The 55,484-nt window shown below is 39.3% G+C and overlaps 11 protein-coding genes across 14 annotated transcripts; 7 read left to right on the forward strand and 4 right to left on the reverse strand.

Annotated features, from left to right (window-relative positions):
• Positions 1-1,886: 1,886 nt before the first annotated feature.
• On the reverse strand, positions 1,887-2,905 carry LOC121869458 (pro-resilin-like). The gene is made up of 3 exons (XM_042370809.1): positions 2,859-2,905; positions 2,651-2,725; positions 1,887-2,364 (listed from the first exon to the last, which is right to left on the reverse strand). The coding sequence occupies exons 1-3, from the start codon at positions 2,868-2,870 to the stop codon at positions 2,053-2,055; spliced, it is 399 nt and encodes a 132-aa protein (XP_042226743.1). The 5' UTR covers positions 2,871-2,905; the 3' UTR covers positions 1,887-2,052.
• Positions 2,906-4,952: 2,047 nt separating this feature from the next.
• Positions 4,953-6,056, reverse strand: LOC121869459 (pro-resilin-like). The gene is made up of 3 exons (XM_042370810.1): positions 6,025-6,056; positions 5,798-5,878; positions 4,953-5,430 (listed from the first exon to the last, which is right to left on the reverse strand). The coding sequence occupies exons 1-3, from the start codon at positions 6,034-6,036 to the stop codon at positions 5,119-5,121; spliced, it is 405 nt and encodes a 134-aa protein (XP_042226744.1). The 5' UTR covers positions 6,037-6,056; the 3' UTR covers positions 4,953-5,118.
• A 2,234-nt stretch (positions 6,057-8,290) lies between these two features.
• Positions 8,291-9,271, reverse strand: LOC121869460 (pro-resilin-like). The gene is made up of 3 exons (XM_042370811.1): positions 9,211-9,271; positions 9,013-9,093; positions 8,291-8,768 (listed from the first exon to the last, which is right to left on the reverse strand). Exons 1-3 carry the CDS (start codon positions 9,220-9,222, stop codon positions 8,457-8,459), a joined length of 405 nt encoding a protein of 134 aa, XP_042226745.1. The 5' UTR covers positions 9,223-9,271; the 3' UTR covers positions 8,291-8,456.
• Positions 9,272-27,477: 18,206 nt separating this feature from the next.
• On the forward strand, positions 27,478-29,849 carry LOC121869509. Its single transcript, XM_042370863.1, has 5 exons — positions 27,478-27,561; positions 28,149-28,292; positions 28,968-29,084; positions 29,195-29,275; positions 29,419-29,849. Exons 1-5 carry the CDS (start codon positions 27,478-27,480, stop codon positions 29,722-29,724), a joined length of 732 nt encoding a protein of 243 aa, XP_042226797.1. The 3' UTR covers positions 29,725-29,849.
• Positions 29,850-31,430: 1,581 nt separating this feature from the next.
• Positions 31,431-32,247, forward strand: LOC121869510 (cuticle protein 21-like). Its single transcript, XM_042370864.1, has 3 exons — positions 31,431-31,496; positions 31,604-31,684; positions 31,829-32,247. Exons 1-3 carry the CDS (start codon positions 31,431-31,433, stop codon positions 32,132-32,134), a joined length of 453 nt encoding a protein of 150 aa, XP_042226798.1. The 3' UTR covers positions 32,135-32,247.
• A 2,027-nt stretch (positions 32,248-34,274) lies between these two features.
• Positions 34,275-37,424, forward strand: LOC121869709 (cuticle protein 21-like). Its single transcript, XM_042371263.1, has 3 exons — positions 34,275-34,299; positions 36,773-36,853; positions 37,011-37,424. The coding sequence occupies exons 1-3, from the start codon at positions 34,288-34,290 to the stop codon at positions 37,314-37,316; spliced, it is 399 nt and encodes a 132-aa protein (XP_042227197.1). The 5' UTR covers positions 34,275-34,287; the 3' UTR covers positions 37,317-37,424.
• A 1,578-nt stretch (positions 37,425-39,002) lies between these two features.
• On the forward strand, positions 39,003-39,819 carry LOC121869727 (cuticle protein 21-like). Its single transcript, XM_042371290.1, has 3 exons — positions 39,003-39,056; positions 39,168-39,248; positions 39,406-39,819. The coding sequence occupies exons 1-3, from the start codon at positions 39,045-39,047 to the stop codon at positions 39,709-39,711; spliced, it is 399 nt and encodes a 132-aa protein (XP_042227224.1). The 5' UTR covers positions 39,003-39,044; the 3' UTR covers positions 39,712-39,819.
• A 1,639-nt stretch (positions 39,820-41,458) lies between these two features.
• On the forward strand, positions 41,459-42,254 carry LOC121869728 (cuticle protein 21-like). Its single transcript, XM_042371291.1, has 3 exons — positions 41,459-41,504; positions 41,615-41,695; positions 41,841-42,254. Exons 1-3 carry the CDS (start codon positions 41,493-41,495, stop codon positions 42,144-42,146), a joined length of 399 nt encoding a protein of 132 aa, XP_042227225.1. The 5' UTR covers positions 41,459-41,492; the 3' UTR covers positions 42,147-42,254.
• Positions 42,255-44,326: 2,072 nt separating this feature from the next.
• Positions 44,327-44,948, forward strand: LOC121869511 (cuticle protein 21-like). The gene is made up of 2 exons (XM_042370865.1): positions 44,327-44,410; positions 44,583-44,948. The coding sequence occupies exons 1-2, from the start codon at positions 44,327-44,329 to the stop codon at positions 44,946-44,948; spliced, it is 450 nt and encodes a 149-aa protein (XP_042226799.1).
• Positions 44,949-46,784: 1,836 nt separating this feature from the next.
• Positions 46,785-49,835, reverse strand: LOC121869710 (extensin-like). Of its 4 annotated transcripts, none has more exons than XM_042371267.1 (4): positions 49,805-49,835; positions 49,612-49,686; positions 48,559-49,412; positions 46,785-48,273 (listed from the first exon to the last, which is right to left on the reverse strand). In XM_042371267.1, exons 1-4 carry the CDS (start codon positions 49,814-49,816, stop codon positions 47,481-47,483), a joined length of 1,734 nt encoding a protein of 577 aa, XP_042227201.1. In that variant the 5' UTR covers positions 49,817-49,835; the 3' UTR covers positions 46,785-47,480. The 4 variants fall into 4 exon arrangements, with proteins under 4 accessions (XP_042227201.1, XP_042227200.1, XP_042227202.1 ...); XM_042371266.1 differs by having other exon boundaries at positions 46,785-48,376; positions 48,524-49,412; XM_042371268.1 differs by having other exon boundaries at positions 46,785-47,956; positions 48,377-49,412.
• A 2,544-nt stretch (positions 49,836-52,379) lies between these two features.
• Positions 52,380-53,591, forward strand: LOC121869726 (pro-resilin-like). Its single transcript, XM_042371288.1, has 3 exons — positions 52,380-52,488; positions 52,595-52,675; positions 53,134-53,591. The coding sequence occupies exons 1-3, from the start codon at positions 52,477-52,479 to the stop codon at positions 53,443-53,445; spliced, it is 405 nt and encodes a 134-aa protein (XP_042227222.1). The 5' UTR covers positions 52,380-52,476; the 3' UTR covers positions 53,446-53,591.
• The last annotated feature ends 1,893 nt before the right edge of the window (positions 53,592-55,484 follow it).

Below are 55,484 nucleotides of genomic sequence, written 5' to 3' on the forward strand. Positions count from 1 at the left end.
ATGTGTATCTCTCTCTGAAGTGTTCAGCTTTTGAGGTGTTTGGTGCAGTGTGGCACCAAACAACCACTCTCTAAACACTTTCCTAATATTCTTGGGAAGGAAAACAAAATATGAGTCAATCACTTTATGGGCGCAATTGAAAGTTGTTTATCTAATAAAACATAAACAAGTTATTTAAGCATAATTAAAAAGGATCTTGTTTAATATGTTAGTGATATGAAATCTTACTTTATTGAATTACAATGAATTACTAAAGAGTTTTTCCATGTTATTTTTTACTAAACATCAATGAATCTGAAAAAAAAAAAATATTTGACTAATTTGATCGTCCTTAGATCATAGATTTCGTAATTTATATCTCTGGCAAGTGATATTAACAACAAAGTCATTTTATTTTTATTAGAGGAGAACACTAAACACGGCGACATGTTGCATATATCCGTTCCAAAAGAGTAAACAGACCAGGCTTCAAGTTAACTTTTTGAACAGTAGCCTCTTCTGAATCATCGTTGACGGAGGGTATTCAGCTGGTCATTTCAGTGAGGGTAGAATATTCTCATCACTAGGGATAACAAAATCCATAATGATTTCCTAAATTAATATAAAGTATTGCAGAGGACAGCTCACTGTTACTATGTAATGTTAGTGTCTTCAGTTTTTCTACTTCATGACTTTAATGGTGTTGGACGTGGCAGCCTTGGTTGAGGTAAGACAGGTGATGCAGCATTAGTAATAAACATCTTTACGGCAGCAGGATGTTCCAGTTATATACTATTTGTTACATGACTTTAGATATTATTTAGTCTATTTTTTATACCAGTTGATATCAATTTCTGTAAGTTAATACCCCATTGACCAGGTTCTGTATCCTCTTAGCGTTTCCAATCTGTAATTATAAATCGGCTTTTTTGTCGATAGTTATAACTCGGTTTTTTCTTTAGAGAGGAAAAGATGGTGCTGTATACATTGAACTTTTGCCCCGAGGTGACACAGCGATCATGGACTTGGATAAACATTAATTCTTCCTTAACACTATGTAGTTGTCGTCTATAATAAGAAGAGTTACTGTTTCTAGGAATTAAGGTTCTGGATATATTCCGCCTGTCTATGATGTTCATTTACAAGCCAGAAGATGTAACTCACTGGGGTCTGGTCTTGATTGGCAGCCTCTCAGTATACCAGTACAGACTCACCCTTGAGGCCTGGGGATGGACGTTAGATGGAGAGAATCATTCTTGACTTTCCACCTGGAGTAGAAACCTGAACTACAAATCCTATGGCGAAGTATTTGAGTGTTGGGTTAAAGTTTGAATGTTTATATTATTAAGTATTGTTTTTGTGTTAATAGTCCACTAAGTCACAACCCCTTAATAAAACACGTCTAAGTTATATAATCTACCGTGGTATTGATAAATTAAAATATTTTAATATTGGACAACTTTAATCTGTAACACCTATACCAAATCAAGGCAAATATTGGTTAGGATTGAAAACGAACGTAACAGAATCCGATATCTCTTGACGTACAACTTCTTAGGTTACTGAAGTCAACACAACAGTTATTGGTAAGAAGTAAAATGCTATTAAGGACACCCGCTACTGGACCCTACGGTAAGATAAGACCAAGAAGAAACCCTTTAATAGGTTTATAGATGGAAGGAGGAACATTGCTGGTACTTATTGTCCTGTGCACTTACTGTAGCATCTGAAGGGTCTATCACACACTAGTGGATGAATATTGGCAATGATGGAGATAAAAATATGTATTCATATACTGTATACAGTAAAGGTTTTGTTTGCTCACGAGTGGTAGTTAATCCATTTTGTGTCAACAGTATCAGCTATACATAAAGTACTCAAAAGGAATCCATAAGAATATTGCTGTGTTTCCATCAGTAATAATTTATTAGTTATTTTTGTAAATAAATAAAGGCCTTGATAATTTATGGCTGGGTATACAATACAACATGTATGATGTATGAAACATTTCAGGTAGGAGTAGACTTGGTCGAGGGAGAATGATCCGTCAGGTAACTGGTCAGGTAGATTTATCTACTTGGACTCGTTGGAGTCATAGTAACGGGGAGTCTCCCGGGACTCGAAGGACTCGAAGGACTCGTATGAGTCAGGGTAGCGAGCCTCTCCGTCGTACTTGACATCAGCCAGGTAGCCTGAGTCACCTTCCACGTTGTAAGTCACAGTCTGACGACGGCCGTCGGGAAGCTGCACGTAGTACAACCCCTGGGTGTCGTCATGGTCGCGGGTCTCCTGGTGACCGAAGTCGTTGCCAGAGGGCTCGTGGTCCACGGCATAGTTGAAGTTGTACTGAGCCTCACTAGACTCATACGACTCCTCAGAGGAATCCTTTGGTAAAATATATTTCTGAATTAATAGCTCATGTAAGCGAGTACATTTTTTGCCCGAAATTATTCTCAGAACATAATTATCTCATTTTTCGGACACTAAAAAAGGCATTATCCTCAAATGAAAAAAATATATTATTCTGCTTATCTCTACTGTCATTTATACTATACACAAACACGATTATTTAATACTTAGTTAAAAACAATATGAAAGAAGTAAATTACTTAACCGTAGTGAAGGGGTTAAGGGTAGTTTTTATTGTCACTTAAGAGCGTCTTTAACTTACACGAGGGGCAGCATAGGAGAAGGTTTCCCGGCTGTCTGCTGCTGCCAGGGCGGCCACGGCCAAGACGATCAAGAGCTGTGTAAGACAAAGAGGAAACTAAAGTAAGAATGTAATTTATATGATAATTTTAGTCTTGTTTATGTATATACGTGCAGACTTTAACATACAGTTATATATACACACTGTATATGTATAAGGTTATATTCACCTTAGTGTTCATGTTGTGGGTTGTGTTGTCACGAGGAACTGACTGCCCATCCCTCTGCCTCAGATCATTATATACCACTCCGCCGCACCAGACCAGGGTGACTGCAAGACAAGTTCTTATACATGTTAGCTAACGTGTTGAACCTGAAAGTTGGATGGCGTAAAGTGATGAAAAACTGATGCAGGACAATCTATGTGTATATGTGTGCCTGGGCCAATAGATCTCATGCAGGAAGATGTCACCGTAGTGTATCTCTGAAGTGTTCGGCTTTTGAGGTGTTTGGTGTAGTGTGGCACCAAACAACACTTTATACTAAACACTTTTTCCTATTCTTGGGAGAAGGAAAACAAAATATGAGTCAATCACTTTATAGACGCAATTGAAAGTTGTTTATCTAATATAACATAAACAAGTTATCTAAGCATAATTAAAGGATTTTGTTTAATATGTTAGTGATGTAAATCTTACTTTATTGGAGTACAATGGTCTACTAAAGTTTTTATGTTATTTTTACTAATTTATCAATGAATCTGAAAAAAAAAAATATTTGTTAATTTGATCGTCCTTAGATCATAGATTTCGTAATTTATATCTCTGGCTTAAGTGATATTAACAACAAGTCATTTGTTTTATCAGAGGAGAACATTGAACACGGCGACATGTTACATATAGCGTTCAAAAAGAGTAAACAGACCAGAGCTTCAAGTTAACTTTTTTGAACAGTAAATCTCTTGAATCATCGTTGACGGAGGTACTCAACTGGTCATTTCAGTGAGGTAGAATATTCTCATCACTAGGGATATCGTCCATAATGATTTCTAAGTGTATAAAGTATTACCAGATGACGCTCATTGTTACTATGTAATGTTAGTGTCTTAGTTTTCTACTTCATGACTTTAATGGTGTTGGACGTGGCAGCCTTGGTTGAGGTAAGACGGGTGATACAGCATTAAGTAATAAACATCTTTACGGCGGCAGGATGTTCAGTTATATACTATTTGTTACATGACTTTAGATATTATTTAGTCTATTTTTATACCAGTTCATATTAATTTCTGTAAGTTAATATTATCCCCATTGACCAGGTTCTGTATCCTCTTAGCGTTTCCAATCTGTAATTATAAATCGGCTTTTTTGTCGATAGTTATAACTCGGTTTTTTCTTTAGAGAGGAAAAGATGGTGCTGTATACATTGAACTTTTGCCCCGAGGTGACACAGCGATCATGGACTTGGATAAACATTAATTCTTCCTTAACACTATGTAGTTGTCGTCTATAATAAGAAGAGTTACTGTTTCCAGGAATTAAGGTTCTGGATATATTCCGCCTGTCTATGATGTTCATTTACAAGCCAGAAGATGTAACTCACTGGGGTCTGGTCTTGACTGGCAGCCTCTCAGTATACCAGTACAGACTCACCCTTGAGGCCTGGGGATGGACGTTAGATGGAGAGAATCATTCTTGTCTTCCCACCTGGAGTAGAAACCTGAACTACAAATCCTATGGCGAAGTATTTGAGTGTTGGGTTAAAGTTTGAATGTTTATATTATTAAGTATTGTTTTTGTGTTAATAGTCCACTAAGTCACAACACCTTAATAAAACACGTCTAAGTTATATAATCTACCGTGTCATTGATAAATTAAAATATTTTAATATTGGACAACTTAATCTGTAACACCTATACCAAATCAAGGCAAATATTGGTTTGGATTGAAGACGAACGTAACAGAATCCGATATCTCTTGACGTACATCTTCTTAGGTAACTGAAGTCAACACAACAGTTATTGGTAAGAAGTAAAACGCTATTAAGGACACCCGCTACTGGACCCTACGGTAAGATAAGACCAAGAAGAAACCCTTTAATAGGTTTATAGATGGAAGGAGGAACAATGCTGGTACTTATTGTCCTGTGCACTTACTGTAGCATCTGAAGGGTCTATCACACACTAGTGGATGAATATTGGCAATGATGGAGATAAAATTATGTATTCATATACTGTATACAGTAAAGATTTTGTTTGCTCCATTTTGTGTCAACAGTATCAGCTATACATAAAGTACTCAAAAGGAATCCATAAGAATATTGCTGTGTTTCCATCAGTAATAATTTATTAGTTATCTTTGTAAATAAATAAAGGCCTTGATAATTTATGGCTGGGTATACAATACAACATGTATGATGTATGAAACATTTCAGGTAGGAGTAGACTTGGTCGAGGGAGAATGATCCGTCAGGTAACTGGTCAGGTAGATTTATCTACTTGGACTCGTTGGAGTCATAGTAACGGGGAGTCTCCCGGGACTCGAAGGACTCGAAGGACTCGTATGAGTCAGGGTAGCGAGCCTCTCCGTCGTACTTGACCTCAGCCAGGTAGCCTGAGTCACCTTCCACGTTGTAAGCCACAGTCTGACGACGGCCGTCGGGAAGCTGCACGTAGTACAACCCCTGGGTGTCGTCATGGTCGCGGGTCTCCTGGTGACCGAAGTCGTTGCCAGAGGGCTCGTGGTCCACGGCATAGTTGAAGTTGTACTGAGCCTCACTAGACTCATACGACTCCTCAGAGGAATCCTTTAGTAAGAAAAAATCATAATAAATACAAAACCCTGTACTGTACACGTTCACCTCTAGCACAATATTACTGCAACAAAATGTAAGTACAAGAATAATTTTGTAGTAATTCTCTGAAACTTAAGTTCTAACCACCATAACAATATTTTCCTCATTTCTGTCGTTTATTGTAAATACAATAATTCAGTATTGAAAACAAAGATACAGAAGAAAATTCATGTATCTAATGATGTATTTCCTGAAGCAGAGAATCCTTAAACTTTTTGTGTTTCTTTTTATAGATTTTTTTACCCTTATACGTTTGAATTCAGTGAAGATTTATTATGGATAAATTATGAGTGTGACTCGGTGAACGTGCTCGACTCACACGAGGGGCAGCGTAAGAGAAGGTTTCCCGGCTGCGGCTGTCTGCTGCTGCCAGAGCTGCCACGGCCAAGACGATCAAGATCTTGAAGGGCAAACAAAATTAATTTTGAAAATGAAAGAAAAATTAATTTGTATCTGATAATGAAATTGTTATTTATAAACACACACACACACAAACAAAATCCTCAGACACACACACACACACATTAAACATAAGGTTATAATGACCTTAGTGTTCATGTTGAGAGTTGTGTTGTCACAAGGAACTGACTGCCCATCCCTCTGCTGCGTTCATTATATACCACAGCGCCAGACCTGGATCACTGAGAGCTAAGTTTTTACACATGTTAGCTCACTTATTGAACCTTCAAGCTGGATAGTGTAAGGGGTGAAAATTTCATTGTTTATTTTAATGTAGGACAGTTTATGTTGGTAATCTGTGAATGAATAACACTGTATATTATTGAGGAGGATGTCACCATAATAACATAATATGTGTGATAACAGGTGACGGATGACAACATATGTGTACTGTTCTACAACCGAAGAACAGAGGGATGTGGGTGGCCGTGTCTCTCGTCATACTGAGCCAACTTATCCTGTTAATTTAGGAAGGAAAACAATGTATAACTTTTCCCTTAAAGGAAACAATCGAAAGAGAACTTTATATCGTAGACAACCGCTGCGTACGATGTTCATTTATATGATATTGATACATTTCTAATATTTTTCTATAACAATTTTCTTCTTTTCAACACCATTTTGATGCTGTTTCTCCTCATTTATAGTTAAATCTGAAATCGTTCCAGGTAAGTTATTGTTTTTATTGTGTATAAAACATATTGCCTGATGAAAATATGAGTGATTTGAATTAGGGATTTCTAGCATTTCTTGGCTTAAGACGAGTTAACAATAAATAATGTGTATGCGTTACAAAGGAGTTTTCTGAAAGCGTAAGACAGATCGATGGTCAATGGTCTTTACCACGAATGAAAGAACTGTAAGTGTGTTGAAGGGCCCTCAGTTTAAGAAGGTTTGTTTTTAGTGAATATTTCTTGCGATTCTACATATCGGGATTTTTTTTTTTTAATTTTGAAGGGTTAGTCAGTGGAGTCTTATGAGTCGAGTGAGGCTCATCACAACTCCTCTGGCAACGATTTCGGTCACCAGGAGACTCGTGATGGTGACAACACCAAGGGGTTGTACTACGTGCAGCTTCCCGACGGTCGTCTCCAGACTGTGACTTACTACTTGGAGGGTGACTCAAGCTACGTGGCCGAGGTCAAATCCGAAGATGAGGCTCAGTATCTTGACTCACACGAGTGCTCCCAGCCACACCTGCATACTACAGCGACTGCAGTACTAGTGTGTGTGACACCAACTGTACAGGTGAGCCCAACAGTGTCTAATGTGTTTTACTTTTATGGGCTCATATAACATGTCAATATTGTCTGTTATTGCTTATGTAGCTAAGTTATTCTACATTCAATATACTTTTATGAAGTCTTCCTTCTCGAATGACCCAAAACTTTTTCCCACTTTATACATGTAAATTAGATTTACAACTGATATAATAGTGAGCTTATATGTAAATTTGATTTACAACTGACATAATAGTGGACTTTAATTTTATATACTTACGATGCTACTATGTCTCAGATATAAGATTTACATAAACAACAAATTTTGAAGTTGTTACTTTTCTCTTCATTTAGGTTAAAGGTGAATTTTTTGCTACAAGAGTTTTGTTCACTCAACTTCCTAAGTGGGTCAGTTTTAATATTCCCCGAAGACTATATCCTCCCAAACAATACATTACCTTTACACACAACACTATGAAGATGATTTGATAACGTATTGTTCCCAGTAGTAACGTCACCTTTACATATCTGTCTTTCTTGTTTATTTATTGTTAACTGATTGAGTTATTTTCCTCTCGAATGTTATCCCTTGAAACAGTTATATCAAAATAACTTCACAACATTACGTATTTCAGTGTATAATGTTCACCTATTATGTAATTTGCCTGAATGTCATCCTTATTTACTTTTTGTATATGTATTTTCGTCGCGCTAAAGAAACTGATGGAATTGTAATCTTCTTCAGCAAGTTCAGAGACACACATGCATGCTTGTGACCTGTTGGGTATGTGAGGTAATATGAGGAGAAGCAGATAAACAGAGTCTTGGAACACCCTTTGTTGAACCCCACGAAGAAGAATAAAAAAATAAGAGGAAAACAATCTACTAAATGCACAGGTGAGATAAGGAACATGACAGGTGTTTGTTATAACCAGGTAGGCGTGTAGACTTAAGGAAACAAGTGAGGGAATCTTCCATTTAGTGCTTTATCAATATTTCCTCCTGGTGAAGGTAATTATACCTTCCCAAAGGTAAATCATATGCATGTATATGAAGAGTAAATTAAAGCATTTTTTTTCATGTGATACCTCTATATACAGTAAACCAAAGGAATCCATAAGAATATTGCTGTGTTTCCATCAGTAATAATTTATTAGTTATCTTTGTAAATAAATAAAGGCCTTGATAATTTATGGCTGGGTATACAATACAACATGTATGATGTATGAAACATTTCAAGTAGGAGTAGACTTGGTCGAGGGAGAATGATCCGTCAGGTAACTGGTCAGGTAGATTTATCTACTTGGACTCGTTGGAGTCGTAGTAGCGTGGAGCCTCCCGGGACTCGAAGGACTCGAAGGACTCGTATGAGTCAGGGTAGCGAGCCTCTCCGTCGTACTTGACATCAGCCAGGTAGCCTGAGTCACCTTCCACGTTGTAATTCACAGTCTGACGACGGCCGTCGGGAAGCTGCACGTAGTACAACCCCTGGGTGTCGTCATGGTCGCGGGTCTCCTGGTGACCGAAGTCGTTGCCAGAGGGCTCGTGGTCCACGGCATAGTTGAAGTTGTACTGAGCCTCACTAGACTCATAAGACTCCTCGGAAGAATCCTTCAGTAAGAAAAAATTACAAAATGAATCACCGTATTACAAACATACTGTACACACTTCTGCCTTAATTAAATTTTAATACTTCTCTGTAAAGTCTTGTATTGTAACCTTCATAAATATCTTCTTCCTATTATATTACCAAAACTGAAATAGCACCAGACTGTACTGTTTAGTGTTACGTGTTGGATCAAAGTTGTGTAATAGATAAGTTAACACTGTGACTCATTGAACGAGCATGACTCACATAAGGGGCAGCGTAAGAGAAGGTTTCCCGGCTGTGGCTGTCTGCTGCTGCCAGGGCTGCCACGGCCAAGACGATCAAGATCTTGAAAAAAAAGTTTTGTAAGTATCAAAAAACATTAATTAGTGACTCGCAATCAAATATTTCAATATATATATATATATATATATATATACTGTATATATATATATATTTATATACCTTAGTGTTCATGTTGTGTGTTGTGTTGTCACAAGGAACTGACTGCCCATCCCTTGGCCACTGTTCATTATATACCACAGCGCCAGACCTGGATCACTGTAAGACAAGTTCTTATACACGTTAGCTAACACTTTGAACCTGAAAGTTGGGTGGCGGAGATAAGGTAAACAACGTAATATCCGAAAAGATGTAAAACACTTTGTATTGACAACAGTTCTTGAAGTAATGTGATTCACGAAGAGAATGTCAACAAAATATGAAGTAATGACATAACTGAGAAATTTTCGAAACATTATAATTGTTTCATATAGATCAGGTGACGCCCCGTGAAGTTGGCGAAGAACAGAGAGAAATTATTAAGACGTAATTATTTGTATGTTATATATTTTTCTCTTGTCTTAATTCATTTGGGTTGTTATTGTTACTTATAAGTTGATCAATCTTAAATCTTTCTGGTAAACATACACGAATTTTACTGTACCTTGTAAATGAAATGTTTGTGGTAATATATTTGTATAATCCAGATAGTTTCAAGACATGGAAGAAGGAACATTAAGGATCGACTATGTACCACAGACCAAGAGTTATGTGAAGGGTTGTGACATAAAGTAACTTGAGATGTTGGCTTATTTACGTGTGTCTTGGATTCATGTACAGTAAACAGGCTGGAGTCATCGTAATAATTCAGCCACACGTACAAGGACGTGTTAAAGGTAAAGTTTGTTATTGGTGTAAATTTGTTCGTACTCTCTCTCTCTCTCTCTCTCTCTCTCTCTCTCTCTCTCTCACCGACGCATGTTTATATATCCTCACATGTCGTCCATCAACACAGTTTACATTAGTTAATCTTGGAAAAACATTTGGTTATATTTATATGGACACATTTTGGTTCGTGTTAGGTCCTCTTTCGGGGTCGTTTCCAGTTGTTCCATGATGTTCTCAAAGCTGTGTATAATATTTCCACACCGACAAGTGTTCACTGTCTTGAAATATAACTTGAAAAGTAGCTCTGACTTTTAAGGCATAAATAAACTTGGTAAATACAAGAGAAAATGTTGGCTCTGGAGGTGTAAGAGTGACAGCGTCAGGAACCTTCACTACAACACTAAAGGGTCGTACACCGTGCAGTTTCCCGACGGTCGTCTGCAGACTGACTTACTACGTGGACTGTGACTCAGGCTAAGTGTCCGAGGTCAAGTACGAGGGTGAGGCTCGTGTATACTAACTCATACGAGTCTTTTGAGTTAGAGGAAGCTACCTGAGCTGTTACCTGAGTGATGACTGTAAACGAGGTATGGCTTTCTATGAATGTTTCGTTATAAATAATTTTACATTATTTCTTATCATATCCACATTCAAATTATGATACTACCTCGTGTAATTTCTTATAAGCATAAAGGGTCATGGTTTGATTATCTTAATTTTACATGAGCAATCATTATCGATCTTTAATTTGCAGTACGTCGACCAGTTTCTGTGGTTATCCGTGAATTACTGCCCGTCATTCTGGTGCTGGCTACTGTACACGTATAATCAGTATGACGTCTGGATATCATTCAACAAGGGGAACCAAATTGTCAAAGGTCAGCAACGCCCAAGTATTACGTTACTGCCAAGAAAGTTTCACAGGTTACCAAATACTGACCAACTGAAGGGGAGATAGAGAGAGAGAGAAAGTTACGTTACATAAATCAACACGAACCTTACTCACTTACTTTCAACCTTACTTAAAGGTGGCACTGGAAGGTTACTTTGACCTGAACTAACATATTTTACCCAAGTTATTATGTCATCCATTACAACTGAATATCTTTTCATGGTTCACTTGAAGATCGGGCATCCTAGCTTATTTCACCTGATTAAACACCCTCACCCTATCCTAATCCAACCCAAAGTAATCTAACCAAACTTAACCTATCCTAATCTAACTAAACTCCAGGTAGAATTCGGGAGTTTAATCGTCAGGTGAAATATGCTTGGGTGTCTAATCTCTACATTACAGGTGAACCAGGTGTGTGTGTGTGTGCGTGTGGCATAGAACATAACTCAGTGTAAAAACCTTCAGAGCACACAATAAGCTACTGACCCTCTCGACTCAACATGTAAATACCACGAAAAATCTCGACCTTCAATTTCCAGTCAACGATGAAATTCTTAAAGCATATTTTAGGTAACTCAACATAGTACTAATATGTGGGGGGGGGGGGGTCGCTGGGGGGGTCGCTAGAGGCAAGGATGTTCGTACAGCCACCACGCACTTCCGTATCATTTCCTGGCCTGCTTTGGGATTGCCCATGTTGAGATAATTAAGATAGTTTATAAAATTCTTTGGTTTCTTATTCAATTTATATAGGGACACTGAAAATATCTCTTCTGTAATATTATAAAATTCATATATAAGAAGATTTATCATATATAAATATTCTTTCGGTATAGGAGGTATAATATAAAGCCCCTCCCACTTTCAACACTGGACGAATCAGATGACTGGGATGAGTAGCTCCGCCCACTTGGCCCTCAAGGACGTGGAGTCAGCAAAAAGTGACCTGTAAGTAAGCTGATCAAGTAACTGGAGCACGGAGCAATAACCTACAACACAGAAAACGTTCTTTGTGCAACGTTTAAAGGGGGAGCTGAACGAAGGATCACATTGCAAGTATATTTCAATTGCAATATGTAGATCATAGGGTAGCTCTTTTAATGTATTCTCTCTCTTTCTCTTTCTCTCTCTCTCTCTCTCCTAACTACCCTAACTCTCCTAACTACAGTATATGATCGTTTCCCAATACATCATATTATCAAATCTGCCATGATTACAATACCTCAGTTTCATATCATTACGTTAAGGTAAATTTGCACCTGAATAATTCACGTAAGGAAGTTATTATTATTATTATTATTATTATTATTATTATTAGTAGTAGTAGTAGTAGTAGTAGTAGTAGTCGATGCTGGGCATAGGAGGAACGAGAACGACAAGAGAAGGGCATACGGGGAGAGAATACAAAATGTTGATCAAGGCAGCTTCACTCCTCTAGTGTTCACAACCTCGGGTGGGATGGGCCCAAGTGCAAGATGTTTCTACGCCAGACTCGCGGAGCTGATCTCCGAACAGAAGCAGCAGCCCAGAAGTTATGTTACAGCCTGGATGAGATGCCGACTGTCCTTCTCTCTCCTTCGGTCGGCTTTGCTCTGCCTCAGGGGAACGAGAGCTTCCGCCCCTACTCAAACAACTGCTGCAGATATTGACTATGAGGCTACAGTCACTGAATGCCACATAGATCTGCGGCTCAACTAATTTAACACAGATAGGATAGCTTCTTATGTATTAGGATATTTAATATTAAGGTAAATAAATGGTGGCGAAGGTGTGGCTATTGGGGGAGGCTGGAGGCCACTTAGTAGAAAAAAAAAAAAAAGTAGTAGTAGTAGCAGTAGTAGTAGTGTAAAGCTCTAGTCTACAAACAAGTGATCGCGGGCACGTTCGTGCTCTTGTGAGAGTTTGAACGCTCGTGACAGCGTACAGCGAATGAGGGTGTGCCAAGTCCGTAGACTTGCATGGTTAATTATGGTGCGCCAAGTCCTTAGACTTGCATCGTTTTCCATCGTAAATAAAATTGTTAACTAATGCCTTCCTAAAGAAACCATCGACATGGGACCAGGTTTGTTCCACTCTACGAATTTCTTTGCGATTTTTCCACCAAGTTTGATGAAAAATGATTGTGCCGTTTCGGCTGCCCAGAACAGACACACACACACACACACACACACACACACACACACACACACACACACGGCTATTCCTATAGTATATTAGATAGTTAATATATACCTGTGTGCATTAATTAGCTGTTCACTTTCAATCTAACAACCAAAACAACTATTTATTACAGAACTGCAAGATTTAAGTTGAGCTCTGCAACATTTTGGGTTATTGTTGACCACTGCAAGGTGGGCGTGGCAGGGAGAGTGACCTTTCCTTCCCTCTGGGGCAAATTCTTGATACCCTTATAGGGAAGATTGCTTTAGTTGTTTTTTTCCTAGTCTTGTTCATCGAAATACACAATTAGGGTTTTGATCTCTCTCTCGTTGATGTACATATGAGTACTTCCCCCACACCTACACACACACACACACAGTAACGCCCAGTAACAAGGTGGAGCAGTCAACACAAGGTAAGGCGCATGGGGGGCGTCTCCCTCACCTTGACGCTTAGCATTTGATCTATTTCCTAAGTTGTTGAGGTATTCGAAATCACTCTAGTTCAATTTCTCTTTGCCATAAAAAAAGGCCTATACCAGTATCTGGCCAATGGCTAAACCAGGTTACAAGCAGAAGGTGGTGAGACGAAGGTGTGTACGTGTTATCGTGATCTGGGAAGGCGAGAGGTATTGGGTAGGGAAGGAATGTTAGAAGCCTTGGGATTAATTTTTGATAACGTTGACTACTACTACTACTATTACTTTTTTTAACGTGCCCTCCAGCCTCCCCTAATAGCCACACTTCTCCAGTCATTCTACTGCTACTACTACTACTACTACTACTACTAGATAGAATTAGGAGGCATAATTACACTGAAACTTCCATAACATCTTGTTAATTAGGCTTTCACCACATAGCCACCAGTCAGCCTAAAAATATCACATCTACTCTCCTTTCTGAGCTTATAACCTTGTGCAGTTCGCAGAGATGACCTTTAAACATACGATGAAAAAAAGTAAGACGGTGTTCACTTTTCACACCTTCTCAGCCTCACATTCCATTCTTCCTAAACTTGCCATTTTTTGGGAGGGGTGGGGGGCACCTGATTAGCCCCCACCCGTTACCTAGGGAGCATTAAGTTAAGTTAGGGTAGATTGTTTAGGTTAAGTTAGGTTAGATTAAGAGAGCATTAGGATGGTTAATCATAAGGTCAAAATAATCTAGGGTGCCTAATCTTCACGTGAGCCATTTCTTTAACTAATAATACCTCCAATTACATTCCTCACAATCATTAAATCTCTAATTAAATTATTCTATTTATTTACATTACCTTGAATTTACTCTATTATTCATCTAATTTATTTCACCTTCATCAGCTGATCTTGTTTACATGAGCTGTGGAGGTGTCCTTCCTCCTGCATATCCTTCGCTCTCTCCTACAAACATCCTATCTAAACATCTGATCCTTTTAAAGCGTCTATCCTTGTCTCTGTGCAACCTTTACCTCTTCCTCTTCTTTCTCTCCCTCCTCTTCGTTATCTTCCTTATCTTCCTTCTCTTCGTTATCTTCCTTATCTTCCTCCTCTTTCTCCCCCTTTTTACCTCCTTCCTCTTCCACTGTTCCTCCTCTACCTTCTCTTCCTCCCTTTTCTCCTGTTTTTTACCTCCCTCGTCTTCCACTTCTTTCTTCATTTCCTTCTCATTATCCTCCTCTTCTCTTCCTTTTATTCATCTTCTTCCCCTTCTACTGTGTCCACCTACCCATACATGTAACCCTGTATCCCTGTATCCTTGTGTCTGAATATATATCCGTCTCCGCGTGTCCATCCCGAAGTGTAGCCAACACGCTCTTAACACCTCCAAACAGCAATGAATATCAACTTAACATATTACAGATACACTCACAGAATCTCAGACCAGTTTGGTAACTTTATCTCGTGTTGTCATCTAGAATTATGATGTCTGTGACTTTGCTGTGACTGGCTGGGGAGTTAACGCATATACGCATCATTTAGTGTATTTTTCTGTGATATAATGGGGAAATTAATACATATACGCATTTTATACTGGTTATTCTATCCTTCTAACTAACTTCTTAATAATATACAACTGCTTCGCCTTGTCTATATCAATTTGAGAAGCAAGGCAATAACTATGATCATAAAGATACCATGTGTGTGGGTATATGTGTATATGTGTGTGTGTGTGTGTGTGTGTGTGTGTGTTGTGGTCAAGGTTGTGAAGGTCACCACCACCACCACCGTCACCGTCACCGCCTTCTGCTGCTGCTTGTTACTGTGTTATTGCCTCACACTCACACATACATATAAAAACTTGCCCTGCCTCGCCCTTCCTTGCCCTGCCTCGCCCTTCCTCGCCCCAATCACCTCCAGGTATTTTATAAGGATTCCATTGTTTTTAATATACCTCCTCTAGTTAATAAGATACGACATATGGTAAAGTCTTAGTATAGTTATGACGCCATTTTGGATAGTTTCTTATAGCTTAAGTCATTAATTACCTGTTATGGTAAAATTTAACGTAAGAACCCTTGAACATATAATACAGATTCAGGAATACAATAAAGGCTTATGTAGTACAAAATTAGGTATAAAGTGCATGTACGATACAGGTGATATTTAGAGTCATTAACACAGGTAAGGAGGTACAGGTGTAGTACTTACCTGGTGTGGAGGCCTCAGTGTGGGGAGGAGCTGAGGAAGGATGTGAGGAAGGAAGGAGAACTGTGAAGGGCAGAGGAAAGTAGTTTTAGTGTCTTGTTTAATGTGTCTGTCTGTCTGTCTGTCTGTCTGTCTCTATCTTTCTCTGTCTCTCTTTGTCTGTTTCTCTCTCCTTTTCTCTCTCACTCTCTCTCTCTGTGATTACGTTTAATATGACATAGGATAACCTGAGATAAAATACTACATACTGACCACTTCGAAATCCTTATGAGATATGCCTTAAGGGAATCCTACACCATAAAAATAATATTCTTCTATCTTATAATCCTACAACAACAATATCCTTCCCTCCTATAGTCCTACACCACCACAACATCCTTCTCTACTCCAATCCTACAACACCACGCCACCAACATCCTTCCCTCATACAATACAACAACAACATCCTTCCCTCTCACAATCCTACTCCAACATCCTTCCATCGTACAATCCTACACCAACATCCTTCCCTCCTACAATCCTACACCAACATCCTTCCCTCCCACAATCCTACACCACCATCCTTCCCTCCTACAATCCTACACCAACATCCTTCCCTCCTACAATCCTACACCAACATCCTTCCCTCCTACAATCCTACACCACCATCCTTCCCCCTACAATCCTACCCAACATCCTTCCCTCCTACAATCCTACACCACAACATCCTTCCATCCTTACAATCCTACACCACAACATCCTCCCACCTACAATCCCCACACCACAACACCAACATCCTTCCATCCTACAATCCTACACCAAACATCCTTCCTCCCACAATCCTACACCACAACATCCTTCCATCCTACAATCCCACCACAACACCAACATCCTTCCATCCTACAATCCTACACCACAACATCCCCTCCTACAATCCTACACCACAACATCCTTCCTCCCTACAATCCTACACCACAACATCCTTCCATCCTACAATCCTACACCACAACATCCTTCCTTCCTACAACTTACACCACAACATCCTTTCCTCCTACAATCCTACACCACAACATCCTTCCATCCTACAATCCTACACCACAACATCATTTCCTCCTACAATCCTACACCACAACATCCTTCCATCCTACAATCCCACCCACAACATCCTTTCCTCCTACAATCCTACACCACAACATCCTCCTCCTACAATCCTACACCACAACATCCTTCCATCCTACAATCCTACACCACAACATCATTTCCTACAATCCTAACAACATCCTTCCCTCCTACAATCCTACACCACAACATCCTCCTCCTAAAATCCTACACCATAACACCAACATCCTTCCCCCCACAACCTACAACCCAACATCCTTCCCTCCTACAATCCTACACCACAACATCCTTCCCTCCTACAATCCCACACCACAACATCCTTCCCTCCTACAATCCTACACCACAACATCCTTCCATCCTACAATCCTACACCACAACATCCTTCCCTCCTACAATCCTACACCACAACATCCTTCCATCCTACAATCCTACACCACAACATCCTTCCATCCTACAATCCTACACCACAACATCCTTCCCTCCTACAATCCTACACCACAACATCCTTTCCTCCAACAATCCTACACCACAACTTCAATTCTCAACACTGATTTCTCTCCCCCTCCCCCTAATGTCAGGGTTGAGCAGTAAGGCCGGACACTGTTTATTATTGCTGCTCTATGAACGTCGTTATTAGAGCACTGAGTCTGCACGTCGGGTAGTCATCTAGAATTGCATTGAATGTCAAGGTTACGAAATGATGAAGTTAGGAAACACTTAATTTCTTTGAGTTAATTAGGTTAAAGGTATGTGATGAATTGCGAGTTGGTTTAATTTTATTTGGGTGTGGTTGTGGTGGTTGTGGTGGGTAGGGGTGTAGTAGTGGTAGTGTGGTGGTTGTGAGTGATGTGGTGGTAGTAGGTGTAGTGGTTTTGTGTGAAGTGGTGGTGTGGTAGTATGGTATGGCAGTATGGTGTGGTGGTGTGGTGAGGTTATGATGGGTGTGGTAATGTAGGAATCTAGTGGTGTGGTTATAAGGGATGTGGTAATATGGTGTGGTAGTATACATGGAGGGTATGAACATTTAAATCGTATTTATCTTAAGCAACTCAGTATTGCCGATTGGGGAAGAACACCCTTATGAAATATTTCTTCAGAATCATTACAAATCTCAGCAATAATGTACTAGAATGAGTTGGTAATGAACCGATCAGTTGTGTACATTGATTAGATCACCCGTGTCACTCAACAAACACAGCCTGAAGAATAATCACACCAACCCACCTGTTTTAATTTTCCAGGCTTAAATCTTTGTAATTTCCTATATTAAACTACATTCGCCAATTCTCACTCAATACTGATATCATACTCGTGTGATATCTTGTTATGATATATCCACATACATAGTTTAGATAGAATGTATTGTAATTTCTTCATGATATCGTGTTTACATCTCCCAGAAAGGCGAGCTCTAAGATCAACACAAGGCCATGCGGACAGACACATGGATCAAGACACTGACTGAATGAGACATGGTAAAGCCCAGCATGGAAGTACAGTGTTCCTCTAACTTATTAAGATATGGATTACCTATTCTAAGATCAATAAGGATGGTAGGTGTGTGTGTGTGTGTGTGTGTGTGTGTGTGTGTGTACTTTCAGGAGCGCGTGTACAGCTTCAGGCGTCAAGGTTGAGTCAGTCATCTGGTGTTGCTCCACTTCATATAAAAACTTGTACTGTTCCACCACACCCATACCTCAGGTCCCCCTCCCTCCCCCTCCTTCCACCCTTTCCCTCCTCCCTTATACTCGCTCTCTCCTTCCCTCCCTCTTCTACTTTCCCTCACATTCCCCTCCCTATCCTATCCCAGCCTTGAGGAGAGGAAGGGGCAATGGGGATAGAGAGGATAGATGAGTGGAAGAGAGTTCAGTGAGGGAAATGTGGTAAGTGAAGGGAAGGTGGATAGGAGGAAGAGCAAGTAAAGAATAAAGAGAGAGGATGGGATATAAGAGAAAATAAAAGTGAAGGTATGGAAGAGACACGGTGTAGGAAGAGAGAGAGAAGAAGAAGCACTAGAGAAGAAAAGAAGGAGAGAGAGAGGAAGGAAAGATGCTGGAAAAAAAGAGAGAGAGAGAGAGAGAGAGAGAGAGAGAGAGAAGGATGAAACAGGAAGGAACAGGAGGCAGGAAGAGGTAAAGGGAGAGGGATGGGACGGGAAGCTGGCGGGACAAAACTGGATTGTCATCAGCTGCTGTGAACAAGAAATTGTCTCACTGAAGCTCAAGGTTAATGGTGACGGGTTACTGCCACTACTACTACTACTACTACTACGTGTGTGTGTGTGTGTGTGTGTGTGTGTTTACGTATTTATTTGAAAACATTAATTATATTCAAATGGAGTAAAGCTAAGAAATGTTACTCTCTCAATAAAGAAATACGCACACACACACACGGAGGAGATGTGTGAAGGTGAGGTGGGGGGGGGGCTGATCCCTGCCTGACAGCATCCCCGGAGATGATGTCTTCCTACTGCCCCTGATGCTGTGGTGTTGGGTGGCCACTGTGATCAGAGCGAGGGTAAATGTGGTACACCTTCAGAATAGTGTGTACATCATAAGGTCGTGTGTACATCTCAGAAACCTGTGTATGTTTTCAGGATTATGTGTACAGATTCAGGTTCATTGTAGAAATCGTCAGAAAAGATATGTACGCGTGTGTACCATCGTGAGCGTGTGTACACCTCTTAAATCACATGTAAACCTTCAAAACCGCGAGTACACGTTTATTAATATGTGTCTGCTCTTAGAAACTCAGGTACACCGTCGAAAATGTGTGTACACATCAATGGATTCTTGTAAACCTTCAGGAAAAAGCTTGTACCTTCCGGGATCATCCTGTTATTATCCCAGGAACGTGTGTACACCTTCAGGAAAGTGTGTACACCACTCAATAACGCGTAGATTACTCCAGGAACGCATGTACACCTTCAGGAGCGCGCGTACACCTTCATAAATGTGTGTACACCTTCAGGCGTCAAGGCTGAACCAGTCACCTGGTGTTACTCCACTTCATATAAAAACTTGTCCTGTTCCACCACACCCATACCTCAGTCCTCCTCCTCCTACCCCAGCCTGGAGGAAAGGGAAGGGCAATATTAAGAGAGAAGAAACGGAGAGAGGAATGTGGAGGGAAAAGAAGGAGGAGGAGGGATGGGGGGGGTAGGTGGAGGGAAGGCCAAAAGAAGAAAGGCAATTGATGGGGATAGATGAGATAATATACCAGATGAGAGAGAGAGAAGAGAAGAGAAAAAGTGGAAGAAGATGGTAAGGAGAAGTAAGGGCCAAGGAGGACCATAAGCAGGGATGGAATAGAAGAGAAGGTAGAAGGAATGGTACGGAAGGGGAAAGACGCGGAGGGGGGGGAGAAAGAAGGAAGGGGCTGGGGGAGAAGCGGCACTGGAGAAGGAGAGAAAGGAAAACGAAAAAAGAGAGAGGGAGATAAGAAAGAGAGAGAGGGAGAAGGATGAAACAGGAGGCAGGAAGAGGTAAAGGGAGAGGGATGGGACGGGAAGCTGGCGGGACAAAACTGGATTGTCATCAGCTGCTGTGAACAAGAAATTGTCTCACTGAAGCTCAAGGTTAATGGTGACGGATTACTGCCACTACTACTACTACTACGTGTGTGTGTGTGTGTGTGTGTGTGTGTGTCTATTTCTGCCATTTCTCTCTCTTTATTAACATACAGCATTTACCAGTTAAACCCTCCAAATATATTGAAAAACCCTCCAAATATATTGAAAAACATAGGACAATTTAACTATGTAACAATTGATGGTTAGTTTAACAGTATGTAGTAGTAATCGTCCTGTGTCTAAGATAATCATTGTTTAGAATAAATTGTTCCAGATATGATAGCTCAGGGCGTGTAAGACTTCAGAATTTGTACATAATAATTGTACCAGATAAGACAGTTCAGGGCGTGTTAAGACTTCAGACCTGTGTGCTAAGTACTAAAGGGTCAGAGGAGGTCAGGTCAGTGTGGTCAGATGGAAGGGTGAAACTCTTTGGATAGTGACCTAAATCGATGCTTGTTCCGTAATCCTTTTCTCTCAGGTAAGAAAACATAGGTACAAGGTCATGTGTGGTGTGGCTGTGTGATATCTGGAGCGCTTACCTACAGAGGTGTTTGTGGTGGGTGTAAAGTTTGTGTATGAATACGTATTTTGTAGTAAAGGAGGTACACACACGCCACTAACCTTTCACCCAATTTACGTTAATTACTCACCTTTATATATACATTAAAGGTATCTGATTTGTGGTCGTAAACCAAGGCAGACATTCATTCCCATTGTAACTCCTGCCATTAAATAGTCTGTAGTTTTTTATGGTTGAATGAGGGAAAAAATATGTTTTATTGACGTTTCATAAATTTAACAAGATATATCACACCTGTCTCACTCACCACCGCCAGATCAGATTAGCTTAAACCAGCTTAATTATTTCATTGTGCAATTTCTTCCTAATTTTTACTTTACTACGTGAATTAATAGGTTATATATATATTTGTTTAATCTCAACCTCAAGCCTCTCCGTCTGTCTGTCTGGTTAAAAAAATATGTTGAAATCTGTAGAAAGTTACAGTCAGGGAATTTGTAAAAAAGTTATTTTCTTTTACAAGGTAGACGGCGCCAAGGTTAATTTATCACTTATTTATTGTCTTGTGTGTTGGATATTTTAATTGTTGATTGTTTATATATTATATTTACTTATATTGAGAGAGAGAGACGCTATCTTTTTTTTAGTTTAACAAATTTATTGGCAGAGCTTGTAGTACAGTTTGCCTATTCTGAGTAATTCAGTCAGGTCTTGACACTGAGGGTGGTATCACTTCTCACTGCCACGCAGGACAGAGGTTCATACACAAAGAAATACATCATATTCATTAACAGCTATAAATGTATATAGGTCAGGTTCATATGGATAATGTCACTGTTCACTGCCATGCAGGACAGAGGTTCGTACACAAAGAGTTGCATCATATTCATTGACAGTACATATACATATATGTAAACACACACACACACACATATACTTACATATACATATATACATACACATATACATGTACATGCGCATATATATACACACACGCACACATATATACATATACGTCGATCAGATTCATGTGGGTAATGTCACTCTTCACTGCCATACAGGACAGAGGTTCGTACACAAAGAATGCATCATATTCATTGACATTATATATAGGTCAGATTCATGTGGGTAATGCCACTGTTCACTGCCATGCAGGACAGAGGTTCGTACACAAAGAAGGAAAAACATCATATTCATTAGCAGTATATATAGGTCAGTGGATCACATACATTGGAGTCATATTCTAATTGAAGACTAATCAGTTCTCCTACCCGGCAACTATGAAAGGATAGATGACTCCACTACCCCACTCAGTACAGGTTCAGTGGTCCTTGCCTCCCGCGCTAGATCAGGTAACACAGGTGTCTAGGCAGTGTCTGTGCAGGTATTTAGAGAGTGTGGGATATCTGCCTCAGTCGTTAAGGTCCCGATGTGTTTGGCTTCTGAACACCTGTTAATAGTCAACACCTGTGATAAACTCAATCTTGTTTTTTAGTTTATTGAGATCGATAGTGAAGTTAATTACGCCAATCATATGTAGATTATTGATACGAAAAGGCTGTGTTTTTTTTTTGCTCGTTTTAACCTTCGTTTCTTGGAATAAATCCTCATTATTAGCTTGCATTTCTTCCTTCAGATTAAGAGTTACATCTACTGTACTCCCACCTGTTCCCTCGAGTAAGTTATACAACCAAAACAAAAGTATAATAAAAGATAAACAAAAGAAAGATTAAAACAATGAAAGAAACCCTTATGGTGAGAAGTTTATAAGCATTGATTAAGTTCTCAGTTTGTTCCCTGTGTTCATTAGTTCATTAAATCAATGCTCATATTAGCTCGAAAGTCTTTGAACACGACTCGAGATAACCTGGATAGTGTCGGATCACCTCAATCTGATAAAATATTCCATGACGGTACATTTTCTGCAACAGAGTTGGCTGCTCGGACTCGTTTGCCCACCCAACTGGTCTTATATAGGATAATGAGGAGTTCAACTACTTTTAGAACCCTGACCCGGAACCGGATTCGAATTTATATATTAACATCGAGAAGTGAGTCAGACTAGGTGTTGGTTTGGTTAAGAGTGGGCTAGTTTAGGTTGGGTTGGTCGGAAGTAGAATAGGTTAGGATTGTGTGGCTGTGGCGAGCAAGATAAATAATTTCACTGTTTACGAGTATTCACGTAGTTTTTAAGTTGTCTTTTAATTGGATTCCCGGATCACCTTCATCCTGTTCGAGAATGTCTGATTGTGTTTTGATAATGAGTCAGCTGCCGTGGTGGATAATCTGAGTATCAGTATAAACTATTTTGCAACAGCACCCAGGTATTGGCAAGCCCAGCGAGAAAAGTTGTACCTCCCACTGGTTTAGCTGTGCCAGGGGGTGACCACCTTGCAAGTGGATTTCAACATGATCTCATTCGCCTGGTTGCCTCGATTGATAAGGTCACGCCACCCGAGGAGCGTGTTACTCTTGACAGATAGACACATTCACCTGTCTATATCTCCTTGTGACAGCCTCTGCCCCTCATGAGGTCAGCTGTGGTGATGTATACTGCTGACCTTGACTCTGAACCCGACCAGTGACTCTTTTTAGCTACACTTATTAATAGTTCCAGGAGACTTAACTGGAGGTATTGTCATTAAGAAGGTTGACTGTAATAAATATCTCAGATTCCGTTGTTTTTGTAATGTCTTTGTGGTAGTTTTGTGTGCACTGGAGCCTAATGATTTTTTGTTTTTTGTGATGGAACGGGGTACTTGTTCCTGGGTGGTGGGAGGGACAAGTTGACTTATACTGATAATGCTCGCCAGAAGTAAGTGTTGTGGTTAGACTCAGGGCATTGAACCTCCTATCTGAGTCACCATAAACGTTGTAAGTCATGGCCTGCAGAGGGTCGTTAGGAAGCTGTACCTTAAACGACCTATGGGTGTTTTCGTTGTCGTGAGTTACGTAATGTCTTGTGTTTTAGATAGAAGGTCGTAATATGTCCTTCCTTCCTTCCTCTGCTAAATAATAGATTCGTTGACCCCCACTAGTATCACCTTCACCATCCTGGGCTGCATAATGTAATCAAACGAAGGATAATGAATGTATCCTTGTCTCTCTCACCCAACACTCACCTCCCAGCCTGTTTACTTGACATTGTCTTCATAAACTCATCTTCCTGTAACAGTCAAGGTCCTGCTGCTGATCCCACAAATCCTGTTAATCCCAGGAGGAGGAGGAGGAGGAGGAGGAGCAATAAGTGTACCTGAAGGTGAAGTCCCGAGACAGGGGGCGTCGACGTGCTATTGCTCCCGTTCAAGCTCACTAAAGGTAAACATAAACATTACTCGTAAACTAAACACTACAGGATCTTATTATTTTCAAAACATTGTTGAAAAATTCGCAAAGTAGGAAATACACGAATTGATTAACCTAATATTGACTGCGGTATATGCACGTATAGTATAAACTTAATATATAGACTAAAAATACAACATTAAACCTATGTATTTTATTATATTAAGCATCACTTCAAATTATATCTATTATTACAAAAGCCTAAGGAACTTATAAGTGAGAAAGGATTAACTGCATTAAGAAATCATATTAACTATTTACCTATTAACAGAAAACGAATTACTACGGAATTAATTTTTTTTTACGTATACAACAACAGCGATGATTATTACACGGGAGACATAAAAACAAGTTTACCGGGTGTGTGTGTGTTGCCGCCACACCCACAGCACGTGCCTCGGCTCTGATACGGTACCAAATAAAGCAACACAGATGTCAATGAACTTAATATGGTAGACAGGATGGTGTAACGTAACATACAGTACAGAGAGCATGAGGAGTGTTTGTTACCTTGTGTAGTGTCCTGTTGTGGCTGAGATGACGTGGTTATATGTAGTGTAATTACCTGTACCTGTATTTATTACCTGTTATTGTAGAAATGATGTGATAATAATGTACAATGATCCTGGATATTATTCCATTTATTTCATTTATATTTATCATTTCAAAATAACTTAGATTAGAGTTGTGTCTGTTCCTTAGTAATGGTATTCGTGTTTTAGTTTACCAATGGCGTGTAGGAGATGGCATAAGTAGACCATTTGATGTTACTCTTGTCACGAGAAACTATGAGTCATTAAGTACGATATGGCGCGTGTTCACAGTCAATATTTCTTTGTCTTTTTCCTCTCTCACTTATCACAACAATATAAGTCATTACTGTTTGCATTTTATGTGAACTATTTGCCAAATGGTGAGTCAACAATGTTTCATGAAAATGTTAGAGATAATGATGAATTATAAGACTATGTATGGGTGTTTAATATCAACAATCACTATTATACGTTACTTTATGAGGGTTATTCACCTTCTGTGTACTATATATCAACAGTCGTCTCTTATCAGTAGATCTGCACTGGATACAACGCTCACCTCCCGTCCTAAGGGTCGCTGGTTCTTACCCGGGGCACCCTTGGGTCACCCAGATGCAAATTGGTACCAAATTTTACAGTTGGTTAAGTGATGGTGTCCCCACTTTCACTTTTATGTGTCCTCATAGGGGAAAAAAATGAGACTTATGACATATAATCTCGTAAGTTATGTAAAACTGACAGACATATAATTTTCTTGAGATCTAAAGCATTATTATTTATTACACAAGATTCATGCTTAAACAATACAGATTTATGTGAATAATCTCATAAGCCATAACACAAATATCGACCTTTGACTTAGTGTACAGAACACGAGAAAACGGAGAACAAACTTTCGACCAGTGAGGTGCACATTTCACAAGTTATGGTGTGTTGAGAAAGAGTGTAAGTGATTTGTAAAGTTCATAAGAAGATCACCACACCCACACCACAGTTCACCACACCCACACCTCACCACACCCATACAATACTTCACTACGCCCACACCACCTCTCACCACACCCACACCATACCTCACCACACCCATGCTACACCCACACAATACCTCACCACACCTACACCACTTCTCACCATACCCACACCACACTCACCACACCCACGAAAGAACTCCACTATGATGATAAATAGCGAGACTCCCCCAATCATCACGAAGAAGACATCCTTCACCAACCAGGATTGAATCAAGGTATAAAACATCAGCCCAACAGCCCCAAGACCTATTAAACCACGTCTGACCCACTAACCTTGATGCTTAGTAAATACCAACTAAAACCAACAGGTTTTTTGAGATGCCATTAAAAAACTATGCTGTGATATTGAGGAAGAACTTCTTATATCAACTGAAGTCTTCCCTAGTCGTCCACAGAGACATATTTGGATAATGACAGAACTTATAGGGTGGAATTTTTAACACTATATGAGGCCAATAATTCAGAAGAAAAGGTATATTAAGGTTATATAGATCCAGGGTGGTATATTCCCCGTTCTGATTATATATTAAATATGCCATGTTAAGGAAAGAAGTATATTAATGGTCTTTATTACGTCGATCATCTTACATGTTGGTAAAAAATTTATGTAAATGGGATTCAGATTAGACTGGGCTGTTGCGTTAAGTGGCTTCCCGCAAGGTGGTTACTTTGGTTCATTCCTATTCAATATATACTGATTGTGTGTCTTCACTACTTGATATTTACTGTTCGATCTCATAAAAACTAAATTCAGGTTCAAGAAGATTTTTAAACCACTTCTAGATATGACAACATGAATAGTTACTCCGTTTTTACCGATAATAATATAAGGTGATGGATACTTATAGGACAGAGGACAGAAGCCGTAGAAGGAAGTGAGAAATGTGTGTTAAAACGGACTTGTGCTTGACGATAGAGAGGGAATGTTCTCCTGAAGATCGTGTAACAAGATGAATCAATTGACGAGTTTAGAGAGCATTTTTTTTACTTATATAGATAAAAAACACACATTAGCTGACTGCACAAATACCTGGTCCCAGTGGCGTAGTTAGAGTGTGTGCACTTGGGCCCTTGAGTTTGCCGCCCCCCCGTGCCCCCACAAAAAATACATATTGCACAGTGACTCACTCGTCTTGTCACGATGGAGACTTGTGCAGAACTGAAGTGAATTGCTTGTAACTGGTGGATTGGTCGGCTGTACATGAACTGATATGACCCGAGACTGCATGGTTTTGCAGCTACTGGAGACGTTAATTCTTCCCTTTGTATCGGCGGCAAGTTAATCCTCGTCGTGTCTGACCTAACACCTGACCCACACCACATGAGCTCACTGGCGTACTTGTTTGAAGTTGTTTCCTTAATCCTCAACAGGTTACAGGTTGTGTGTGTGGGGGGGGGGGCGCATAGCAAGGGTGTACGTAGCTCATGACGTGGCCGTGATGATGTGGGTCAGGTGTTAGGTCAGACACGACAAGGATTAACTTGCCGCCGATACAAAGGGAAGGATTAACGTCTCCAGTAGCTGCAGATATGGGTGATGAGCAGACCCAAAAGTGCCGCCCCCTAGCCACGCTAGTGCCTGGTCCACCTATGCAGCATGCAATTCCCACAGGATGAATGTCACCCAAGCGTTCGAGCGTTATACGTGACAAGCAACAAAACAGGTAACCGGGCTGAGGAGCTTGAGCTATGAATACCACGTGAGGAAGGCAATGGTTCAAGCGATGATGTACCGCAGACAATGTGAGGATATGATCAAGATGTTCAAAATGGCGCAAAGATTATGACAGTAAGGAGTGAGCCCAGTACTGACACCACGTACCTGTCATACCATAGGCCAGCAGGGAGTCGGGCGGAGCAATCAGAGGTGAGTAGGCGTTCATATGGGTGTCTGACGCGTGTATATACAGTCCTGTAACTTACTCTTAGCCTGTGCCTTCTGAATTACATAGGAAGCATATAGATATATGTTTAAGTACTGTCACTTTTCAAACTTCAAAAATGTTACCATAGTGACACATTCGATATTTTTTTTTTTTTTTTTTAAATATACTGACAATTTCACATTACATATAAAACTGTACACGTGTAAAATATATGAATGTTTCGTAAAATGAACTTCAAATATCTATAATATTCATTAGGTAATTGGGTATTACCGAAACATTGGTAGAGCAAAGGAAAAACTTGTCCCTGATTGAGGTGGATCGCCGCACCACCCAGTATATAAAGGAAATAAGAAAGATGTTCAAGAAATTCTCAAATCTTTATAAATAGATGTCAACCATTCAAAGGCCTAAGGAGTCATGGAGTAGACGTATTTAGGTTAATTAGAATCACAGAATGAAAAACAAGTAAACAATATCAAGCAATTTTTGTCTGATCTATAGACAATTGGGTCCCTGTGAACTAGTAACACTGTTTGGTAATGTCAATAATTTCATTCTCTTGCAGGCCAAAGCCCCCAGTGGAGAATGCGTGGTTGCCAGGTTGGTCATGCTACTCATTGCCACAGATACACTTGTAAACAACGTAGATTGGGGCTACTCGACTAAGTACTATCCCAGCATGGAGCAAGTGATGATCGAAGAAGAGTTGGTAGGAAGGAGGAAGAATCCAGTATAAGGGACACTCATTGCCCACACACGAGTCCTCTCCAGGTCTTCTGATGCTTCTCGAGTATACCTGAGGTCATCACCTACCTAGAGAACTTGTACCAGTGGGTTTATTTGCTGGTCTTTAGGTTTGATGGTCGAGTTGCTTCTGATGTGATGGTCCCGCATAAATATCTACGTCCCTGAAACTAAAGTCGTTCACCCCTACCAACGCTCTCAGGTGTTCTGGAACGAACCCCCTAACCAGTTCGTTTGCTAATATGCTGGAAGAGAGGAATGATGGCACTGTGATCTAAGAGGCTTTATGGGTGCAGATGCCACGTTAACAGGGTTCCTTTTAGGATGTACAGTATATATGCAAAATCTTTCACGTTCTACGTTTATCACTATAAATTTTATCATTAATTCCTGTATATTTTAAAACAATTGGTGTTTCCAGTTGAATAAAAACACCTCAAGAAAGTACAATAAAGCTCCCTTGACTTCCTGTCCATTGGGCGAGAATACCGAGTCCCTATACTTACATAATCAATAAATTATCTAGATTGACCTGATGCACTTAGATCATAACGTAGAACAAAGTCTTAATACGACCTTGAAGCATACACAAATCTACTCTAGAATTAGAATGCGAGAGAAATGGTGTTAAATACAACAGAAAAACTTGTCCCTTATTGAGGTGGGCCGCCACACCGCCAAGTATATAACTGTGAGTTCCAGACAGATGGGCAGTCAGTTCCCTCGTGACAACACTACAAGCAACATGAACACTAAGGTGACTATGGCAATGCCACTCTCTCTGTGATTTATCTTTCTACTGTAGATAACAATTTCGAATAAAATTAAATTGAAACTCATGATTGTTACATATTTCTCACAATACAGATCCTGATCTTGTTGGGCGTGGCAGCCCTGGCAGCAGCAGACAGCCGCAGCCGTGAAACCTTCTCTTACCAAGCCCCACGTGTGAGTGTTTCCTATAGGATTTTTTTATTCATATAATCTTGATACATGAACCAGATGAAGCTTCCAGAGCATCCCTGCATTCTTATTATTGAATTAAATATTTATATACCCGACACTAATTTTATTATTTTCCATCTCTTCAGGCTTACTCAGATGAGTCATTTGAGTCTACTGAGGCTAAGTACAACTACCAATGGGCCGTCAGTGACGACCCATCCCGTAACGAGTTCAACCACCAGGAGGCCCGTGAGAATGACAATGCCGAGGGGTCGTATTACGTGCACCTTCCCGACGGTCGTGTACAGAGGGTGACTTACCGCGTGGATGGAGATTCAGGCTACGTAGCTGAGGTCAACTACGAGGGTGAGGCTCAGTTCCCCGAGTCTGATGAGTCTAGGGAATATGCCCCACCCAGGCGCAGCTACTTCGACTCCAATGAGTCTAAGTAAACATCTCCCTGATATCCTTCCTGGCAACTCTACTGCGAGCCTCACAGACCTTTATTTATTTATTGAATATAATGTAAATATTTATTGGGCTATATTTATACACAGCAATAAAGACAAAGCACTGATATTTTCTGTTATTATCTCGTAATCCTCTTGTAGCTTTCATGTTTACCAATGCTAATTGATGGGATCACATCACATGTTTTCTTTTGTCCTTATGGTGCGTCAGATGAAGGTCGCATCCATATCTAATACTACATAAAAGGTTAAAACTCAACTTATTGTTATATAAATATAACAACAGAAAAAAAATATTAAGTTCAGGTGATAATGTTTTATTACACTACTGCTTAATATCAATACGTTATGAACGATATAGAAAATATTTCTTTGAAATAAAAAAATAAACTTCACAATATATTTTAATAATACATTAGTTCCTATAAAAAGGTGAAAATATAAACGTCAACAATATTTCAGGCATTAGAAGATAAATGAAGAATACTTATTCATAAAGACCTTGTGAGTGTGTTCCAATTCTGTCGACATTATACAGTAGTAAGAAAATTATATCAATTCTTTCCTCAGGACATTCTTTTCTACTTCCTACGAGATATGAAGGTACAGTACTTAGAATAAAACCTATGGGACGTAATGCCGAACTTATAATGTCCGGAGGCCCTAGTGGGTAAAGAAGACTCAAGACAGACGTGTGTGGATGCAAATGGCTTCATCCACTAATTTATTTATATAGGATGGTGTTTAAATATCATATCTACTTTATCTCTCTCCAAATTGTATTCTCAGGAACCACTACAGCACGTCGTTAACGCATCTCTTTCAATAATCCTGCTTAACCTGTCACGCTCAAGGTTTTCCATTTAGAAGCAAACCACAACAGGGATGAGCAGAGACCCCGTGGCGAGACCTCTGTGTTGTCTGTATTCTTCACCTTCGAACGTGAAAGGTTTGATGTTAAAGCATTATTCCTCAAGGTTCCAAAAGAAGGGGCAAGTAATACAAGGTGTTGAGGACAACTTTATCCACATTAAAGAGAGACAACATGAGACAGGTGTCATTATGTGTAAAGTTTAGAGTTTTCATGTTCGAGTGTGGGGACGTTTTGTTCCAGACAAATTGCTTTCTTATATTTATTGCGCGAACGCTTTTTTTTTTCGTGGCACCACTAGTGGAAGACTGCATCAAGCTCCTTAGGTAAAAGACAAGAACCGAGCACGCAGCAAACAATCCCTCTGGAACGCATCGGTGCCTCAGCCTCCCAGACTCTTGGACCCTGTAAGGAACGAAGTATTATTCACGGCTCTGACTTCTGTAGTTTGTTTCCGTCTGGCTTTCGCTTGAGCTTACCCCCTGTTTGCCCCAGCTGTACTCTGAGAAAGTGTCAGCCAGGGTGGAAACTTGCACTGTATGTGGTCCATCACCTGCTGTTTATGTTTTATTTACACAATTACAAATAGGTTTGAAATAATTCACGAGGCACAATTAATCACAAGGAATAAACATTAGTGTTAATGCAATAATATTTACATATATATAAACAACTTCAGTTTGCCTTACCATGCATGACCTTGTAAGCCTACGAAAGTCCTCAAGAATTAGAATGTTAGAGAAACGTTGTTGTACTGTATAATAAAACAAAAAACTTGTCCCTGATTGAGGTGGATCGCCGCACCACCCAGTATATAATGGCGAGCGCCAGAGGTCGACAGTCAGTTCCTCGTGACAACACAACAAGCAACATGAACACTAAGGTGATCCTGATATTCCCTCTCTAAGAATTGTTTGAAATGAAAACAATGGTGAACATGAAATTATTAGTAATAGTTTGTTTACGCATATTAATATTTCTCTGTTACAGATCTTGATCGTCTTGGCCGTGGCAGCTCTGTCAGCAGCAGACAGCCACAGCCGGGAAACCTTCTCTTATGCTGCCCCTCGTGTGAGTCACTCCAGTCAGGAGTTCTCTACTAATATAATAATGGAAATATGGCCAAATAATGAGCTTCAAATTTATCAAGATTTCTTATTATAGATGATTGAACCTGTCAGCAAATATTAATTTCATAATTTTCTATATCCTCAGACTTACTCAGCGGAGTCCCTTGAGTCTACTGAGGCTAAGTACAACTACCAATGGGCCATCAGTGATGACTCCTCCAGCAACGAGTTCAACCACCAGGAGGCCCGCGACAACGACAACACCCAGGGGTCGTACTACGTGAACCTTCCCGACGGTCGTGTTCAGAAGGTTACTTACCGCGTGGATGGTGACTCAGGCTACGTAGCCGAGGTCAGCTACGAAGGTGAGGCTCAGTTCCCCGACTCTGATGAGTCTAGGGAATATGCCCCACCCAGGCCAAGCTACTATGACTCCAATGAATCAAACTAAACATCTCTGTTACCCTTTCTGGCAAGTTTGGTTCATCCTCACGTTACACTTATTTATTGAACACACTATCAATATTTATTCTACTCCATGAAAATAAAGTGAAGGCAAATATATCTCTGATATTACAATATTATCCTTTATCCAGATTTATAGTAACCAGCATCAATTATTGTGAACTCACATATAACAACGCCTTCTACAAAAATGCATGAATAAGGTAGTTGTCCGTTTGCAGTAAGACTGACTTTTCTAAAACTAATACCTGAAAATTGAATGAGTATTAATCAAAAGCAAATGAGAAACATAAACTTCATATGACTGTTTTTTCATCATAAGATGTTTAATATACATAAATAAAAATCAATTATGAAGCTAACAAGTGATCCATATGCAATGTAATGGATAAAAACAATAAATACTTTTGTCAAGATTGAAAAATATTTGACACGTGCATACTACCAGTGTCAACTTATGGATAAAAACAAATGGATTAACTATCCAAACTACACAAACGTAAACCTATTCACAAAATAGAAGGAATGTGTTTGTCATAGCTCACAAGGCCAGAATGGTAACTAATGAGTGGGATCTTAAACGAGAGTGAGAAATATTTCAGCAAGGAGTAAGAATCAGTCAGTGCAAGAAAAATGACCTAAAGTGATCCTGGGTCGTGACACTAGACATATAGGAGGAGAGAAAAAGACTACCAAATATAACCCTGAACATTGAAAGTTTGGAGGCGCTCAGTTGGCCAAAGAAGGATGAAGAGAGAGGTGGAAACATCATTTTATACAAGTGATGTTATACCAAGTGTGGATGGAATCATTGTTGAAATGTTGACGATGGATGACAGAACAGTGACAGAACAACGATAAGAATACGCTGACCATGACTGACAAAGAAAAGAGTACCAGATGTTTACCAGAAAAGTGGTAAGAATTGATATGATAATTATACCAGAAAAAATTGTGATAATAGTAATTGTAGCAAAAGGAGAGAAATGAAAGTTCAGAAAAGATGAATGATATGTTGATCAAGTTTGTACATTAAAAAAAAATCTATTGACGTGAGAAAGAAATTGTTACTGTAATTATGGATTTTTTAGAAAAGGCATATCATAAAGTGTTAGTAGGATCACCCAAAGATTAGCTCCCCTCCTAGAGAGTTTCGGTGTGGTAAAACTTCAAGCCGTTTAAGCTGAGGAACGACGGAACCTTGAGGAACAACGGAACATAGGGGCTGTTCTTCAGGTGATAAAAAAAAGTTTAGACTTACGATTGATCTTGGGGTCGGTTTTGACTATCTAAGTATTGTAAGTGAATAATTGCATCATATACAGTTCAGGACAAAAGAGACGTAAATCAGTTAAATTTTAATTCCTTATCTTTTAAAATTTATAATGATGAGGTGTAATACATAATGTAAACAAATAGACTTATTACACTATCTTATGAAGTACTCGTCTTGCTTCAGTCAAGAGTTAAGAGTGTAAGACCTGATTCAGCGGCAGGACAGGTACAGCACGTCCTTATTACTACCTGTCACCTGCCCATTTTGAGGGTTAGTGGCCGTTCACTTCAGTTCATGGTGTCATATTCATACACACATACATACATACATACATACATACATACATACATACATTGATGTTATCTTTTTCAGATGCAGGAGGGAATTTAGAGATAATGTTTAAATTGTATAATGAGATTACCCTTACTATGTCACTTACATTTTGCTCTAATTTACCTTTCATCTATGTAAAATGTTGATAGGTTTGTATCATTTAAGCAATTCGTGATAAAATAGAAATGACTTTATATCAGTTAGAAACAATTAAACAAAATTATCATATGGATTACGTATTTGTAGTAATTTACCACACAAATAAATAGTACAAAGTAAATAAAAAAAATATTGAGACGTAAGGACATTTTCACAACAGGTGTACAGCCATGCATACACATAGAAGTATGTCTTAACACGTCCTTGAAAACGATACAAGAGTCTTCATGTATTAGAATGTTAGAGAAACGTTGGTAAATATGACAAAAACTTGTCCCCCACTGCGGTGGGCCGCCGCACCACCAAGTATATAATGGTGAGTACTACAGAGAGAGAGACAGTCAGTTCCTCGTGACAATACAACAAGCAACATGAACACTAAGGTGATTATAACACTAACTATCTGAATGATATTTATTATACATGATAGGAACTGTGTATAAAACCATATATAAGCATCAATTTACTACATGTTAATATTTCTCGGTTACAGATCTTGATCGTCTTGGCCGTGGCAGCTCTGGCAGCAGCAGACAGCCGCAGCCGAGAAACCTTCTCTTATGCTGCCCCTCGTGTGAGTAACTCTTCTACCCATGAATATTGAAAAATTTTCCAACCTAAAGTCTTTTGAATTTTATATTGTTATTAATTGAACTAATTGATCAGCTAATATTAACCAATTCATTTCCATGTCCTCAGACTTACTCAGATGAGTCATTTGAGTCTACTGAGGCTAAGTACAACTTCCAATGGGCCATCAGTGATGACTCCTCCAGCAACGAGTTCAACCACCAGGAGGCCCGCGACAACGACAACACCCAGGGGTCGTACTACGTGAACCTTCCCGACGGTCGTGTTCAGAAGGTTACTTACCGCGTGGATGGTGACTCAGGCTACGTAGCCGAAGTCAGTTACGAGGGTGTGGCTCAGTTCCCCGACTCTGATGAGTCTAGGGAATATGCACCACCCAGGCCAAGCTACTATGACTCCAATGAGTCAAAGTAAACACTTGTCTAGTTTACTGCGTTCCTCACAGACCCACATTATTTATTGAAGATGATATAGATATTTATTCAGCTATGTTTTTACATAGCAATAAAGACAAAGCAATGATAGCTTCTTTCTTATTTCGATCATCCTTTTGTAATGACCAATACAGGTGAATTTATTGTTTGGCATCACCTAAACCATAATATAATATAAATAGTTACTGGTAGGTAAAACACAGAGAAAATGGCAAATTATGGAATATTCAAATGTTTTATGCTCATGTTTTTGGATAAAGAAGATGTGAAACTTTAGATAATGAAAAGTTGAATGTTGAAAGCAAGAGTATAATATTAATTATAAAATAAACAAAGGTAAATGTATAAACAGTACAGAAACTGCCACTCTACGGAGGTCAAGAAGTAAGACCTATAAAGTAACATCCACTGTACGTGTATTGGTTGTCAACTAATGTTTACTGTTTTGAAAAATAACTAATAAAACAGACTGGATAACTTTTGAGAAACTAGATCATATATCCAAAACAACTTACAAGAAAATTAAATTATTTTACAGTGCATGTTGCTGCTGTCTACCCAGCAGTAATTGGGAGCCTGGATGTTAATCGATTTGCGGATCGTTTTCCGGGGTAATAGTTAGCCAGAGCAGTTGGCGAGTTGTCCGGTCTTCTAGAACTATTCCTTGACACTAGGTCATGCAACTCGTTTGCGCAGGGTGTAGCTGTTGTGTTGGCGACAACTTCTACACCTCAATCAAATTCACGCCTTGGGCCGGTCATCCTCCTTACATAAGGGGCGACCATTATTATTATGGTGTTATAAAGTTTGACTGACAAAAGGATAAACAAATTATAGACTAATCAGAATCGCTTGAAATTATTTATTTATTAGTCATACCATCAAGGAAGATAAATAGTAAAACGATGGACGTAATCTCAAATTAAAATAAAGGTTATAACAAGAAATAATGAAGAGAACTGACAGACGATAAAACCAACGAAAATTCCAATTACTTGATATTTTGATTAAAACAAGAAAGTTTGGAGGAGCTGAATCTCCAGTAGAGGTATAAAAACGATGACTGTGAATGTGCTGGATTAGAATAGTGATGGTGATACGAAGTATCTCTCTATCTATCAATCTAGCTGTCCATGATGCTTGAGGATTTTAAGCCAAGTCGCATTATACTAAGAGCTTCAAGTGTCCGAGTGGGACTTATAGAATATTTATTAAGGAGTTATCTGTCAAGAATGCCTCGCAATATCAATGGTATTCTGTAATCTAGAGCCCCGAGACGATAAAAATATTGAATAGAAGCGAGGTCCTGTGTACATAATGGGTTTAAGCTTGTGTGTGTCTTGTGCCTTCTATATACTTAGTAAAATGGTGTTTCAGAAATTTAGGTGCCTTTTCATTAAACAAATTCATAAAAAGCATTTCTACAGCGCCAATTACTGTATGTTATAGAAATCCCAATACCATACTATGAAGTGATATTCTACAATTTGTAGATACGCGGATCACTGCATAATGAAAGTAGAACAATGAATAAGTATAGAAGTATGTGTTAACATGACCTTCAAAACTCTGCTAAATTGCTACAGAAATATTGGTCAACATGACACAAAAACTTGGCCCTGACCCAGGCTGGCCGACAGACAGCTGCGTATATAACGGTGGAAGCCGCAAAGATCAGTAGTCTCGTCTTGACAACACTACAAGCAACATGAACACTAAGGTGACCATCATATGTTTATCTGTGAAATTTGTCTTACACAAAAGTGATGGTCAATATAGCAAAATACTTAACATCTTTTTTTTACACATGTTAATATTTCTCTTTTTACAGATCTTGATCGTTTTGGCCATGGCCGCTCTGGCAGCAGCAGACAGCCGCAGCCGGGAAACCTTCTCATATGCTGCCCCTCGTGTGAGTCATTCCAGTCATGAGTTTTCTTCAGAAATAATCTGTAGTTTAACCCTATATCTGAAAATTTTAATCTCCCAATTGAAATAATTTTTCCTCATGCTATTGAATAATTGATTTATTGTAAGATATTAACCAATTCATTTTCTCTATTTTTAAGACTTACTCAGCGGAGTCCCTTGAGTCTACTGAGGCTAAGTACAACTTCCAATGGGCCATCAGTGATGACTCCTCCAGCAACGAGTTCAACCACCAGGAGGCCCGCGACAACGACAACACCCAGGGGTCGTACTACGTGAACCTTCCCGACGGTCGTGTTCAGAAGGTTACTTACCGCGTGGATGGTGACTCAGGCTACGTAGCCGAAGTCAGTTACGAGGGTGTGGCTCAGTTCCCCGACTCTGATGAGTCTAGGGAATATGCCCCACCCAGGCCAAGCTACTATGACTCCAATGAGTCAAAGTAAACACTTGTCTAGTTTACTGCGTTCCTCACAGACCCACATTATTTATTGAAGATGATATAATTATTTATTCAGCTATGTTTTTACATAGCAATAAAGACAAAGCAATGATATCTTCTTTCTTATTTCGATCATCCTTTTGTAATGACCAATACAGGTGAATTTATTGTTTGGCATCACCTAAACCATAATATAATATAAATAGTTACTGGTAGGTAAAACACAGAGAAAATGGCAAATTATGGAATATTCAAATGTTTTATGCTCATGTTTTTGGATAAAGAAGATGTGAAACTTTAGATAATGAAAAGTTGAATGTTGAAAGCAAGAGTATAATATTAATTATAAAATAAACAAAGGTAAATGTATAAACAGTACAGAAACTGCCACTCTACGGAGGTCAAGAAGTAAGACCTATAAAGTAACATCCACTGTACGTGTATTGGTTGTCAACTAATGTTTACTGTTTTGAAAAATAACTAATAAAACAGACTGGATAACTTTTGAGAAACTAGATCATATATCCAAAACAACTTACAAGAAAATTAAATTATTTTACAGTGCATGTTGCTGCTGTCTACCCAGCAGTAATTGGGAGCCTGGATGTTAATCGATTTGCGGATCGTTTTCCGGGGTAATAGTTAGCCCGAGCAGTTGGCGAGTTGTCCGGTCTTCTAGAACTATTCCTTGACACTAGGTCATGCAACTCGTTAACGCAGGGTGTAGCTGTTGTGTTGGCGACAACTTCTACACCTCAATCAAATTCACGCCTTGGGCCGGTCATCCTCCTTACATAAGGGGCGACCATTATTATTATGGTGTTATAAAGTTTGACTGACAAAAGGATAAACAAATTATAGACTAATCAGAATCGCTTGAAATTATTTATTTATTAGTCATACCATCAAGGAAGATAAATAGTAAAACGATGGACGTAATCTCAAATTAAAATAAAGGTTATAACAAGAAATAATGAAGAGAACTGACAGACGATAAAACCAACGAAAATTCCAATTACTTGATATTTTGATTAAAACAAGAAAGTTTGGAGGAGCTGATTCTCCAGTAGAGGTATAAAAACGATGACTGTGAATGTGCTGGATTAGAATAGTGATGGTGATACGAAGTATCTCTCTATCTATCAATCTAGCTGTCCATGATGCTTGAGGATTTTAAGCCAAGTCGCATTATACTAAGAGCTTCAAGTGTCCGAGTGGGACTTATAGAATATTTATTAAGGAGTTATCTGTCAAGAATGCCTCGCAATATCAATGGTATTCTGTAATCTAGAGCCCCGAGACGATAAAAATATTGAATAGAAGCGAGGTCCTGTGTACATAATGGGTTTAAGCTTGTGTGTGTCTTGTGCCTTCTATATACTTAGTAAAATGGTGTTTCAGAAATTTAGGTGCCTTTTCATTAAACAAATTCATAAAAAGCATTTCTACAGCGCCAATTACTGTATGTTATAGAAATCCCAATACCATACTATGAAGTGATATTCTACAATTTGTAGATACGCGGATCACTGCATAATGAAAGTAGAACAATGAATAAGTATAGAAGTATGTGTTAACATGACCTTCAAAACTCTGCTAAATTGCTACAGAAATATTGGTCAACATGACACAAAAACTTGGCCCTGACCCAGGCTGGCCGACAGACAGCTGCGTATATAACGGTGGAAGCCGCAAAGATCAGTAGTCTCGTCTTGACAACACTACAAGCAACATGAACACTAAGGTGACCATCATATGTTTATCTGTGAAATTTGTCTTACACAAAAGTGATGGTCAATATAGCAAAATACTTAACATCTTTTTTTTACACATGTTAATATTTCTCTTTTTACAGATCTTGATCGTTTTGGCCGTGGCAGCTCTGGCAGCAGCAGACAGCCGCAGCCGGGAAACCTTCTCATATGCTGCCCCTCGTGTGAGTCATTCCAGTCATGAGTTTTCTTCAGAAATAATCTGTAGTTTAACCCTATATCTGAAAATTTTAATCTCCCAAATGAAATAATTTTTCCTCATGCTATTGAATAATTGATTTATTGTAAGATATTAACCAATTCATTTTCTCTATTTTTAAGACTTACTCAGCGGAGTCCCTTGAGTCTACTGAGGCTAAGTACAACTTCCAATGGGCCGTCAGTGACGACTCCTCCAGCAACGAGTTCAACCACCAGGAGGCCCGCGACAACGACAACACCCAGGGGTCGTACTACGTGCACCTTCCCGACGGTCGTGTGCAAAGGGTGACTTACCGCGTGGATGGTGACTCAGGCTACGTCGCTGAGGTCAGCTATGAGGGTGAGGCTCAGTACCCCGAGTCTGATGAGTCTCGGGAATATGCCCCACCCAGGCGCAGCTACTATGACTCCAATGAGTCAAACTAAACACTTGTCTAGTTTACTGCGTTCCTTACAGACCCAAATTATTTATTGAAGATGATATAATTATTTATTCAGCTATGTTCTTACATAGCAATAAAGACAAAGCAATGATATCTTCTTTCTTATTTCGATCATCCTTTTTGTAATGACCAATACAGGTGAATTTATTGTTTGGCATCACCTTACGCCATATTATAATATAAATATGTACTGGTAGGTAAAACACAGAGCAAATGGTAAATTATGGAATATTTAAATGTTTTATGGTAAATGAAAATTAAATATGTCTTCGATGATAAAGAAGAAGTGAAACATTAAAAATGGAAATCTTAATAATGAAAGCAAGAGTATAATATTAATTTTAAAATAAACAAAGGTAAATGTATAAACAGTACAGAAACTGCCACTCTACGGAGGTCAAGAAGTAAGACCTATAAAGTAACATCCACTGTACGTGTATTGGTGTCAACTAATGTTAACTGGTTTGGAAAATAACAGAAGAAACAAACTGGATATCTTTTGAGAAACTAGATCATTCATCCAAAACAACTTACAAGAAAATACAAGTATTTGACAGTGCATATTGCCAAGGATGTGATGTGGTGTTATAAAGATTGACTGGCAAAAGAATAAACAAATTATAGACTAATGAGAGTCCTTTGGAATGAAATATTTATTATGTAGAAAATGAAGGAAGAAAATAGCAGAACAATGAATGTAATGTCAAATTATAGGAACAGTTATTAAGAAGAACGAATAAAGAGAAATAAAAGCCGATAAAACATAGAGTATAGTGAAACAATAAACTATTCAACATTAGTCAAATGAAGACCTAAGTAAATTCTACCAATAGGAAGACACCAACTTGATATTTTGATTGAATTTAAAATGGTTGGATGAGCTGAATGTAAAATGATGGCTTAAAATAGAAGATTGTGAATAAAGTAGATGAGAATAATGATGTTTGAAGATTTTAAGCCAAGGCGCATTATACTAACAACCTCAAGCGCCCGAACGGGACTTAATGAAAATTTATTAAAGGGGCGTTGTGAAGGCCAGATGCCAGGGCGTCTTGCTTGAGGAACCTCACGACCGAAGATAAGGTGTTGTCTGTCATGAATGTCGTCACCACCACCACATTCTATGACACAAACGGTGAAGTAACCATAGTCACTTACTGATGGTATTTCATCTTGTGGGACAGGTGTGTGTGGTCACGTTTTTTACCTAATCATCTAGGAGTGAAGTGACTGTTTGATAAGTTGACAATGTATTGTAAAACATAGAAATAGACTGTATCGTTTTTTTTATGAAGTTCTCTCTCACAATATTAATGGCATTCCTTATTTTAGAGCCCCGAGACGATAAAAAATACTGAATCAGGCGGGGTCCTGTGGACATAATGGGTTTAAGCTTCTGTGTGCCTTATGTCTTCTATATACTTGAAAAAATGTCGTTTCATCAACTTATTTAATTTTTAATTAAAAATATTCATAGAAAGCAGTTCTACAACGTTTATTACTGTGTTTTTGATAGTCGATTACTATGAAATGATATGCTAGCATTTATAAACACACGGACCACTGCATAATGAAAGTAGAACGCAGAATTAATATATAGGCATGTGTTAATATGACCTTCAAAACTGCTAAATTGCTACAGAAATATTGGTCAACATTGCACAAAAACTTGGCCCTGACCCAGGCTGGCCGCCAGACAGCTGCGTATATAACGGTGGGAACCGCAGAGATCAGTAGTCTCGTCTTGACAACACTACAAGCAACATGAACACTAAGGTGGCCATCATATGTTTATCTGTGAAATTTGTCTTATACAAAAGTGATGGTCAATATAGGAAAATACTTAACATCTCTTTCTTACACATGTTAATATTTCTCGGCGACAGATCTTGATCGTCTTGGCCGTGGCAGCTGTGGCAGCAGCAGACAGCCGCAGCCGGGAAACATTCTCATATGCTGCCCCTCGTGTGAGTCATTCCAGTCTATAGTTTAACTATATATCCAATGATATATGTGAAAATATTAATCTCCCAATTATAATAATTTTTCCTCATGATATTGTATAATTAATTAATCGTAAGATAGTAACCAATTCATTTTCTTTCTTCTTAGACTTACTCAGCGGAGTCGCTTGAGTCTACTGAGGCTAAGTACAACTTCCAATGGGCCGTCAGTGACGACTCCTCTAGCAACGAGTTCAACCACCAGGAGGCCCGCGACAACGACAACACCCAGGGGTCGTACTACGTGCACCTTCCCGACGGTCGTGTGCAGAGGGTTACTTACCGCGTGGATGGTGACTCAGGCTACGTAGCTGAGGTCAACTATGAGGGTGAGGCTCAGTACCCCGAGTCTGATGAGTCTAGGGAATATGCCCCACCCAGGCGCAGCTACTATGACTCCAATGAGTCAAACTAAACACTTGTCTAGTTTACTGCGTTCCTCACAGACCCACATTATTTATTGAAGATGATATAATTATTTATTCAGCTATGTTCTTACATAGCAATAAAGACAAAGCAATGATATCTTCTTTCTTATTCCAATCATCCTACACTCATATATCATTGTGACCATTGCAGGCGGACATATTGGCTGATGCGAACTTATTGTACATAAGAGATATTTATTTGCAGGTAACGCCCAAGCGAAATAGCCAGCTGCAGAGTATATATACTTTTTTCAATATTATGGTTCAAGTTATTGATATACATTATTAATCATTGATAAAGGAAAATATAGATGTTTATACTGATTTTGTTGTTGGTAATTATCACACAAACACTGAAAATTAGTAAACTGTTTATAAAGCATTGATTGTGGATGTAGTCAAGTAATCATACAAATGTGGATCACGTATTAGGTTCAAATATGTTCTTACTCCTCCTGTCATCTTAAGACAACTAGCACATTCTGTCTCTACTAACAAAGCAGTTACCTGGTGATATGTCAGTAGTCACCTCCTGACAATAGTGTTAACAACTGTTTCTGTGAATTTTGACTCATGCCATGTAGTCGTGTAGTCATGAGGGCGAGGATGGCTACCTCGAGTCTGATGAGCCTCGAGAATATTCCGCATTCAGTCTCTGCTACTCCTTCAAGCCAGTGTGCTGTGAGGCTTCCGAGTGCACACTACCCAGGCGCTGCCACCTCGTTGACTCCAGTGTGTCAGCGTGATCGCCTCTGTTCTGTTCCTTCTACTTCATATCCTCTCCGTCTACAGGTATATAAGATAAAACAAATAAGATAAATTGAGAGACAAAATAATTAACTGTAATGCCTTAAAAAAATTAATCATATAGACTTTGTCTGAAAAGGAAAGTATTTTACAGGTGTGTGTTACCTGTAATAACCTACGGCTGTGGTACATGGTCAGGGTTACCTGGTCAGTGAAGTTACGGAAATGTCAGGGAACAGTGAAAAGTTTGACTAAAAAAGGGAAAGAAAAAAGTTGAACAGACAAACAGACAGACAGACCACAGAAGCCAGTAAACACCACCATATGTTCCAACTCACACGTCAGATGTTGTAGTCAGATTTGGCTGATTTTCGTTTTAGCATATCAGTTTCTATTACTAGTAATTTTGTGAAGTATTGTGACACATGTAGTAAAATTATGTGATCTAGTAACATAATTAAAAATCGAGAAAGATACTTTTAACTGTTATTGTAAGACGAAAACTTGATTGAAATAGCCTTTAATTCCTTGACTACGATGAGTTAACCCCTAGACTACGATGACTTAACCCCAAGACTATGATGACTTAACCCCCCTAGACTACGATGACTTAGCTCAGACTACGATGACCTTAGTACTTGTCCGTCTGTCCTACATAACATACACATTCTTGCCACCCATTCTGTAGTTACTTCCTCTTCTATATTATGTATTTCAACGGTGATATTATCTTCCTCTGTTGTTTTACCATTGTTGAGGTTATTTACACCAAGTCTTATCTCTCCTGTATACTATTCACTCACACTAGTTCCTCAGCAGGTAGGTTCTGCCTCATCCAGCTGCTTCGTGAAATAGGTGTTCGGTACAGTATAGCTCTCTCATTTCTTTCTCTATTTTCTCTTCTTTTCTGAGATATATCCTAATATTTTATTGTTATTTTTTTCTCTTGGTTTTTTTTTGGTAATAAATTTATTTCTCTTCCAAATATCTTCCCTGTCTAGTATTTTAATTTACCTAGTTTGTTTTCATTATCTAACGCCAACTTCATTATATATATTCAGTACATTATATCTTCTTCTTTTCTCGTGATGACCTTTATATAATGTGAATACGTGTAATCATTATAACACAAAGGAAAAAATATGTGTCATCATACGACCTTCTAAACCGGATAAAAAATGTCACGTCATATAATATTTCAGAGTCATTGTCAAGCACGAGGAAAAACTTGCCCTTGGCCTCCCCGCTACCAAGTACAGTATGAAATATGTGGCGCCGGAGGCTCAAACAGTCAGTTGTTCCTCGTGACAGCAACACAGCACCATGCACACACAGGTTATCAACACACTCCTGCAGTGACCTTTACCCAACATGAAAAGATCTTGATCAATCAATTGTACGAACATTCAATCTTTTTACCATGTTATTGTTTCTTTTCTTGATCGTGCTGGGAGTGGCCACAGCTCCACACAGCCGTGAAACTTACTCTTATGTTGCCCCTCGGGTGAGTCAGTCCAATCGCAAATTTTCGAGTTTTATATATTTTTTAAATTAAATCGCATCTTTCACTATAACTGAAATATTATATATTGTAAAATATAGCTGGGACCTTATTGTGATACTTCTGGATGACTTCATCACAAAAATAATAATTTCATTGTTTACTTCACGACAAGACTTATTCAGCCGAGTCGTTTGAGTCTGGTGAGGCTAAGGACAACTTTGACTGGGCTGTGAAGGACGAGTATGTAGGAGACGTCTTCGGGCACCAGGAGACCCGCGACGGTGACAACACCCAAGGGTCGTACTACATGCAGCTTCCCGACGGTCGTCTGCAGACTGTGACTTACTACGTGGACGGTGACTCAGGCTACGTGGCTGATGTCAAATACGAGAGTGAGGCTCATTACCCCGACTCTCATGAGACTAGGGAGTATGCCCGACCCAGGCCCAGCTATTTCTCCCAGGAGTCAGAGGAGTCCCACGAAGCTCCCGTCTATGCCCCACCCAAACCCCGCTCTTACCATGGCTCCAACGAGTAAAAGTAATCACCGCCGTTATCCCTCCTGATAGCTATACTGACTCATGGCACAACTGTATTTGTTGTGGAAGATACAAATGTATTTAATATAATATGCAATAATGAAAATAATAAGATTATCTTCTGTCTTCCGAATAATTTTAAATAGCTTTATTAACTTCGATTAAGACGTGTGTGTGTGTGTGTGTGTGTGTGTGTGTGTGTGTGACTCTAACGTGAATGCAGCATGACCCAAATATTTCTTAGTGTACATCAGAGGCATTTCCTTTACGTAATAATTTCACATTTACTATTACATCAGTATACCAACAGTTAGATCAATTGAAAATTAACCAGTCATATTTATTAGGATCACATATGGCACATTACTCAACCCATTACTTCATATACATTAGTTTTTTATAGTAATTATATTGTAAAAATAAATCTAAAACACTAGTAAATTAAATAGTATCAATAATTAAATAGGAATTAATTTTATTAGGGTGTATGAAAGATTTTCCATCAATGGTTAAATCAACAAATGAAATATGATTAAATTCTACTAGTATTTTTATTATTTTACCAACTTATAATCATCACTTCACTTAAACACTTGTTATTTCACTCTTCATTTGTTTACTCTACAGGAGTTTAGTTCATCGTGGTACTGATCTTGATTGATAAATATAATTGATAAATCTGACGAAGTTCCCAGGCGTTTGAGGTTGCTTTTTGGAGTCTGGGAGGCATAGGACCTGACTTTCTTTACAGTTGTGGTCGTCAGTTTCACCCTCGATATTTACCTCGGTCACGTACTGTAGCCTGAATCACCTTGCATACTGTATAGTAACTCATGGTATAAGTTTTACTTTATACACGAGAAAAATAGGAATAATTTATTATCATGATCTGAAAATTGAATTGCTAAATTATGTTTCATTAGACGTCCAAGATTTCTCGAAGGTGATGCTTATTAATAAAGATTATTCACACTGACTTTAAACAGGTATATGAATCAGACTAGTGGAGTCAACATTATTGTAATTGTGAGACTACTGACATACTTATAGTAGATGAGGAGGGGCCAAAGGTGTGGTGTCTGGGTGAGTGTCTGCCGCTACTACACCTGCCACGCCCTCCACAATAAAGCTCTTACTTAGTAGAGCAGAAGGGATGAATATGATTATGGCCTAACTTAACCTTCAAAGCCCTGCAAAGATCCTATTGTACTAAATTGCTACAGAATCATTGGCAAATTTCACACAAAAACTTGTAGCTCGCGGAGGTGGGTCACACCACCCGCCCTCTTAGCGTGTGAGACCTACACTCCGTTCTTTTGGCAACACCACAAGTAACACGAACACTTAGGTGATAATGGTGTACACAGTCAAATATTTGTAAACATTATTGTTATCAAGCAATATATAAACACTACTGTCAGTATTTCTTTGTTGCAGATCTTGATCGTCTTGGCCGTGGCAGCTCTGGCAGCAGCAGACAGCCGCAGCCGGGAAACCTCTTATGCTGCCCCTCGTGTGAGTCACTCTCGTTGTGGTTTTCCTACTAAATAATACATCCTAAATTCTGAAGAGCTTAGTTTATTTTTTAACATGACAATAAAAATTATAAACTCCTGTACAGTCGTCACCAACCGCCACAACTTTACACAACAGCTGATGATTGCGTCTCTGTTGACTATTAAGGATAGACCTTCCTCAGTAAGCCACCAGACTTCCTTAGAGCTTCTGTGTTTCTAAAGTAAGTTTCCTTTAGTCTTCATAATTCATGTTCACTTTGTTCTGTTTATGTTTGTATTTTGTGTTTTATTATATTTCTGGTTTACTAAATCACACAGTTTACTTGAGTTAGCTTTATTTAATCTGCTGACACTGGGTATAGTCAGCTCGGGCGGTGGGCGTCGATTTTAATACCTGAATTGGGTTACTTTTATCAATAAACGCCCAATACTCACTGAGCTACTAAGGGGCTCATACATGCAGTGCCATATTAGTATTACTAGTGGTGGAGCTCTTCCTATCTGAGCAATGAGCAATGACTAGCTATGTAAACTCCCGGCCTATAGAGCTGTGATTTAAATGGTACACTTCACATGAATCTCTCTTGTAAATACACGTATCATGAACATTATTCTGGTACATTAAAATAGATTACAGGATTCTTAACTAACAGGTAATCTATTTGTGTTCACTGAAGTTCTAAGAGAAAACAAATTACAATACAATACTTATTTTAAATGGGAATACAAAATTGCTATTCGCTATACTATAAATTTGATATATAGATAAGTCTCCTTAAATAGGTAGTCTTATGTATTAATCCACACCTGTATGATAATTCTCTTAGGTATCTTCAGCTGATGATCGTGAGAAATAAAATACAGAAAATAATTATACATATTGCATTTAGTTCAGTAAGTATAGATATAAATAAATAGGTTTAGTGGGATATTGTCACACACACACGCACACACACACACTCACACACACACACATACACACACACACACACACACATTAATATTGGTGACTTTTTACGACTCATTGGAATGTGGGACCAAATAGTTTCGACTCGGTAGTCCATACACAGGAGCCTCAAGAGACTCTACTGACTCGGGAGCAGAGTAGAGTCGCTTTGGTGGGGTGTAAACTGGAGCCTCTGTAGACTCAACTGACTCCTCTGACTCAGGGACAAAATATCGACGCCTTGGTAAAGCATTTTCTCGTGATTCATTTGATTCATCTGATTCAGGGGCAGAGTAGAGTCGCCTGGGTGGTGTGTATGTTGGAGCCTCCGCAGATTCCTCTGATTCCTTTGACTCGGGGGCTGAATAAAGTCTCTTTGGTGGGAATGGAGACTCCGTAGACTCATCTGACTCTTTTGACTCAGGTGCAGAGTACAGTCGCCTAGGCGGAGAATATTTACGAGACTCACGGGACTCTTCTGACTCATTTGACTCAGGGGCTGAATAAAGTCTCTTTGGTGGGAATGGAGACTCCGTAGACTCATCTGACTCTTTTGACTCAGGTGCAGAGTACAGTCGCCTAGGCGGAGAATACTTACGTGACTCACGAGACTCTTCTGACTCATTTGACTCAGGGGCTGAATAGAGTCGCTTTGGTGGGAATGGAGCCTCTGTAGACTCCTCTGACTCTTCTGACTCAGGAGCAGAGTAGAGTCGCCTGGGTGGGGTGTACGTTGGAGCCTCCCTAGACTCCTCTGATTCCTTTGACTCAGGGGCAGAGTAGAGTCGCCTAGGTGGAGTGTATTTACGAATCTCACGAGACTCTTCTGACTCATTTGACTCAGGTGCAGAGTACAGTCGCCTAGGCGGAGAATACTTACGTGACTCACGAGACTCTTCTGACTCATTTGACTCAGGGGCTGAATAAAGTCTCTTTGGTGGGAATGGAGACTCCGTAGACTCATCTGACTCTTCTGACTCATTTGACTCAGGTGCAGAGTACAGTCGCCTAGGCGGAGAATATTTACGAGACTCACGAGACTCTTCTGACTCATTTGACTCAGGGGCTGAATAAAGTCTCTTTGGTGGGAATTGAGACTCCGTAGACTCATCTGACTCTTCTGACTCAGGAGCAGAGTAGAGTCGCCTGGGCGGAGTGTACGTAGGAGCCTCCCTAGACTCCTCTGACTCTTTTGACTCAGATGCAGAGTAGAGTCGCCTAGGCGGAGAATATTTACGAGACTCACGAGACTCTTCTGACTCATTTGACTCAGGGGCTGAATAAAGTCTCTTTGGTGGGAATGGAGACTCCGTAGACTCATCTGACTCTTCTGACTCAGGTGCAGAGTACAGTCGCCTGGGCGGAGAATACTTACGTGACTCACGAGACTCTTCTGACTCATTTGACTCAGGGGCTGAATAGAGTCGCTTTGGTGGGAATGGAGCCTCTGTAGACTCCTCTGACTCTTCTGACTCAGGAGCAGAGTAGAGTCGCCTGGGTGGGGTGTACGTTGGAGCCTCCCTAGACTCCTCTGATTCCTTTGACTCAGGGGCAGAGTAGAGTCGCCTAGGTGGAATGTATTTACGAATCTCACGAGACTCTTCTGACTCATTTGACTCAGGGGCAGAGTAGAGTCGCTTGGGTGGAGAATACTCACGAGACTCATCCGACTCATTTGAATCGGGGGCAGAGTATTGTCGTCTTGGTGGGGCATATTCCCTAGACTCATCAGACTCGGGGTACTGAGCCTCACCCTCATAGCTGACCTCGGCCACGTAGCCTGAGTCACCATCCACGTAGTAAGTCACTCTTTGAAGACGACCGTCGGGAAGCTGCACGGTGTACGACCCCTTGGTGTTGTCGTCCTCCCGAGCCTCCTGGTGGTCGAACTCGTTGTTTGCTGACTCCCGATTGACTGCCCAGTTGAAATTGTACTGTGCCTCAACTGACTCCACAGATTCAACAGATTCCACAGACTCCACAGACTCAGACGATAATTCCTGTAAGAGAGAGAATCCAAGAATTAGAATAGTTAAGGAGCCGAGACATACCATGGGGTCCTCACACTGTGTAAGAAGCGAAATACTGCACCACTTAAGTACTTAACAATGTGTCTTTTAAGCAACAAATATGGCCGTCAAACAGTGTATTGGGGCATTAACATGGTAGTGATATACAGTGATCAGTGACGATACTCACCTGAGGAGCGGCGTAAGAGTAGGTCTCCAGTCTCTCGGCTGCTGCCAGGGCCGCCACGCCCACTACAATCAAGAACTGCCAGGGAACAGAAAAACGATGAAATAATAGTTAGTTTATACAAGAACTACCGACCTTAATTCAGTTTCTATCATTAATGTTGTTCACCAGGAGGTAGATTAGTTCCAGTACTCACCTTGATGTTCATCTTGCCAGCGGTGGTTGTCCCAGGGAGCACACTGATCCTTACACCAGCGATGTCTGTTATATACAGTATGGTGATGCAATGGGCCCGGTCTCGGTCAGGGGCAAGTTTTCACCAAATAATTAGTAATATCTCCGTAACACGTCAGTACTTGTGAACTAGTGTGTATTTTAAAAGGTCAGAAACTTACTCGTTTTCACTTTCCTTCTAACCTTTTCTGAGTTTTATGATCGACTTGTCTAAAAAAAAAATAAAAAAAAATAAAAACGCATAGTTGAAATTCCCGAGCGAAAATTCTTCATTTGTTTTATTTTTTTGTGTACTGTCTGAAACACTTAGGAATAAAGGTATACATTATTGTTTATATCTGTTCTTAAGACTATTACATAATGCTATCAACAGGTAACATTAAAAGCATAGTAAAATATGAATTATTTAAGCTATTTTAAAACATTTACTAAGAGTGTTTTCAGTCCTAGATATTATAATACTTTAATATAAGAAATATTATAAAATTAACCAACAGAATTGCTACTTGTAAGAATGAGTGTGGGCAAGAATGACAACGTTACTCTACATAACAGGTGATCTTGAGGGTCAGTGTGAGGTTGATATCAGGGACTTAACAAATTATCAGTTAGATAATTGCACATCATACTATCACGCCACCGAGGTCAATATAATTGATTTAGCTCATATACACAGAAAGATCATTTAATTTTTTTCGGTACACGACAGTAGAGCCAACTCTTGCTTGTAAGGAGAAAGTGCATAGTCTACGTTTATTAACCTTTAAAAAATTTATGTTATTCAGTATAGGAATTAGGTTTAGTAAATTGGGCTTAAAGTCTATTGCTATTGAAGTGTTTAATCACCAAAAAATAATAAGTTGAGAAAAATTAGAAATATAACAGATTTGACACTAAGACTACAGTATTTCAGTTTCTCAGTTCAGAGTAAAAACAAAACTATTAAATAACCAGTAATGTTCCTTGATTCACGAAGTATGTGAGATAGACAGACAGACAGAGAAGGGGGAGAGAGAGAGAGAGAGAGAGAGAGAGAGAGAGAGAGAGAGAGAGAGAGAGAGAGAGTGCATCAAGGGTAGGGTTGAGTTCAGTAAAGGAGAACCACACCCACACTGTTTCTGGTGAGAGGAAAAACAGGACTACAAATTTCTAATGAAAGAGACTAGCGGTATGACGGTCAAGGATAGTAACTCTCTTACATCACATAGCGTACGGTAATGCTTGTTTGTGCATCCCATTTTCTTCATGTAAGCTTGAGTATTAGTAGGTCATATTAAGGTCACTTCTTGATCCCTCCTTACTGCATCGTAATAAACAAAATATAGAATTAATGGGGATTATTATGATGGTTTGATGAAGGTTTGTGGTATTTTTATAAAGGTTGTAATTTTTATATGTACAGTCGCTTGCAATTATACCTAATACAGTGACTGATGCGTTTTGTGAGATGTGGCAACTCTGTGTTTGTTTACATGGTATTAAAACTCCCTGAATAATAGCCAGACTAAGGATGCTAAATAAGCATTCCACAGTGATGCCACATCTCACAAAACGTGTCAACCACTGTACCAGGTATAATTGCAAGCGACTGTACATCCCACGTATTTCACATGAGATTGAATAAAAGTTATATTGTCTGGGGTATACGTTTCTGTTTACCCTTTGTTCGGTCATCACCAATAAAAAAAAATGCAAAAGAAAAGGAAAAGTTATCTTATATATTGTTGGTGTTGATTCAGTCGACAGTACACGGGGGAGACAGAATCAGGAAAGAGTTGACTCCAAGATTATCAGAGACTACAATGAGACAACGAGATAATGAGACAACGAGATCAAGAAATCCAGAGGCTCTGTCGTAGTTGTATTTGTTGTAGATTCTTCACTGCGTTGTTGTTGTTGTATTGTAATGAGGTTTCTTCATGTGTTGTGGTTGTAATAGTTGTAGGTTCTTCAGGATGTTGTGGTTGTGTTGGTTGTAGATTCTTCAGGTGTTGTGGTTGTTATAGTTGTAGATTCATGAGGTGTTGTGGTTGTATAAGTTAGAGGTTGTACAAGTGTTGTGGTTGTAATAAACAAAATATTTCTAATTGTTTTGTTTGTTTATTTGGGTTACAATGGAAACCAGTTTAATTGAGTAGATATTTAACTTTGATTACCTGGGAATTCTCACCAGTAATCATTGTTCCATTACCTTGAGTACTAGTATATGATAACAGCAATTACGGTAGCAATTACAGGTGGTGATGTTAGCAGATAATTAGACTTACAGCAGCATATAATTATACTCTGCCCTGTACTTTCGCAGCACTGGGAGGGCCTCTCAAGCAACACCCGATGACACTTGCATAGCTGTCCTAATTATTCTTAAACTAAGTATAGTGATTTTTCCTTTTTACTTAATATTTTGAGTTCTTTGTCCTATTAGATAAAACAATATAACTCAGGTCAAAATATGTCACAACTTAACCTTCAAAACCCGCTGAAATCTAAATGAACCAAATTGTTACAGAGACGTTGTTAAATCTTACACAAAAACTTGTCCCTGGCAGAGGTGGGGCGCCACACCTCCACCTATATATTGGTGAGCGTTATAGAGACCGACAGTCAGTTCCTCTTGACAACTCTACCAGCAACATGAACACTAAGGTGAATATGAAACATTTACACGGTTACATTTATGTACTGAAATAAAAACTGTGATGAACAACATTATAAACACATTGCTGTTACACGTGTCAATTTTCTCATATAGATCTTGATCGTCTTGGCCGTGGCAGCTCTGGCAGCAGCAGACAGCCACAGCCGGGAAACCTTCTCTTATGCTGCCCCTCGTGTGAGTCACTTCAGTCGTGAATTCCTTCCTTTCAAATATGAAAAGTTAATCTACTTTCCTATGTCACAGTATAATGTAACATGGAAAGACACACTACATGGGGAATTTTCTGAGTGCAACTGAAGAAAATAATATTATTATTACCATTACATATAAAGTTCATTACACACCTTAGTCTCTGATATAATAAACTAGTTTTTTAACCTGGGTCATAAGTTTTATAGTTTTGATAATATGACACCGAGATAATGTTAATAATCAATGTATCCGTAATAGACTTATTTATCTAATATTATTGCAGCAGAATCATTAATATTATTGTTAGTCTATATCCTCCAGTCAGTTGATACATGATCTAAAGTCGGTTGAATATACTATAGATTCCTTTGCATTTTTATATAGCTTAATTAAGTCAATATATCAAAAAATACTTATCATATTTTTTTTTATAATTTCAGGGTTACTCAGCAGAGTCTTTTGAGTCTACTGAGGCTAAGTACAACTACCAATGGGCCGTCAGTGATGACCCATCCCGTAACGAGTTCAACCACCAGGAGACCCGCGACAACGACAACGCCCAGGGGTCGTACTACGTGAACCTTCCCGACGGTCGTGTGCAGAGGGTTACTTACCGCGTTGATGGTGACTCAGGCTACGTAGCTGAGGTCAGCTACGAAGGTGAGGCTCAGTACCCCGACTCCGATGAGTCTAGGGAATATGCCCCACCCAGGCCCCGCTACTTCGCCCCCGACTCTAATGAGTCAAACTAGTCACCCTACCTCCCATTCCTTTCGGCATGACCTACCACACTCTTCACAGATCTAATGAGTGGAAGTGTAAATACTCTCACAGACACATCAATTATTTATGTCCTATTTATTCAAACTTACATTTATCAAATAAATGAATGACAATACTTGTGTTATGTTATTCCTCAATGTACACAGACAGAGACCAGCCTTGTTGTTGGGGGGCGAACACTTTACTCATGTATTTAGTTTATACTTAAAGTCCTTTGGAGACGTTATATATAAAGAGCTCGGTAACACTGGAGGACAGTTGTGCCTCTCAAGCAGCAACTTGACCGACATGTCTCATGAGAACCCCAAAAAGTTAACGAGGAAAATGTTTCTCGTAATTTTTTTTCTTTTGTTTTTTTACCTTTTTTTCCGCCTTTAACACTAATCTACGGCCGGGAGCTCCGAGTTCTGACGCCATTACTCCATTAATTCATCATTTCACCACTAGCCGTTCGGGAAGTTGGTCTGTCCTTTGTTACTTTCTTATAAACTTTATTGCTCGGTGTTAGTACAGGGGGAAACAGGGTGATGTATGGTACTGAGGGTCACACTAGATAACACCCTTCTCAAGTGTGTCCGGGCCAAGACTCGAACCCATGACAATCTTATTTTACGAAAAGAACCAACGAAACATCCCAGAAGCCCCGAATATAAGCAGAGGAACAATTACGTCGGAACCTTACAACTCCTGGGCATAGAGCGGATTTAAAGACGGAAGCAGTTATATTTCATAACACATATTCCACCTCAACTTTTTTTGGCCTTCTCATGAGGTAAGAAATATTTTATCTTATATAGAAAAATATCAAGTTCCTGGTTCAGATACGTAACTGTCCTCAGATAAGAAGACGGATGTGAGATGTTATTCTGAAATCCATCCATAATACAGTTACATGCAGGTAAATATACAGGAGTCAGTCATTAAGTGAAACAGTTAAGGGTCATGAGTATTTTAGTGTGAGTTTGTAAGTGTCAATTTTAGTCAAGTATAACAGCTATTAGAGAGACAAATACATATACAGTATAACAAGTTTATAATCGTCCTATCACTGCAATACTGGTTGACCTTAAAACACACACACACACACACACACACACACACACACACACACACACACACACACACACACACACTTATAATCATTTTCTCACTAAAACACAAATTAATTTAAGGAAAAACATTATCTCATATCTACTCAGAATTCATCATGAAATAAATTATAAATATAGATGAAGCCATAAAATTTAACAATAAAATAATACCAAATATTCACTACATACAAGATTATGGCCTTAGAGGAGATAATGAAGATATTATAAAAACTAGTCAGTAGATGTGTGAGAATGATAAAGAGTTTGAACATATAGTTAATACTGTAAAGAAGAAGGTAATAGTTATATTAGAATCAAATATAAATACTAACTTCAACAGGTGTGATTTAATTTTCGCATTTATGAGGAACTTACACCTACATCAACATCCACACCCACATCCACACCTACACCCACACCCACACTCACACCTAACCTACACTCACACCTACACCAACACCTACACCCACACCTACACCTACATCCACACCCACATCCACACCTACAACCACGTGATGATGAAGAAGGCTACAACATTAGATTCTCTCCCACCCCCTCCCCCCTCCTGTCCTCGCTGGGGTCATTACAATATATTACTCTGTGGTGACGTCTACGAGCGGTCAGGTATATTGTAAACACAGTCAAGGATCATAAGTGAGTGGGGAGGTGGGGGGGGTCGTGGCACTATGGATTGGTGACTATTAAGCAACGTTACCTGGGGGTCGTAGGGGTGGGGGAGAGGGTTATGGGTTAGGGAGAAGGTCGTGTGTGTGTTAGTGTTTCCATACTTTATAGGAGCAACACAGCAGGAGAAGCACAAGAGGCGTCGTTATCATAGGAGGAAGCGTCTCTCCACAGTTGTTTCGTCTGGTTATTCATCCTTCACGGTATAGTTATTAATGTACGATACAGGGAAC

The sequence above is a fragment of the Homarus americanus genome, unplaced genomic scaffold (genome assembly GCF_018991925.1).
Source record: "Homarus americanus isolate GMGI-L3 unplaced genomic scaffold, GMGI_Hamer_2.0 scaffold23578, whole genome shotgun sequence".
In the NCBI taxonomy this organism is placed as follows: domain Eukaryota; kingdom Metazoa; phylum Arthropoda; class Malacostraca; order Decapoda; family Nephropidae; genus Homarus; species Homarus americanus.

Bases quoted from the DNA above. Each gene is read 5' to 3' on its own strand.
- LOC121869726 (XM_042371288.1), top strand. The intron at 52,676-53,133 runs GTGAGTCACTTC...TTATAATTTCAG, and splicing joins TCTCTTATGCTGCCCCTCGT to GGTTACTCAGCAGAGTCTTT.
- LOC121869509 (XM_042370863.1), top strand. From the start codon at position 27,478: ATGACAGTAAGGAGTGAGCCCAGTACTGACACCACGTACCTGTCATAC. The intron at 27,562-28,148 runs GTGAGTAGGCGT...ATTCTCTTGCAG, and splicing joins GTCGGGCGGAGCAATCAGAG to GCCAAAGCCCCCAGTGGAGA. The intron at 29,085-29,194 runs GTGACTATGGCA...CTCACAATACAG, and splicing joins CAAGCAACATGAACACTAAG to ATCCTGATCTTGTTGGGCGT.
- LOC121869510 (XM_042370864.1), top strand. From the start codon at position 31,431: ATGGCGAGCGCCAGAGGTCGACAGTCAGTTCCTCGTGACAACACAACA. The intron at 31,497-31,603 runs GTGATCCTGATA...TCTCTGTTACAG, and splicing joins CAAGCAACATGAACACTAAG to ATCTTGATCGTCTTGGCCGT. The intron at 31,685-31,828 runs GTGAGTCACTCC...CTATATCCTCAG, and splicing joins TCTCTTATGCTGCCCCTCGT to ACTTACTCAGCGGAGTCCCT.
- LOC121869727 (XM_042371290.1), top strand. The intron at 39,249-39,405 runs GTGAGTCATTCC...TCTATTTTTAAG, and splicing joins TCTCATATGCTGCCCCTCGT to ACTTACTCAGCGGAGTCCCT.
- LOC121869709 (XM_042371263.1), top strand. The intron at 36,854-37,010 runs GTGAGTCATTCC...TCTATTTTTAAG, and splicing joins TCTCATATGCTGCCCCTCGT to ACTTACTCAGCGGAGTCCCT.
- LOC121869710 (XM_042371265.1), bottom strand. The intron at 49,413-49,611 runs GTGAGTATCGTC...TCTCTCTTACAG, and splicing joins ACTCTTACGCCGCTCCTCAG to GAATTATCGTCTGAGTCTGT.
- LOC121869458 (XM_042370809.1), bottom strand. The intron at 2,365-2,650 runs GTAAGTTAAAGA...ATTTTACCAAAG, and splicing joins TCTCCTATGCTGCCCCTCGT to GATTCCTCTGAGGAGTCGTA.
- LOC121869459 (XM_042370810.1), bottom strand. The intron at 5,431-5,797 runs GTGAGTCGAGCA...TTCTTACTAAAG, and splicing joins TCTCTTACGCTGCCCCTCGT to GATTCCTCTGAGGAGTCGTA.
- LOC121869460 (XM_042370811.1), bottom strand. The intron at 8,769-9,012 runs GTGAGTCATGCT...TTCTTACTGAAG, and splicing joins TCTCTTACGCTGCCCCTTAT to GATTCTTCCGAGGAGTCTTA.
- LOC121869511 (XM_042370865.1), top strand. From the start codon at position 44,327: ATGTTATTGTTTCTTTTCTTGATCGTGCTGGGAGTGGCCACAGCTCCA. The intron at 44,411-44,582 runs GTGAGTCAGTCC...CTTCACGACAAG, and splicing joins ACTCTTATGTTGCCCCTCGG to ACTTATTCAGCCGAGTCGTT.
- LOC121869728 (XM_042371291.1), top strand. The intron at 41,696-41,840 runs GTGAGTCATTCC...CTTTCTTCTTAG, and splicing joins TCTCATATGCTGCCCCTCGT to ACTTACTCAGCGGAGTCGCT.